General features: G+C 44.6%; 2 protein-coding genes and 1 long non-coding RNA gene across 4 annotated transcripts in view; 2 read left to right on the forward strand and 1 right to left on the reverse strand.

Annotated features, from left to right (window-relative positions):
* LOC139532549 (sodium/potassium-transporting ATPase subunit beta-233-like) overlaps positions 1-92 on the forward strand; it is a 9,717-nt gene extending 9,625 nt beyond the window's left edge. The window contains 1 exon segment of the mRNA XM_071330309.1: positions 1-92. This exon segment is cut by the window's left edge and continues 1,361 nt beyond it. The gene's annotated coding sequence lies outside the window, so the exon portion shown is untranslated.
* Positions 93-11,541: 11,449 nt separating this feature from the next.
* On the forward strand, positions 11,542-14,453 carry LOC139532550 (uncharacterized). The gene is made up of 2 exons (XR_011666614.1): positions 11,542-12,633; positions 13,129-14,453. It is a non-coding gene; the product is annotated as an uncharacterized lncRNA (long non-coding RNA).
* Positions 14,454-28,887: 14,434 nt separating this feature from the next.
* Positions 28,888-60,246, reverse strand: LOC139532552 (transmembrane protein 131-like). Of its 2 annotated transcripts, none has more exons than XM_071330311.1 (35): positions 60,041-60,246; positions 58,796-58,857; positions 57,531-57,571; positions 51,710-51,778; positions 49,473-49,593; positions 48,437-48,553; positions 47,935-48,138; positions 47,603-47,753; positions 47,359-47,415; positions 47,045-47,215; positions 46,819-46,927; positions 46,507-46,660; positions 46,084-46,254; positions 45,488-45,598; positions 45,147-45,281; positions 44,576-44,680; positions 44,212-44,298; positions 43,869-44,097; positions 43,554-43,771; positions 42,385-42,494; positions 42,143-42,209; positions 41,881-42,035; positions 39,372-39,514; positions 38,785-38,971; positions 38,464-38,649; positions 38,039-38,197; positions 37,474-37,883; positions 36,987-37,266; positions 36,358-36,497; positions 36,005-36,169; positions 35,411-35,810; positions 35,035-35,159; positions 32,942-33,133; positions 30,754-30,914; positions 28,888-29,979 (listed from the first exon to the last, which is right to left on the reverse strand). In XM_071330311.1, the coding sequence occupies exons 1-35, from the start codon at positions 60,162-60,164 to the stop codon at positions 29,689-29,691; spliced, it is 5,607 nt and encodes a 1,868-aa protein (XP_071186412.1). In that variant the 5' UTR covers positions 60,165-60,246; the 3' UTR covers positions 28,888-29,688. The 2 variants fall into 2 exon arrangements, with proteins under 2 accessions (XP_071186412.1, XP_071186411.1); XM_071330310.1 differs by having other exon boundaries at positions 43,518-43,771; positions 60,041-60,244.
* Between the last annotated feature and the right edge of the window lie 702 nt (positions 60,247-60,948).

Below are 60,948 nucleotides of genomic sequence, written 5' to 3' on the forward strand. Positions count from 1 at the left end.
CATCAGTCACGTTATCAGGAGTTCTCATCCGCTCTTGTCATTTATTTAATCCCAGTAAGAAAAAAAACTGAAATAAAATGATGAAAACACAACTTTCTTTATTCCAGTTTCTCTCAAACAAGACCAATACCCCGCTGTAAGGACACACCGCACTAGTCTAAAGTGGAGTCCTCTCCTTGTCTCATTTCCTTTCAATATGCACTGATCTGAAAGAACAGGACAGGTAAAAGGACAAACCCCTAGCTATAATCTCTGCTTTATTGCTGTGACTTTCCCTGTCATTTCAGATCAGTGACAATGGAAATGGAACCACATCAGACCGTTGTATTCCTAGTCTTTGATTGTTCAGTGAAACATTCTGGTAGTATCTAGTGTTCAGAGAATAGTGAGGATTGGCAAGGAAAGGGTTGTTTGTTTATGCATTTTGAACCCTGCAAAAACACTTGTCAGATTTGAAATGCCCTTAATTAAAAGGAGACCATCTTCATCCAAACGGACTCCTTATCAACTCTAACCAGATGCTTACAGATCAAGGAGGAATAAGTGCTGCCAAACCAGCTCCCCTTGGTGCATCTGCCCGTCCTCTGTTTTCCTACAGCTAATGACTGTCAAGGTCAACTCGGTGCATTTCAAAAGATTTGATTTGACCAGTTTTTTTTGCAACAACGTGACAATAGAGAAACCGCTTGTCAAATGATTATTCTTTTTATTACATTGTCGGCTTGGAAAAGACTACAAACCACCTAGAAATCAAGGATGTTACAGAGAGCTGTCAATGCTACGTAAAGGATATATGGTTTTTTTTAGCTACTAGCCTCAGTTGCCATGGTTACCACAGCTCATCTCCTGAGAGACTACTGCCATGGCTACCGCAGCTCAGCTAGCCTCCAGGTTTATGACACATCACCTGGGTGACTAACACCATGCTGCTCGTTCTTCAAAAGAATTTTTTTATTTAACTAGGCAAGTCAGTTAAGAACAAATTCTTATTTACAATGACAGCCTACCCCAGCCAAACCCTAAACCAGACAACGCTGGTTGGCTACCAATCATGGTGAAACAGCCTGGAATCGAACCCGGCTCTGCAGTGACACCTCTAGCACTGAGATGCAGTGCCTTAGACCGCTGCACCACTCGGAAGCCCATGTGGAAAGGACTCCTATCATGACTCTCAGGTCTGTTTCTTTACACATAAGAGTCATTGGACGAAGGCATCTTCTGTATTGGGGAGTTTTAAGAGCCCCAACACTCGGTCTGAACATTAACACTCATCAGGACCTCATCTTTCATATCAGCAAGAAATCATTTTATAAAAACATAAAGGTAAATTGATAAACACCTTTATATAGGGTTAGGATTAGTGTTCCCACACGGTCATATCGCCAGGTTACAGCACGTGTTTACCAAAGAAATGACGGAAGACAGAGCTGTGCTAATGAGCTATCTAGCATTCGCCGAACACCTGTGTCTATTGGAACAGAGTCCTCCAGAAATGTGTTGTCACTGAGAAATACTGTCGGCTGCAACTGTGATAAAGCCTAAAACAGTGTACAGCACAGGGGGCTGGTGGCTCCTTAATTGGGGAGAACGGGCTTGTGGTAATGGCTGGAGTGGAATGGTATCAAATACACCAAACACATGGTTTCCAGGTGTTTGATGCCATTCCATTCGCGTCGTTCCAACCATTATTATGAGCCGACCTCCCCTCAGCAGCCTCCTGTGATGTACAGTAATTCTATATTTTGTATTTGTGAAATTAGTAAGTAAATGGCTTAATGTTTCTAGAACCGGATCGCTATTAATAACCCATTCACATTTAAATGGAGTATTTGGCTGTTTTGAGCCAGTCTAGCTCAGAAGATAACAGAAGGTCCTTGGACCTGAAGGAGTAAAGGTAGGCTCCTTAAGAGTTCATCTTGGAGTGCAGAAAGGCGAGCTTTCAACTGAGGGCTCTATTCAATATGGAAAACTGAAGCGTTATTGAATCAGCGATAGAAATGTGAAGGTCATTTCCGATTGAGCCGACGTGCAGCGTTTCCCGTGAATGCAGTCCCGCTAAAGCGGGAACATTGCCTTTAAATTTCAATCACGCTACAAAGCTGAACTTTGCGGACTGAATAGGGCCCTGATACAGTTTGGCTCTGGTTCTAGTTTTATCAGAAGGGATATAGCTTGTCTTAAATAAACATTGAGGTTGTTGTGAGCAATCTTCAAGTCAAGTACAACACAGTAATCTGAGGGATGACAGCCATATTGAGTAGCTGAAGTGGTTCCTTCCTCAGGCCTACCTGCCTCATTTGTCAGTTACTCCACCACCGCAGGTTCCTCCTCTTGGAGTTTGTCTCTAACACACGCAGCAGCTGAAACTTAATCCCAGCAACTCGATTTGGGTTTTCCATCAGAAAGGCTTTTATGAATGGGAGCCCTGTGTGCTTGCCACCGGGACCTCAAATGAGGAGGAGTGGAGTGACGGTGCATTTTCCAACCGTCTCAGTAGTGCTGTGACAGGGCCAGGGTGAGGGTGTCCAGGCAGCGTAGACTGACTGGTGGACTGACTGCCTGTTTGCATCTGAAATTGTACCCTATTACCTATATAGTGCACTACCCCTGGTCAAAAGTAGTGCACTGTATAGGGTATAGGGTATAGTCCCTGACCGCATGTTGAGACCTGGCTAGCTTCCCTTTCTGTAATTACATTAAGTAGCCGGGGTGACCAGGACAGGAGAGGCAGCGGCCCAACAGTGGGGTTCTGTTTCAGGCTCCTGTATGGGGATACATCACGAGACAGAGGCGTATCTTGTGACCGGTGGCGGGAGCAGGCACTAGCCTCGGGGGCATGGCGGACGGAGGTCCCAGCACAGTGTCAGTCAACTAGGCGACGGGCAGGCGGGCAGGCAGGTGATAGCTTAATGAGACAGTGTGTGAGATGAGTGGCCGGGGAATCTGTTGTGGGCCAGGAGCCAGGGCACTGCAGAGAGGAGTGGCCTTTAGAGGACACTGGGAGAAGAGCAGAGGGCACAGAGGACAGAGCCATGACAGACAACACTAGAGTTTAGCTAACCTGAGGCCCATGGTCTTGGGTTGGGAAACTTTCTGGATTTTCATTCCACCACAACACAACACACCCTCTCTCTAACCTCATCGCAACACACACTCTCTCTAACCTCATCACAACACACACTCTCTCTAGCCTCATCACAACACACACTCTCTCTAACCTCATCACAATACACACTCTCTTTAACATCATTATCACAGCACACATACTATTCACTGATGCACATACAGTAGGCTACAGCACTTGTAAATACACACACACACACACACACACACACACACACACACACACACACACACACACACACACACACACACACACACACACACACACACACACACACACACACACACACACACACACACACACACACACACACACACACACACACACACACACACACACACACACACACACACACACACACCTCTCTAGTATCCACACACACACACATCTCAGTACACACAAACACCTCTCAGTATCCACACACACATCTCTCAGTGCAGTGTTTCTGATGTTGAACCTGACTCCAGGGGCCCATATCTGGCTGATTATTGCTACCGTATTGCGTCTGTCTATCATCCTGACTTATTCATTGACTGCTACACTGAGACCTGATCCCCAGGGAGAACTGAGAACGGCAGACATATGCAGCAGCAGCACTGGATTCACTTTCCCACCTGGCTCTACTCCCTGTTTCTAGACTACTGACTCACAGACTATGGGGTGGTGGAAACCTTTACACACTGATAGACAACTGACAATCATCATTACTGTACAACCATCCTAGGTTCTATTGAGACAGAGAGCACTGTCTGCATTGAAAGGCTCGGCCTCGTTCCCACAACTTGGTTTTAAGTACTGCGCTTTGTGTTTTGTAAGGAAGGTGTTCGGTGCCAGAGAAAGAGAGAGAGAGAGAGAAAGAGAAGCCCAGTTGATACCTGGTTCTAACATGCACCCTTTGTCCTGATCTTGTCCACATTCTGATTGTGCCCACATTTTTAGACCGTAGTCAGACACGCATTGTGTCAGGATATTAATCAAGTGTAAACAGATCTAGCTGGACAAACCATTTAAATCATCATTACACCGGCCTATCTGGCACCAGCTAATCTGGCCACAATGCGGACACAGTGGACAGATAAGAGACACATTTTAAAACAATGTGTAGACGCGACAAACCTTGATCAGATAGTGATTGGATCACATTGATCAGATCACGAAACTCACATGTTAGCGCAAGATGTGAACGGAGGCTATTCAGAGAGAGAAAGAGAGAAGGAGAGGTTACGAGAGAGAGAAGGAGTCTTATAAAGAGTTGGGGTCTTATGCATAAAATGAAGCAGAGAGAGAGGGAAAATAGAGAGAGCATGAGAGAGTAAGTAAGAGGGAGGTCTATTACAAGAGAGTGTAATGGCACATAGGCCTACATTTCATCACAACGCTGACAGCTAGGACACCTTGAAGAGAGAGGACATTGACATCAACAGACGAGGCCCCATGTACCTGCAAGTCAATACCCTACTACCGTTACGTAAGAACTGCATCCCTGCAGAGAGAGTTGAGAGGAGGGGCTGCAAAAGGAGTACACACAACCTGATTGGCCGAGAAGATGAGAGTTGTGGGGTCTCTGGGAAGACCACCTTCACACTGAGGTGTCATCAGTGTTCACCAGGTGCTGAAGGGTTTTCAGATTTTCTGTCTGAGCTTCAAATTAGCGTCCTTCTCAGGTTAGTATGCAACAAATACTAGAGGAGGAACAGAACAGTCCCACGTAATAACCTGTTAGGGACATGCCTATGTCATGAAGTGGTTTGTCAAATGTGTACAGAATGGTGTAAACATATAAGTGGAGAATAGACACTCATTTTCTGGGGTAGGATGGGTTTTACACTGTAGGTTCACACATGGAGCATTTATGGAGAGAGAAGCATTATTGTATCTACTAGCTAGCTCTAGTTTGGGAAAGGTAGAAGAGTGGGTCTGTGTGTCCCATCCCTCAGCGAAGCCTGAAACCAGGAGAGGAGAAGAGCAGCCCACAGACCTATCAGACAGGAGCTAAACAGGCGCCATGGCAACAGGCCAGGTTGGCTGCACACATGCCACATGAGCGTGAATGTGCTCCACTGGTTCCCCCCACCTATCCCCCATCACACATAGCCCCTAGACCTCCTCCCGGCCTCCCAGCTTCGGGGATGGGGCTCCTACAGCATCACTGGTCATGTGACCTCCTGCAGGTGCTAGTCGTAGCAACATGGCTGGGAGATCTCTGTGGACCCTGGCCGTCACAGGAGGGGGGGGGTGTCTGATGACATCACTGGGCTCGGCAGGGGAGAGGCTCCACCTGATTGGCCAATTGGCTTTTATCAAATCTGAGCAGAGCTAAGAATAAAGCCAGCCAGGGAGCATGATAATAACACGGATGCTCCTCAGAGTCTGCATAGAAGAGAGGCAATGTTGGCTGACATGAGCCGGTTGGAGGGGGGTAGGGGACGGAATGTTTAAAATAGGATGAAGCGTTACGTGGCAACAAGCAATCTCAGTTTTAGAGTGGTACTTAAGGGGGCTTAGAGCTTTGAGAGTGAAGGCTGGTAGAGATACATGCACACATGAAATGTATTTGATAGAGAGAAAACGTCCAGCTGCAAGACATCTCAAGGTGAAACATAAACCGCCCTTGTGTCAGCTTGGCCCAGGAGTATGACAAAGTTGCCCCTATATGCTGATGTAAGGACAGTTTCACATCTCCCTCCCTAGTGATTACGGTCAGGTTTGGGGGGAGACTAAACTGATTTCAGACCTGTGCCTATGGGCAGCTTCCAACTGGAAATCCTGCTGCTCTTTGTATCCTATAGATGCTGCTGTGGCTTGGAATCCTACAAGTGTCAGAACTGGGGCTTGGATTCCCAGTAGTGTCAGACCTGGGGCCTATCCGTCATGTTGACGGACAGCGGATGGACAGGGGGCAGCTGTGAGTCGTTGCTGCACTACTTTGTGGTGAGAAAAATCCCTCCTGGGTGTAGATACAAACAGTAAACCACACTAAAAGTGAGAACTCCCACACCAAGATTATCCCAGTGTGTTATTTGACAAACCCATAAAGAGGACTAAAATGACATCCATGCCATAATGGATGTGGGGGTATTGTTGTTTTATGTATTTATAGTTTTATTGTATCTGTAGTTTTATGATATCATGTGTATCGTGAAGAGGGAACTTGAGGAAGCCACATGAGAGCTGTTCTGTGAGGAGAATGGTGGATTGGAGCAGTGTGACCTCTGTGTGTAGTAGGAAGAACTAATCTATGAAATACAGCTAAACAGAAGAGCTAACCAGAATAAGGTCATCCCTGCTGATTAGAGGTTATCATGTGACCCACAGACATGATGATAGCCCATCTTCAGTTGGTTGGAAGGGAAGGGGGAAGGGCAGAGCGGGAGATGTACTGTCTGTTACCATAGAACCTGTACAATGTTAACAAGCTGTCAGTTTCAAATAAGACGGGGGGGGGGGGGGGGTGAAGAACTACCTCTACAGCAGAGCAGTTGAGTTTCCCCTAGCTAGCTGCAAAAAAACTGTGTCACAAACACACACCCAATGCCAAGTGCTATGTGACAGAAGTCATTTTAGAACACCCCGAAATGAAACACCATCAGGATGATAGCAATCATTGTCGCCCTGGCAACTATCTCCATGATCCCTGGTTAGACGGCATAGTGTTTCACTTTACAGATAGTGCCCTGGAGGACGTCCATGTAACCTAAGTACAGATGTAAGATCTTAATTTGATCACCCTGTTGTTGCAGGAAATGTACTACAGCAGGAAATGCTACTTGTAGTGTATTCAAGGTTTAAAAAGGATTCTAAAGTCTGTCATTTCCACTTTAAATGTCTGACTTGATTTGCCCTAACTAAAAATGTATCAACCCTTTCAAAAATGTCCATTAATTATAATCCACACAATAATACACATATCCTGTTGCTGCAGGATTATTTTCCTGCTGTTAGAAACTGGTCAAATTAAGATCTAACATCTGTAGCCTACTGTGTGAGGTAGTTTTTGTGCATTGATGGTGTTCTTCCGTCAAGGCTTTCTCAACATGTCGCCCTTCAACCCCTATATAAATCTATACGGTGGCTATGTACAGTAGATACAATGAAAATGTAAGCTAACTTTCCTGGCCTAGTGTTTTAGAGTCATATCTAAGCTACAGCTCTCTAGTGGGCCTGTGGTTACTGGTGTTGATGCAAAGCTTTGGCTTATTTCGGAGGAGTCAAATTAAGCTGTTGCAGTTTTGTGGTTCTTGAAACCACCAGTTGATTTATTTCCCTCACCACTCCCTTCCTATAAGTCCTTCAAATATAACTTGTATATACAATTCAGAGGAGTTTTAATTACAACTCGTTTCTCAAGCACTCATTTCGAAACCATTCATTTGATTTTAACAGAGGGATTTTTAGACTCAAATGCTATTTCAGAATCCCTGTTTTTATTCCTTCCAGTCCGTCACCCGATAGCTTGGTATTTAGTTGTTGTTGGTGGGGGCATTGCTCTGGTCTGGCGTCTGCAGGGATAAAGCCTTTATTGTGCCCTATAAGGAGGAGTTGGAAAATCCCTCAGGTCAATCTGCACTGGCCCGTAGCTGTCCCATTCTCCTTCAAACAAAAGCAGGGATTAGGAACTCAACACAAACCCTGTGATCAACAAGGAGTGAACTACCCAGAGCAGATCGGAGGGGTATACTACATCCTCCTCCCTCATGTGGTACCCTTCCTGCAGGCAAATCCTGACATGACCCTCCAGCATGACAATGCCACCAGCCATACTACTCGTTCTGTGCATGATTTCCTGCAAGACAGGAATGTCAGTGTTCTGCCATGGCCAGCGTAAATGCCTGGATCTCTATCCCATTGAGCACGTCTGGGACCTGTTGGATCGGAGGGTGAGGGCTAGGGCCAGGGCCATTCCCCCCAGAAATGTCCGGGAACTTGCAGGTGCCTTGGTGGAAGAGTGGGGTAACATCTCACAGCAAGAACTGGCAAATCTGGTGCAGTCCAAGAGGAGGAGATGCACTGCAGTACTTAATGCAGCTGGTACACCAGATACTGACTGTTACTTTTGATTTTGACCCCCCCTTTGTTCAGGGACACATTATTCCATTTCTGTTAGTCACATGTCTGTGGAACTTGTTCAGTTTATGTCTCAGTTGTTGAATCTTATGTTCATACAAATATTTACACATGTTAAGTTTGCTGAAAATAAACACAGTTGACAGTGTGAGGACGTTTCTTTTTTTGCAGAGTTTATATACAAATATTTTTTAAATATACTTTCCTTTATTAATCCCCACTAACCCTACCACCCCTCCCCTAATCGGAGTAAACTAATGAATAACAACACTTAGGCTTCTACTTCCAGCTTATGCAAACTATATACATTTTACAGACACAATCTATTTTACAATAGTTATATTTTGTTCTTAGTTCTACCCTCAACGTCATCTATTTCTGATGTCCATCCAGTTTGATTTCTATTTGCCATACATTTTTTACTGTTATGTTTAACATAAGTTCTGAATCTATATACATTTTACAGACACAGTATATTTTACATGTTATCTTGTTATTAGTCCCACCCTCCAGCTCCATTCAACCCCTCCCATCTATCTCTTAACACCATCCATATTGGATATATATTTGCCATATATGTTTCAACTGTGCTGTGATGTTTCACATTCTCAGAGTTTCTCCAGATTGTAAATTAGAGATAGCATTTTTTGCTAAAAGTATTATATTATTGATCAATTGACTATGTGTAATGAACACGAAGGGAGACGGAGCTGGTTTCAAGCGCAGGGCGCAGCAGGTATTTATTGTAAAGGACCACAGGAGGAGGCAGGTAGCTGGGGCCAGGGGCAGGCAGAAGGTCATACACAGGGGGTCCAAAAAGGCAACAGTACAGGCAGGGAAAGGGCTAGTAACTTTGTCCGGGAGATCAGGCAATAGGTTGATAACAGGAAATCCGATAGGCTAAAGTACAGGCAGGGAATAGGCAAAAGGCATCGTTAGTGAGGCAGGCAAAAACTATCATACACGGGAGGAGTAAATTACGGGAAACCCAGCGCTTCGAACCGCCGTGTATCACAAAACAAACAATACCTCACGATGATGGGGTGCAAAGAACTGAACTAAATAGGTGTGATAATGACATACAGGTGTGTGAACAGGTGATCAGAATTCAGGTGATTGGTATCTGGAGAGTGAGTGGCGTTCAGGGGACCTACGTGTTTGAGAGTGTGAGTTGGAAGCAGACGTTACGCTATGACTTTTCAAATCACCCAGTAGTGTTGTCTGCAGAGTTAGCTCCAGGTAAATGTTGCAATTCTTTAGCCATTCCTGGACCTGTGACCAAAAACAAGCTACGTATGGACAGTACCAAAATAAATGATCTAATGACTCTGCCTCCTCGCAGCAAAATCTGCAGAGCTGGGAAGGTTGTATCCCCCATATATATAACATTATATTGGTAGCAAGAATTTTGTATAATAATTTAAATATAAACATTTCTACGTTTTGAATACGGCGTCGTTTTGCGTATCAGATCATGAACCATGTGCCAAGGGATTGCAAAAATCCCTTTTGCAATCTATATGGCAGTTATTTTTTTGGTCCTTAAATGAAACTGGTATACTTTTTTATTTATCACAATTTTCTTTAACCAATTTAGTTTTTTAATGCAGAGCTGAAAGACAAGTTCCTTACTTTTTCCCCCTTCCACTTACATCTTCCATTTTTGCGGTAATGCTGCAATTCGGTTTGGTGGACAGAGGCTAGGTTTGGTGGATAGACAAGACAGGGAATCAAGATTGATGCAGCAGAGTTCTCATCGTGCTCTCTCTACAGTCCAGCATATTGGCAATTTGCGCTAGTAATATTCTATGACACAGCTCAGTGAGTTTGACAGCTTGTCCTGTACAGACTCTTCTTCTCAGAGATATTAGAGCGGAAAATACATCCTGCTAGTCTGTCTCCCTGCTGCTGGACGTTTCAAATAATGACCCATAAACGTCATATCTCAGGAAATGTCACAGATATAATCGTTAGACAATATAAAGGCAAACAAATGTTTCTCTGAAGGAACATCTGACAATATGCTGGATAGCTTTACCAATTGTGCCAGTAACCAAAAGGTTGTCGTTCTGCCCCTGAGCAAGGCAGTTAACCCACTGTTCCCCGGGCTCCGAAGACGTGGATGTCAATTAAGGCAGCCCCCCGCACCTCTCTGATTCAGAGGGGTTGGGCTAAATGCGGAAGACATTTCAGTTGAATGCATTCAGTTGTACAACTGACTAGGTATCCCCCTTTCCCAATTCACACATTGGGCACATACAGCTGCCTGCTTCAATCGGTAATGCAGCACCTCCCGAAACATAATCTAGTCTCTACTGGGATGGACTTATCTGATGATGTCATGAGGTATCTGATTAAGTTCAACATCTCCCACAGGTAATTTTAATGGTAATTTAGATTCCTTATAGGATGTTTCAAACCTTGTGATGTGGGCTCCAGCTTCAAGCCCACATTGACTTGAAGCACCTTGGCTCAGAGCAAAGCATCATAGATGGCAACCATAAGTGGGTAAATCCTGTGTGGAGATAATCACTGTATGACAAAAATAAATAATGGAAACGTATGTAGCTAGACATGGCTGCTACAAATCCAGCTCTCATAAATCCACTTGCAGCACAGCAGGGAAGGGCAGATACATTACATTAGACTCTGGTTGTGGATTAGTCTAGAAAAGGGCTTAAGCAACAGGCATGGGGAAAGTGAGAGGTTTCAGATGTGTTACAAAGAGATTTGGGAACTTGAAGGGTAATCTCTAAACCCAGAACCACATTTTGCGTCCATGCTAGCCAGCTACTCGATTTATGTCAAAAGATGGTAGACATAGCCCATATAGGTACACATAGCCCATATGGGACCAGGTAGGGCTCTTGTCAAAAGCAGTACACCAAATAGTAAGGAAGCGGGTGTCATTGGGATTTAAAAGTGGTGTCATATCACCAGATTTGGTTTCCCATTTCAACAGTGGATATTCAAATCTATGAACTGGTTCTCTTCTTTTCTCTGAAGCAAGTGGAACAGAAGACTGAGGGGAAGGAGACATCACACAGACTCATCCAAGATCCCAACGGAGCGGAGAGGTCAGCACTATTGACACAGACTCATCCAAGATCCCAACAGAGTGGAGAGGTCAGCACTATTGACACGGACTCATCCAAGATCCCAACGAAGCGGAGAGGTCAGCACTATTGACACAGACTCATCCAAGATCCCAACGGAGCAGAGAGGTTGTAGGAGTAAGTGCTTAGACATAGAGGCGGATATGACAATATAGAGTAAGGACAGGTGTACATTAGACCACAAACAGGAGGCGGACAGGAAACCAAAGATTAAACAGATAGTATAATGGCCGAAGCCATAAGTGCTTTAAAGTGCATAACTGCTTAGGGTAAAAAGGAGGAGGTGACACTTAAAGTGCATTCATGGAAAGAGCAGGATACCATTATAAAGATTAAATAGAGAGGAACAAACATAAGTGCTTAGGGTAAGATAGACATATATTAATTTTAGGACACGAGAGGGTCCTGCCACCATTGTAATCTAATCAAGAGCGGATACAGGCGTTATTGGGCGTAAACAAGCAGGAAGCCTGAAATGAAAGATAATGGTGGCAGATGACCTAAGGGAAGTAACTTAATTTACATGTAGGATGGACTCATATGCTATATGTGTATAAATACAGAGCCAGTGCTCTGGGAAAGTGTGTGTTCCGCGGACCATCCCGGCTACTGATATATTTGTATTAAAAGCCTATATTGAATTCACAAGTTCTTGTAAGAGTGTTATATTTCTGAAACGATTCTCCACGACAAGGTCAGTACTATTGACACAGACTCTTCCAATTTCCCAACGGAGCAGAGAGGTCAGCACTATTGACACAGACTCATCCAAGATCCCAACGAAGCGGAGAGGTCAGCACTATTGACAGACTCATCCAAGATCCCAACGAAGCGGAAAGGTCAGCACTATTGACACAGTCTCATCCAAGATCCCAACGGAGCAGAGAGGTCAGCACTATTGACACAGACTCATCCAAGATCCCAACGGAGCAGAGAGGTCAGCACTATTGACACAGACTCATCCAAGATCCCAACGGAGCAGAGAGGTCAGCACTATTGACAGACTCATCCAAGATCCCAACGGAGCAGAGAGGTCAGCACTATTGACAGACTCATCCAAGATCCCAACGGAGCAGAGGTCAGCACTATTGACCCAGACTCATCCAAGATCCCAACGGAGCAGAGAGGTCAGCACTATTGATACTGCAGCTCCTCTAATGCGCTGAGCATAAGCTGACCAATGATTTCACTTTGCTATTCTTAGAGCTGCTGCATTGTCCTCAATTCACACTGAGGAAAGTACAAGTGAGATAAAGGAATCATGCCTATCCTCTTGAGGATGGTTTCTTAAACCATGAGTGGACCCAAAGTGGGCCCTGGGCATCTGAGGTGTGTCGCGAGTTACAGGAATAATCTATAATCACACACTATTTGTATATCTCTTCTTAATTTAGGTCATTGGAGAACGATTAGGGTCACAGGGGACGGTCATTTTGGGTCACAAGTTTAAAAAGTTTAGAAACCCCTGCTCTAGTGTTGTAATAGTAACCTATTCGAACAGATAGTAAATTGACAGAGGAAGTAGGCCTTAGCCCCTCTGCATCCCCACTCATATGGCATCATATCATATCCCTTTAATCAAACACAGGATACAGTGTCCAATGCACATCCAGTGATCTAAATATGCTCAGCATGAGGACAGGAGCACCAGAACTATTTTTGTAAGAAATTATTCCCTGGTATCCCAGCTGCTGCTAAGCTTTACAGTACTGGATCAACAAAGAGATGTCTCCCTGCCACTGCCACTCCCTACCGCCAGCATCCCTAGTCCACCTTCATGTGTCCTTCCTCTCCTCTGCTACTTCCTCCTCCCATCTCATTCAGCGTTGCTGCGGTGATGTCGTCATTCCCTGCTCCAGCCGAGCCAGAGATTTTGTCCTGAGCTCTCCAAGAGCTGCAGCAGCCATCACATGGGCCTCACCACTGCATCACCCCCCCCCCCTGCCGCAGGTAGCTCAGGTTGCTAGGAGACGCTTTCCCTGGCTGCCTAGCAACAGATAAACATTGTGTTTCTTCCTCTGATGGATGAGGCAGGACTGCTTTAACACCTTCACTTTGGCTGCTCACCCACCCTCTGGACAGTGCAGTGGGACTCTGGGCAGCGACGTGGGACTCTGAACAGCAAGTCCATAATGACACTTTTGGTAATTTAGAATGATGATAATGGACTTAATTTACAGGACATCAAACTGTCTGTTCAAGCTCGGTACTTAATGTAATTTCCAATTGAAAATAACTTTAAAAAGTAGAAGTGACATTCAATTTAATGGGAGGTAATCAAAAAAATATAAAAAGTTTAATTAAATGTAACCATGTTTGAACTTCCAGGAAACGTTCTGTTAAAGGAATGAAATACTAAGAAAATAGTTGTTTTTTTGTAAAATTCCTTAAATGTGCTGACAATGTTGCAGAACCAAGCAACTGTCCTGCACCATTCCCAGGAAGTTGTTAGGTTGTTTACAAAATAATAATTACAAAGTAATGTATTCCGAAATGTGACTTAGTTGGAGTCAGAAACATACTAAAGTACTGTTGTGTGTGTGTGTGTAGGCACGTCAAGAGAACTCTGTAGATCTAGTGGCTTGATGAGTCCTAGTGGCTGGGGCAGCAGAGCAGAGAGCCCATTAAAAGTGAACAGCCCTTAAACAAACAGACTACTCATCCATCCCACAGAATATGAGGAGAACCACACACACTGAAGCCTTCAGTGTACTGCCACACACCCCCACAGGTCAAGCTGGATATCAGGGAAGAGTAGAGCACTTACCTCGTCCTCTCCAGACAGAGATGGTACCCAGCCACTGAGACCTTCTATAAATAAACTCTGCTGAAGAGCTGTGTGAGTCAAATACACCCGCTGGGCAGAAGTGGAAGCACTGTGTAGCTCTTCAACTTTCCACCAAAACTTTGTTGAGTTGAGGTGCTGAGTTCTGCTCTGATCTTTCTAAGACCTTTCCAAAGCTTTGCATCTAGAAGCTCGCAAACATACCGGCCTTCAATTTGAATTTTCTGCTTCAAGTTTGGTATTTCTTTAGCTGATAAGCAATAGCTTTGAACAGACAATGATTGTGTTCCAGACACTAATCTATGTATCTATAGTTCAAGTAATGCAGCAGCAATTATTAAAATGATTACAAAATCCAACATTATCACAGCCTCTAGACGTTTCTACTAAACAGCTCAATGACAGCCCATAACCATCACATATATGACCCCAGTGACCTGTGTGTGTGTGTACCTTGCCTGCCACTGCACTGTGACAGACACCACCCAGCTGCTGTAGCTTTAAAGTTCATAGGAGACAGATCTCATCAGAAGAGAACAGAACGGTGGCGGCCTGGCAGGACGGGGTCATGTGTTTAGCACACACACACACTACACACACACACACACACTCCACAAACACTGTCCTGTCTCCTCAGTGTCTCGCGGTCATAGCTATACACTGGATTTGGGATTTCACAGGTCGCTGGCCTCGTGGTATGCTCCGAGGCGGGGGGGGGGGGGATCAGGTCCCAGGGATTTGGAACAATCCGAAGGGGACGTGGGTCAAAAAAACTCTGTGGCTTTAGCACGTGAGTGACGCACATCGGCACACACACAGAATAACAATAGGATATTCTGGGCCAGTAGTGACATAACTACGGTATGCTGTGCTGTGCTGTTGATTGGGAGCTAACATAATGAGAACATCTCTAATGTCTTGTATGCATCAGAGTATCCCAATCAGAGTAAAATCACCTTAGCATCATATTATATACAGTGGGATCACAGGACCAATTAACAGAGAGCAATAAGAACACAGGACCAATAAACAGAGAGCTATAAGAACACAGAACCAATAAACAGAGAGCTATAAGAACACAGGACCAACTAACAGAGAGCAATAAGAACACAGGACCAACTAACAGAGAGCACTAAGAACACAGTACCAACTAACAGAGCACTATAAAAACACAGGACCAACTAACAGAGAGCAATAAGAACACAGGACCAACTAACAGAGATCAATAAGAACACAGGACCAACTAACAGAGAGCAATAAGAACACAGGACCAACTAACAGAGAGCAATAAGAACACAGGACCAACTAACAGAGAGCAATAAGAACACAGGACCAACTAACAGAGAGCTATAAGAACACAGGACCAACTAACAGAGAGCTATAAGAACACAGGACCAATAAACAGAAAGCAATAAGAACACAGGACCAACTAACAGAGAGCTATAAGAACACAGGACCAATAAACAGAAAGCAATAAGAACACAGGACCAACTAACAGAGAGCAATAAGAACACAGGACCAACTAACAGAGATCAGTAAGAACACAGGACCAACTAACAGAGAGCAATAAGAACACAGGACCAACTAACAGAGAGCTATAAGAACACAGGACCAACTAACAGAGAGCTATAAGAACACAGGACCAACTAACAGAGAGCTATAAGAACACAGGACCAAGTAGCCTGTGATACGTTCAAATTCCTCTAATATATTTCCAGCACACACACACACACACACACACGTGTTAACAGTACAGACACACATACAAGACAGACATTGTCTTAAACACACATGATTACTCAGCACTTCCTTTAGATGTCGTTTTTCTGCCGGCTCATAATCACACTGATTTCACAGCAAAAGCTTTGGGGCAGCACTTTGCCTTTCCTGCTCTGGCTAGCGTTGTGTAACCGTACTGCAAAGTCACTGCAATGTCGCAGGGAAATGCTGATGCCAGTAGCCTACCTCTCTTCCTCTCTCTCTCGCAGAATTCTTGAAACACACAACCTCCGGGCTGAACGCAACTGTCAGTCATTCAACAAGGAGAGAGAGAAGAGAGAACATGGCTCTGATGTGATCTCAGAGATCCGGGACCTTTCCCGAGTCCTCTTTCAGGAACAGTGTGCTGAAAACTCAGACAGGTAAATGACAAAGATATGAACTCTGCATGGTCCGTCAGTGCCTAGTGCTGGTCGACTCTGCACCGCTCATAGATCATTCAGTACAGTTAAGGGAAGTAGAGGTGACCTCTGGGCATCGGGTGACACTTCCCTGCTTTCCCAGCTCTGTACCCACCTCACCTCAGCAGATTCCTTGGAAATATGTTCTAGGCATGATTCCCCTAACATATGTTCTAGGCATGATTCCCCTAACATATGTTCTAGGCATGATTCCCCTAACATATGAGAGAGGCATGATTCCCCTAACACTATCATAGGTGTCGGATCCAGAACCACTCACCAGTAATGTAAAAAATGAGAGAAGAGAGAGAGAGAGAGCTTTTTGACCTTGACTTGTAATGAGCAGTGTTGATGAAACAGCAAACAGCAAAGAGGATGGATGCTCCTTTAAGACTCAATGACCTCCGACGTGTCTAGAGAAAGAGGGTATGTGAGGTAGCGCTTCCTCTGGTTCATTATGTTCAGATCTACATCGTCTACGGAACTCAGATACCCTTCCTTAACGCTTTGATTATCAGGAACTCAGATACCCTTCCTTAACGCTTTGATTATCAGGAACTCCTATATTTAAGCATCACTAAAAGTGGGTCATTCACAACCTGCTGTATCCAATAAAAGATGAGTAATAATTACTCAATTTCACTTCCCATCAAACTATTTAACTGCTATTGTATGATACCACCTTACAAGCATGATAACTGACTTCCAAGTTACAACTACAATCAGCACTTTTCATGTTAAGCTTGACTAAGTAGATCTAGTGCTGATAAATTCCTCACAACACAGCACATTTAGTCAACCGTGGAACGACAATGAAAGAGGAATGCACCATTATATGAATAGCACAGAGGATCAGTTATCTTTAAACATGACTGTAGCTTGTCCATAGTAACAGGTTATGCTAGGAACTACAGTATGTTCATTGATTATATTACTCTACTAATCTTGTGCTGTTCATCATTAACATTTAAACTCTATACTGCTAACCACCATTAAAAAAAGAGGTGTGCTTGCTTTAAGATAACAATCTCCAAGTTAAGGATAGATGGATTCGGGCTATTTACTGAACATGCAAGATGGGAGAATTTAAACAACAACAGTCTCCCAAGGGAGGCGGAGTTAAAAAGCTTTCTATTGTCTAACATGATTAAATACCCTGTTCCCACTCTCTCCCACCCTCTCTCCTTCTCCATGCCAAGGAGTTTCTTTGAACACAAGTCCTTCCTTTCCACATCACTGTCTGCAAAGGCTGCAGTCTCTAGACGTCTGTGAAATGTACATTGAGTGGGCTGGTGCTGCCACCATCTGTTTCCAGCTATTAACTGAGGTGAACTCCGCAGCCACGGGAGTGTTGCCATGAACTCTCTGTCTGCCAGTTCAGTGAGAGGCTGAGCTGAAGGAGTGAAAGAGGGGGACTTGAGGACGAGAGAGAATCTATGTGAGATAATCCATGGCTGAGTAAGGATCATGTCTGAGCTGTAATGTCTTCCTCCCTTTGTAATAATCTCTGATGGATGAAATCAAGAATCCTCCTGAATCCTGGTGCAGAGCTTTATTTAAACAATCCTGTCATGTCCGATCTCTGAACGCATCAACAAAAGAGGTAGAGAAGGAAGGATGCATCCCATCCCACATAGTGATTACCCAGGGCAGGCAGGGCAGAGGAGAGAGGTACAGGCAGGGCAGAGGAGAGAGGTGCAGGCAGGGCAGAGGAGAGAGGTGCTGGCAGGGCAGAGGAGAGAGGTGCAGGCAGGGCAGAGGAGAGAGGTGCAGGCAGGGCAGAGGAGAGAGGTGCATGCAGGGCAGAGGAGAGAGGTGCAGGCAGGGCAGAGGAGAGAGGTGCAGGCAGGGCAGAGGAGAGAGGTGCAGGCAGGGCAGAGGAGAGAGGTGCAGGCAGGGCAGAGGAGAGAGGTGCTGGCAGGGCAGAGGAGAGAGGTGCAGGCAGGGCAGAGGAGAGAGGTGCTGGCAGGGCAGAGGAGAGAGGGGCAGGCAGGGCAGAGGAGAGAGGGGCAGGCAGGGCAGAGGAGAGAGGTGCTGGCAGGGCAGAGGAGAGAGGTGCTGGCAGGGCAGAGGAGAGAGGGGCAGGCAGGGCAGAGGAGAGAGGTGCTGGCAGGGCAGAGGAGAGAGGGGCAGGCAGGGCAGAGGAGAGAGGTGCAGGCAGGGCAGAGGAGAGAGGTGCTGGCAGGGCAGAGGGGAGAGGTGCAGGCAGGGCAGAGGAGAGAGGGGCAGGCAGGGCAGAGGAGAGAGGGGCAGGCAGGGCAGAGGAGAGAGGGGCAGGCAGGGCAGAGGAGAGAGGTGCAGGCAGGGCAGAGGAGAGAGGTGCAGGCAGGGCAGAGGAGAGAGGGGCAGAGGAGAGAGGGGCAGGCAGGGCAGAGGAGAGAGGGGCAGGCAGGGCAGAGGAGAGAGGGGCAGGCAGGGCAGAGGAGAGAGGTGCAGGCAGGGCAGAGGAGAGAGGTGCAGGCAGGGCAGAGGAGAGGGGTGCTGGCAGGGCAGAGGAGAGAGGTGCAGGCAGGGCAGAGGAGAGAGGGGCAGAGGAGAGAGGGGCAGGCAGGGCAGAGGAGAGAGGGGCAGGCAGGGCAGAGGAGAGAGGGGCAGGCAGGGCAGAGGAGAGAGGTGCAGGCAGGGCAGAGGAGAGAGGTGCAGGCAGGGCAGAGGAGAGGGGTGCTGGCAGGGCAGAGGAGAGAGGTGCTGGCAGGGCAGAGGAGAGAGGTGCTGGCAGGGCAGAGGAGAGAGGTGCAGGCAGGGCAGAGGAGAGAGGTGCAGGCAGGGCAGAGGAGAGAGGTGCAGGCAGGGCAGAGGAGAGAGGTGCAGGCAGGGCAGAGGAGAGAGGGGCAGAGGAGAGAGGGGCAGGCAGGGCAGAGGAGAGAGGGGCAGGCAGGGCAGAGGAGAGAGGGGCAGGCAGGGCAGAGGAGAGAGGTGCAGGCAGGGCAGAGGAGAGAGGTGCAGGCAGGGCAGAGGAGAGGGGTGCTGGCAGGGCAGAGGAGAGAGGTGCAGGCAGGGCAGAGGAGAGAGGGGCAGAGGAGAGAGGGGCAGGCAGGGCAGAGGAGAGAGGGGCAGGCAGGGCAGAGGAGAGAGGGGCAGGCAGGGCAGAGGAGAGAGGTGCCGGCAGGGCAGAGGAGAGAGGTGCAGGCAGGGCAGAGGAGAGGGGTGCTGGCAGGGCAGAGGAGAGAGGTGCTGGCAGGGCAGAGGAGAGAGGTGCTGGCAGGGCAGAGGAGAGAGGTGCAGGCAGGGCAGAGGAGAGAGGTGCAGGCAGGGCAGAGGAGAGAGGTGCAGGCAGGGCAGAGGAGAGAGGTGCAGGCAGGGCAGAGGAGAGAGGTGCTGGCAGGACTGTTTAGTATACACAGCAGTGGTGTAAGCAACACTCTCAGACACAGTGACTCATCATCGAGATAAGACGCACCAGTGCTTCCAGACCTACAGCCTCTCAGAGACATACAGCTCCTCTCAGACATACAGCTCCTCTCAGAGACATACAGCTCCTCTCAGAGACATACAGCTCCTCTCTCAGAGACATACAGCTCCTCTCTCAGAGACATACAGCTCCTCTCTCAGAGACATACAGCTCCTCTCAGAGACATACAGCTCCTCTCAGAGACATACAGCTCCTCTCAGAGACATACAGCTCCTCTCAGACATACAGCTCCTCTCAGACATACAGCTCCTCTCAGACATACAGCTCCTCTCAGACATACAGCTCCTCTCAGAGACATACAGCTCCTCTCAGAGACATACAGCTCCTCTCAGAGACATACAGCTCCTCTCAGAGACATACAGCTCCTCTCTGAGACATACAGCTCCTCTCAGACATACAGCTCCTCTCTGACACACAGCTCCTCTCTGACACACAGCTCCTCTCAGACACACAGCTCCTCTCAGACATACAGCTCCTCTCAGACATACAGCTCCTCTCAGACATACAGCTCCTCTCAGAGACATACAGCTCCTCTCAGAGACATACAGCTCCTCTCAGAGACATACAGCTCCTCTCAGACATACAGCTCCTCTCAGACATACAGCTCCTCTCAGACATACAGCTCCTCTCAGAGACATACAGCTCCTCTCAGAGACATACAGCTCCTCTCAGAGACATACAGCTCCTCTCAGAGACATACAGCTCCTCTCAGAGACATACAGCTCCTCTCAGAGACATACAGCTCCTCTCAGAGACATACAGCTCCTCTCAGAGACATACAGCTCCTCTCAGAGACATACAGCTCCTCTCAGACATACAGCTCCTCTCTGAGACACACAGCTCCTCTCTGAGACACACAGCTCCTCTCTGAGACACACAGCTCCTCTCAGACATACAGCTCCTCTCAGACATACAGCTCCTCTCAGACATACAGCTCCTCTCAGAGACATACAGCTCCTCTCAGAGACATACAGCTCCTCTCAGAGACCTACAGCTCCTCTCTCAGAGACATACAGCTCCTCTCAGAGACATACAGCTCCTCTCAGAGACATACAGCTCCTCTCAGAGACATACAGCTCCTCTCTGACACACAGCTCCTCTCTGACACACAGCTCCTCTCTGAGACACACAGCTCCTCTCTGAGACATACAGCTCCTCTCAGACATACAGCTCCTCTTAGACATACAGCTCCTCTCAGAGACATACAGCTCCTCTCAGAGACATACAGCTCCTCTCAGACATACAGCTCCTCTCAGACATACAGCTCCTCTGAGACATACAGCTCCTCTGAGACATACAGCTCCTCTCAGACACACAGCTCCTCTCTGAGACACACAGCTCCTCTCTGAGACATACAGCTCCTCTCAGACATACAGCTCCTCTTAGACATACAGCTCCTCTCAGAGACATACAGCTCCTCTGAGACATACAGCTCCTCTCAGACATACAGCTCCTCTCAGACATACAGCTCCTCTCAGAGACATACAGCTCCTCTCAGACACACAGCTCCTCTCAGACACACAGCTCCTCTCAGACATACAGCTCCTCTCAGACATACAGCTCCTCTCAGAGACATACAGCTCCTCTCAGACATACAGCTCCTCTCAGACATACAGCTCCTCTCAGAGACATACAGCTCCTCTCAGAGACATACAGCTCCTCTCAGAGACATACAGCTCCTCTCAGAGACATACAGCTCCTCTCAGAGACATACAGCTCCTCTCAGACATACAGCTCCTCTCAGAGACATACAGCTCTTCTCAGAGACATACAGCTCTTCTCAGAGACATACAGCTCCTCTCAGAGACATACAGCTCCTCTCAGAGACATACAGCTCCTCTCAGAGACACACAGCTCCTCTCTGAGACACACAGCTCCTCTCTGAGACATAGTCTCTCAGAGCCTCTCTCAAAGTACAACGAATAGCACTGCACACTGACTTCCAAGGCAGTCACGACTTACTATAGCTGCACGTCCCTGAATATCCAGTACCCACCCTCACACGCACACTCTCACACGCACAGATTCTAGCTCAAACCTGACAGTCAGCAGCAGTACAAAGGAGCAGAACGGGTAATTACATCACAGGTTGGTGGCACCTTAATTAGGAAGACGGGCTTATGGTAAAGGCTGGAGCAGAATAGGTGGAATGGTATCAAATACATCAAACGCATGGTTCCATTCACTCCTTTCCAGACATTATTATGAGCCGTCCTCGTTCGTACTGAATGACATGGAGCAGCAGCACAATGCAGCAGCCACCACGATGCCTTCACTGCCTGACAGTCTTGACCTTCACGGCTAACAGGACGGGTGATTGATAAAGCCAAGACAATTAGCATCCCCGTATCAGGCTAATGAGCTTGTTACCTTACAGCACAGCACAGGTAACCTGCTGTTGGGGTTCAATAATCACTTATTCTTGTGCGTCCCAAACGGCACACAGCCAATTCCCCTATTCCCTATTCTCTGGTCAATAGTGTACTATATAGGGCTCTGGTCAATAGTGTACTATATAGGACTCTGGTCAATAGTGTACTATATAGGGCTCTGGTCAATAGTGTACTATATAGGGCTCTGGTCAATAGTGTACTATATAGGACTCTGGTCAATAGTGTACTATATAGGGCTCTGGTCAATAGTGTACTATATAGGGCTCTGGTCAATAGTTTACTATATAGGGCTCTGGTCAATAGTGTACTATAGAAGGCTCTGGTCAATAGGGTACTATATAGGGAGTAGGGTGCCATTTGGGATGCAGACACAGCCTTCTAGAAGAACAGCATCAGATCCTCCATAGCATATTGTATCTGTTGTATAATTTGGCAATAAAGCCAGAGGGGGTGTGGTATATGACCAATATATCATAGCTAAGGGCTGTTCTTGTGTGTGACGCATCGCGTAGTGCCTGGACACAGCCCTTAGCTGTGGTATATTGGCCATATATCAAACTCCTGAGGTGCCTTATTGCTAACGTAATTAGAGCAGCAAAATAATTGTTTTTTATTTATTTAACCCTTATTTTACCCGCTAAGTTGACTGAGAACATTGTCATTTACAGCAACAACCTGGGGAATAGTTACAGGGGAGAGGAGAGGAGATTAATGAGCCAATTGGAAGCTGGGGATGATTAGGTGACCATGACAGTATGAGAGCCAGATTGGGAATTTAGCCAGGACACCAGGGTTACCACCCCTACTCTTACAATAAGTGCCATGGGATCTTTAGTGACCACAGAAAGTCAGGACGGACACCTGTTTAACATCCCATCCAAAAGACAGCACACTACACAGGGCAATGTCCCCAATCACTGCCCTGGGGAAATGGGATATTTTTTTAGACCAGAGGAAAGGGTGCCTCGATCTGCCCACTTCCAGCAGTATGCGGTCTCCCATCCAAGGACCGACCAAGACAAACGCTTCTTCGCTTCAGAAGCAAGCCAGCAGTGGGATGCACGGTGGTAGGCTCATACCCGTGGTATACAGTCTGATATACCACAGCTTTCAGCCAATCAGCATTCAGGGCTCGAACCACCCAGTTCATAAGGCTGGATATGATTCAGAGCACCATTTCTGAACCAGCTAAATAATCCTCAACAACTTCAACCCTTTCAGAAATGACAGTTCAGTTTGTCCCCCACTGTATCATAGCCATGTCCTCCACACACAGCCACGATGAGGTCATCTCCCAGAGCTTATCTATTGTCAGCAGCCATTGCTCCTGCGATGGAGCAGGAACAAGGTTGTGTTCAGTAGGGTTGGGTTTTAAAATGGGTTAAAGGGATAATTCTGAATTTTGCAAATGAGGCCATTTATCTAGTTCCCCAGAGTCAGATGAACATGTTTATGTCTCTGTGTCCAGTATGAAGGAAGTTAGAGGTCATGTATTTTAGTGAGCCATGCTAAGTAGCGTTAGTGCAATGACTGGTAGTCTATGGGTATCTGTTAAGATTCAGGGTCGTGTTCAAAAACATGGGTTAAGATTCAGGCTTGTGTTGAAAACATTTTACAACAGTACAGGTAGAACCTCTCCGTTTCATAACGTTTTTCTCTCTACTGAAGAGGATCCATGCATAAGGGTGGTAGGTAATGAGATGAGGGGGATCCCATTACAGAGGCCTCAGATGTAACAATAGGCTCATCCACACCCCATTACAGAGACCTATCAGACCTAATGCTAGGCTAATCTACACCCCATTACAGAGGCCTATCAGACGTAACAATAGGCTCATCCACACCCCATTACAGAGGCCTATCAGACGTAACAATAGGCTCATCCACACCCTATTACAGAGGCCTATCAGACATAACGCTAGGCTAATCTACACCCTATTCCAGAGGCCTATCAGACCTTAGGCTAGGCTAATCTACACCCTATTACAGAGGCCTATCAGTCGTAACAATAGGCTCATCCACACCCCATTACAGAGGCCTATCAGACGTAACAATAGGCTCATCCACACCCATTACAGAGGCCTATCAGACCTAATGCTAGGCTAATCTACACCCAAGGAGATGGATCATCTGGCTCATCCCACATTTAACAGTCCATTGTGTGGCTATAACAGAACGACATCACACTGTAACTGGGCTCCAATCACCGATCAAGTACAAGTGCGCCATTGCACTTTTCTTAAATAATTCCCTATTTTTTTAAGAATAAGTTAACTTTTGTTCTCCACGCCAATCCAACCAATTTTATTTTTATGTTTCTATTATAATTGAGAAAATAGAGACACATTATTGGCACCATGGAGCTAGTACTTGGTTGCGCGGCCTTTGGCCAAGAGAACTGCCAACAAATACTTCTTGTAGCCATCAATGAGCTTGCTGCACCTTTCTACTGGCAATTTGGTCCACCCTTCAGTAGCAAACTGCTCTAATGCTTAAATGCTTGAGGGGTGCCCTCCACCAAGTGCTGTTTTCACCTCTCGCCATAGGTTTTGGATGAGATTCATATGTAGTATCTACTGGTCACTCCAGAACAGTCCAGTATCTCTTCTTGAACCATTCCAGGATACTTTTGATGCATGTTTGGGGTTGTTGTCCTGCTGGAAGACCCACAACCTTCAACAGAGACAGAGATTGAAACCCACTTAAACAATCCTAAATCCTGAGGGAAAATGTATTTGGCAATACAAATCAGTACTGTGTTTACAGATGACCAAATGAAGCATTCAATGAAAAGAACACCCTCCCTACAAATCAGACGGGGGAGGTTTGATAACGCTGCGAGGTTGCTTTACTGCTCCTGCTACTGGGGGGGCCTTGAACGTGCGCAAGCATCATGAAATCAGCAGATTAGTAGGTGTTTTGGAGTCCAATGTTCAACCCAGTGTCCAAAAATGGGGTCTCCATTGAAGATTGTGGGTCTTCCAGCAGGACTACGACCCCACACGTGCATCACGTTTTTTTTGCATTTCAACTTCATTTAGAAGTAGGAATTATTTCAACTGCAACGGTATATATATATATATTCTCATTTAAACCGTTTCAGTTTTATAAACAGCAGCAAACAAACTCAGCAAAAAAAGAAAGTCTTCTCACTGTCAACTGCGTTTAAGGCAAACTTACATTTTTTAAATATTTGTATGAACATAAGATTCAACAACTGAGACATAAACTGAACAAGTTCCACAGACATGTGACTAACAGAAATGGAATAATGCATCCCTGAACAAAGTGGAGTTCAAAATCAAAAGTAACAGTCAGCGCAGCTGGTGGCCACACCAGATACTAAGTACTGCAGTGCATCTCCTCCTCATGGACTGCACCAGATTTGCCAGTTCTTGCTGTGAAATGTTACCCCTCTCTTCCACCAAGGCACCTGCAAGTTCCCGGACATTTCTGGGGGGAATGGCCTTAGCGCTCACCCTCCGATCCAACAGGTCCCAGATGTGCTCAATGGGATTGAGATCCGGGCTCTTCGCTGGCCATGGCAGAACACTGACATTCCTGTCTTGCAGGAAATCATGCACAGAATGACCAGTATGGCTGGTGGCATCGTCATGCTGGAGGGTCATGTCAGGATGAACCTGCAGGAAGGGTACCACATGAGGGAGGAGGATGTCTTCCCTGTAACACACAGCATTGAGATTGCCTGCAATGACAACAAGCTCAGTCCGATGGTCTGGGGCGGTGTGTCACAGCATCATGACGGACCTTCCACCTCCAAATAGATCCCGCTCCAGAGTACAGGCCTCGGTGTAACGCTCATTCCTTCGACGATAAACGCGAATCCGACTATCACCCCTGGTCAGACAAATCCACGACTCGTCAGTGAAGAGCACTTTTTGCCAGTCCTGTCTGGTCCAGCGACGGTGGGTTTGTGCCCATAGGTGACATTGTTGCCAGTGATGTCTGGTGAGGACCTGCCTTACAACAGGACTACAAGCCCTCATCCAGCCTCTCTCAGCCTATTGCAGACAGTCTGAGCACTGATGGGAGGGATTGTGCGTTCCTGGTGTAACTCAGGCAGTTGTTGTTGCCATCCTGTACTTGTCCCACAGGTGTGATGTTCGGATGTACCGATCCTGTGCAGGTGTTGTTACACGTGGTCTGCCACCGCAAGGACGATCAGCTGTCCGTCCGGTCTTCCTGTCTTAGGCGTCTCACAGTGCAGACATTCCAATTTATTGCCCTGGCCACATCTGCAGTCCTATGGCATGTTCACGCAGATGAGCAGGGACCCTGGGCATCTTTCTTTTGGTGTTTTTTAGAGTCAGTAGAAAGGCCTCTTTAGTGTCCTAAGTTTTAATAACTGTGACCTTAATTGCCTACCGTCTGTAAGCTGTTAGTGTCTTAACGACCGTTCCACAGGTGCATGTTCATTAATTGTTTATGGTTCATTAAGACAAACATGGGAAACAATGTTTAAACCCTTTACAATGAAGATCTGTGAAGTTATTTGGATTTTTATTAATTATCTTTGAAAGACAGGGTCCTTAAAAAAAGGGTTGTTTCTTTTTTTGCCGAGTTCAGTACATTATGGATAAAATGGCAGCTGAAAGAACGTGTGGCGATGTACAGACTGGATGAACACTAAAAGAAATTACTCGTTATAGTGGAGATAATTAAGCAATAAGGCACGAGGGTGTGTGGTATATGGCCAATATACCACGGCTAAGGACTGTTCTTACACACTACGCAACGCGGCCATATAACACAAGCCCCCAAGGTGCCTTTCTGCTATCATAAACTGGTTACCAACGTAATTAGAGCACTAAAAATAAATGTTTTGTCATATCAGTGGTATACGGTCTGATATACCACGGCTGTCAGCCAATCAGCATTCAGGGCTCGGACAATCCAGTTTATAATACCTGGTATGTTACAGTCACTGATATCTGGATTATTCTCTAGACAGAGAACAGACATGTAAATAGAGACAGTCTCTCCATAGCCCTCAGTCCACCTAGAACCCTGACGTCTTGTCAACATCAGTTCTATAGAGAATCACTCTGGATGTATCTTGCCATACTGTTAATAAAGCAGTCCTCAATCGTAAGAAATACTAAGAGAATTAGGCTACACCCATTGCGGGGAACTTGTTTTATACACTACACAGTAGATCTGATTCTGCATGGGTAAGCATCATATCAGGTGCCTTGTCAGAGTAATATGATACAAGCAGTGGAGGAAGGGGAGGACCATCCTACTCAGTGAATTTCACAAAATATAAATAGTTAAACATTTAAAAAGTAAACCTTTTTAGATTAAACTAGAGTAAATATATTCACGTCACCAAAAATGTATTAAAACACAGTTTTGCAATGAAGGTTTACAGTAGCCTCAACAGCACTCTGTAGGGTAGCACCATGGTGTAGCCGGAGGACAGCTAGCCTCTGTCCTCCTCTGGGTACATTGACTTCAATACCTAGGAGGCTCATGGTTCTCACCCCCTTCCATAGACTTACACAGTAATATGACGACTTCCAGAGGATGTCCTCCAACCTAATCAGAGCTCTTGCCGCATGAACTGACATGTTGTCCAACCAATCAAAGGATCAGAGAATTAATGTAGTACTGAAAGCATAAACTACAGCTAGCTAGCACAGCAGTGCATAAAATGTAAGTAGTTGACTCAGAGGGAAAGACAATAGTTTGTTTTGAATAATGTATTTCTTAAATTAAGCATAAGCAACAGGGAGAAAGCTGACTATTGTCATTGTATTTTTTTCACTTAGCTAATGCAGCGAGCTAATTTAGCCTACTCAAACAGAGAGGAATGCTGATGTTAGCTTGCTGGCTAAGGCTATCCAACACTGGAACTCTTCCAAGTCAAGGTAAGCTTTCAGTTTTATAAATGTATTGCTAAGAGGGCCCGTCGGTGTAACTGCTAAACTGCTTGCTGTACACTGCTGGTTTACTAAAGCGTTAGTTATAGTAGCCATGTTGACCATGTTTGCGAATAGGGTGAAATTGACAACGATGTAGGCTGTGTGTAGTGGTTGTGGTATAAAGGTTTGGCTTGGAAGAAAAATAAATCTGCCTGGTGACAGACAGCTGCACTGAAGTCCACAAGCGAAGGGTAAAGGTGAGAGGAGGAGAGCATGTAGATTCAAGTAGGAATTATACAACAAGCAAAGTGATGATGCTGTTTGTATGTGGTTGCTATGAAAGTGAACTGTGTGTGCAGGTGATCAGGGGTGTATTCATTCCACCGATTGTAGAAAAATGTTTCTTAAACGGAAGCAAACGGAACAAAAACGGGGATAAACCTACCTGAATTTGACCAATAGAAACTCTTGCATGCAACTGTTTGAACTAATGATTACAACCTTGATCAGGCACCGACCGCCACCAGATACAAGCTGCATTCAATACAACCTGTCTATTCTGTAGTATATTATTATTCTATTCTAGAGCTGTGCTGCCACCTAGTGGAGCAGAGATGAAACAACTCAAAAAGGTGAGCTTGGAAGAGGGAGGAGCAGAGGAAGGGAGGTTAGACATTTACATTTTAGTCATTTAGCAGACGCTCTTAAATTGATTTACAGGAGCAAATTAGGGTTAAGTGCCTTGCTCAAGGGTGCAGACAGATTTTTCACGTAGTCGGCTTGGGGATTACTGGCCGAACGCTCTTAACCGCTAGGCTACCTGACGCCCTCAGCTATTGACTCAAGAAGTAGCATTGATTAGATAACAGGAGTTAAAAATGATTAAAAGGCATACATAATACCAAATAAATCACATTTTACACCATGATAACTGTCTCATATGTTTTATATGGAAGCTGTGACAAATGTCCCACATTTCCAACATGTCAGAAAGAGGGGAAGCTTTGTATCCACCAACATTTTTCAAACTGTTAAAAAAGGAAATGAAAACCCTCTCTTTTAACAGACTTTAAAACTTAGCGTGGTCATTAAAATAACTTAAAAAGCATCTCTCGCCAATATTGGCCATGAATGTTGTGAGTTGTTTGACAAATAAAATGTGTTGCAATGGCATTGAAACGTAAAGTCGTGGTCTTCTGATGCCACTGGCATTGACTTGACACAGCAGTCATGAAAATGACCATTTTCACCAAAAAAATCCCTTTACTGCCAGTCTTAACTGATTGTAACCCTTAAATAATAATAATCTCTAATGGAGCGATGATAAGGCTTAAACACTGTGCTTGATTCCAATAAGTAACTCTACTGTAATGCCAAAACAGCAGTACTAAATAATGAACAGAATATTATTTCTCAGGTTTTTCCTGATTGCATTTAGGTCCGTCACTGCTATCAAAAACATTACCGAGGATGTATTGAAAAAAGCAGCCGCATTTAACCATATTATGTCAGTCTGATAAGGATTCTTCTTTGATGAATCTTCTACTAATATTGTTTTGTTGATAAGTTTGCCAAGTCGTCATAGAAACAGACACATTCTGAGGACATAATTTGCTTAGAAATCCAATGTGTACATTATAATATGAATTTGGTGAAATTCAAAACCGGGGAAAATGCATTCTTCTTCTTCTCAGTCTATCAGTGGGAGGAGACCGCGGTGACATCCCCTTCAGCCGGTGCTGCTGTCCGATTGGTTGGGCCAGGGCTCCGAGCTTCGTCTACTGAAGGTGGGCCTCCACATGCTCCAGGGGTTGTAGGAGGGGCTCAGCTGCGTGGGGGAGGGCTTTGTTGGGGCAGGGAGCTGGGTTCCACTGTCAGTGCTACCCATCAGATCGGTCAGGGGGGAGGCAGAGGAAGCAGAGAAGGAGTGTAGGGGGGAGTCAGAGGGGGGGCTGGTGGACCAGATGGAGGGGCTGAATGGAGGGCTGGAGCCCCACATGCTACTGCTGCCCAGGATGGACTGGATGAGAGAGGAGAGAGAGGCTGACCGTTAGGGACCTGGACTACTAGTACAGTCTGATGTCTTTGTGGAACAGACGTTAAAAAAAGGTCCAATGCAGACGGTTTTATCTCAATATCAAATCATTTCTGGGTAACAATTAAACATACAGTGATTGTTTTAAATTAAAATGGTCAAAAAGACAAAATATCTTCTTAGCAAAGAGCAATTTCTCAAGGAAGAATTTAGCTGTGACTGTCTGGGAGTGGTCTGAGTAGGGAGGGGAAATTGTAAAATAAGTTGTTATTGGCAGAGAGGTTTAGAACTCTTTCTTATTGGTATATTAACTAATTTACCACATGGCGATGTCACCATGGAAGGCAAAAATTCCCTCCTACCAAAACAGGCTGAAATTTCAGGCCTTCTTTTCAAACAGCTTTACACAAAAAAAGCACATTAACATAATCTTCACAATTTCACAGTATTATTCCAACCTCAATGTGGAAACATCAATCAAAAATGTGATTTTCTGTTTTCACTAGGCCTTCAACTAAATGAAGAGTGTGACTCCAACACTGAAGACATTTCTGGTGCCCATGTAAACGTCCCAAATCATACCCTGTTTCACCTGGGAAATTGCCTGAGTCTCTCCTGACAGCCATCCTACACTATAGATACTTTCGTATTCCAATGTGGCTCTGGTCAAAAGTAGTGCACTACATGGGGAATACTGTAGGGTGTCAGGAGAGACGCAGGCCATTTTACATAAGTATGGAGCAGTGAAAGAGGTCTTACCGTGGTGGGGGTAGCAGGGGAGCTGGAGCTGGGCTGGATGGGCCAGGGCTGTAGAGGCTGCAGGGACTCGTTTGGCCAGACGGACGGGGTGGTATGTCTGAACTCAGGCCAACTCTGCTGGGGCTCCATAGCACTCCTCCCCGAGGTCATCCCACTGAACACTACACAGCACAGTCAAACGTCAACTGCTTTCCATATACAGTGAGTGTACAAAACATTAGGAACACCTTCCTAATATTGAGTTGCACCCCCTTTTGCCTTCTGAAGAGCCTTAATTCGTCGGGGCATGGACTACATGGTGTTGAAAGCGTTCCACAGGGGTCCTGGCCCATGTTGAATACAATGCTTCCCACAGTTGTGTCAAGTTAGCTGGATGTCCTTTGGGTGGTGTACCATTCTTGATACACACAGGGGAACTGTTGAGTGTGAAAAGAAACAGCAACGTTGCAGTTCTTGACACACTCAAACCGGTGTCCGGGTACCTACTACCATACCCTGTTGAAAAGGCACTTACAGTGCCTTCAGAAACTATTCATACCCCTTGACGTATTCCACATTTTGTGTTACAGCCTGAATTAAAAAATTTATCAAATATATTTTCTTTCTTACCCATCTACACACACTACCCCATAATGACAATGTTTGTAGAAATGTTTGCAAATATACTGAAAATGCATACTTAGTCACACCCCTGAGTCAATACAAGTTAGAATCACGTTAGGCAGCAATTACAGCTGTGAGTCTTCCTGGGTACGTCTCTAAGAGCATTGCACACCTGAATTGTACAATATTTGTCTATTATTCTGTTAAATTATTCAAGCTCTGTCAAAGTGGTTGTTGATCATTGCTAGACAACCATTTTCAATACTTGTGATAGATTTCCAAGCAGATTTAAGTAAAAATTGTAACTCGGCCACTCAGGAACATTCACTGTCTTCTTGGTAAGCAATTCCAGTGTAGATGTGTCCTTGTGGTTAAGGTTATTGTCCTGCTGAAAGGTGAATTAATCTCCCAGTGTCTGGTTTTCCTTTAGGATATCGCCTGTGCTTACCTCCATTATGTAAAAAAAATTATATTGAAAAACTCCAGTCCTTAAAAATTACAAGCATACCCATAACACGATGCAGCCGCCACAATGCTTGAAAATGGTGGTACTCGGTAATGTGTTTTATTGGATTTGCCCCTAAAAATAACACTTTGTATTCAGGACAAAAAGTTAATTGCTTTGCCAAATGTTTTGGAATATTTTTTATTCTGTACTGGCTTCCTTCTTTTCAATTAGGTTAATATTGTGGAGTAACTACAATGTTGATCCATCCTCAGTTTTCTCCTATCACAGCCATTAAACTCTGTAACTGTTTAAAGTCACCATTGGCATCATGGTGAAATCCCTGAGGGGTTTCCTTCCTCTTCGGCAACTGAGTTAGGAAGGACACCTGTATCTTTGTAGTGACTGGGTGTATTGATACAGCATCCAGTGTAATTAATAACTTCAACATGCGCAAAGGGATATTCAATTCACTGCCCGACTGACGGACCTTGCAGATAATTGTGTGGGGTACAGAGATGAGGTAGTCATTGAAAAATGTTAAACACCATTATTGCACACAGAGTGAGTCCATGCAACTTATTGTGACTTTTGTAATTCCGCTGACTATCTGGAATTGTGTGTAGGCCAGTGACCAAAAAATCTCCATTGAATGAATTTTAAAATCAGGCTGTAAGAACATAATTTGAAAAAAATACAAGTAGTGAATACTGTGAAACTTTTGTCTTGTCCGTTCACTCTCTGAATGCAGCAATCCATGTCCTAATTGTCTCCAGGCTTAAAAATCCCTTCCTTAACCAGTCTCCTCCCCTTCATTTACACTGACTGAAGTGGATTTAACAGGTGACATCAATAAGGGATCATAGCTTTCACCTGGTCAGTCTATGTCATGGAAAGTTCCTAATGTTTTGTACACTCAATGTAGTTAATTTAACAGCTTCGTCCAGGGCCATGTTTTTCCTGGACGGTCACATGTCCATGAAAGACTCAGGGACCTACACCATGTAACAGATCACAACACATTGTTCCATGCGATCTTATCTCGAAAGAGAGTGTACAGAGTGCAGGTGTTATTGTGTCCCAGTTAGACATATTCATGCATTTCACAAGCTATTCTGGCTGCTTTTTCTAACTGCTTACCTCCAGACAGGTTGAAGGTGTTACTGGGTCCGAAGGCTGAGAAGGAGTTGACAGAGTTGAGGCTGGGTCTCCTGCCGTTCCCTACAGGGCTCCACAACCCCGAGCTGTCTGATCCATCACTCTCTACAGAGGAGAGGTGTTGGAGGACATCTCTGTCTCTGCTCCCCACAGCCGCCTTTGCTGCACTGCACCCTGGTGGCCGGAGGAGAGAACCGCAGGTTAGCACAACAGCTACAGGAGTGGACACATTGAGCTTCTTCATTCACTCCCATATCAACCCCCTAGCCAAACCCCTTCCCCCTGAAAGGACTGGATAGGTAGATGCGATATGGTAAGAACTCCACCTTGGAGGAGCGTGTCTCTTTGTTAACAACAGCTGGTGCGCAATCTCTAATATTAAAGGGACACTTCAAGATTTTGGAAAGGAGGCCCTTTCTCTACTTCCCCCCAAATTAACTCACGGATACCATTTTTATGTCTATGTCATTTAAAAAAAAATGCCTATAGATAAAACTGGTGTCAAGAAGAAAAAAATCCCATTGCGAAATAATGCTTTTTAGCCTAAATACATTTGACTGGTCATACTTATCAGTCTATAGGTTAATTTGCATAATTTTGTGGAATTCAATTGCCGTGTGTTACGGTATATTTGTTATGCATCTTATTTGTCACACGCGTACATTATACAGATACAGAGCCTTTGAGAGGAAAATCTGTCAGATGCTGCAGCATCTCAAACGGCAACGGAAGGCAGGCTTCATCAGCGTGTCACACACCACTTTGCAAGGAGCTGAAGGCAGTATGCATTTTGAAAACATATACTTCATTGTTTGAAACCTGAATGTTTTAATAGATATGAGGCATGTCTTACCTTGCATCAGAGTAATCCATAAGATCTCCTCTCTATATTTCTAACATGTATTTTCTTCTCACATGTGCAGTGCCCTTTTGGCAACAGTGTTTTGTATGAATTTGGGCTCTCTCGTCCCACAACTGTCACAGAGTCTGTATGGAATAGGCCATTTCTTTCTCAACAACCTGACCAATAGAATGTCAACTTTTCCATTATGGGGGATAGTACATTGACATAGGCTAGTGATTTTGCTGTTCAGTACTCGTCTTGTTGCCTTATTCAAAAATCTTCAAAGTGCATATCAGAATTTGAAATGTCAAATTCCACATCACTAAAGATCTACCATGGTCCACACGCACCAACACAGTCGAGAAGAGGGCACGCCTACGCCTCTTCCCCCTCAGGAGGCTGAAAAGATTTGGCATGGGCCCTCAGATCCTCAAAAGGTTATACAACTGCACCATTAAGAGCATCTTGACTGGCTGCATCACCGCTTGGTATGGCAACTGCTTTGCATCCGACCGCAAGGCACGACAGAGGGTAGTGCGTACGACCCAGTACATCAATTGGGCCGAGCTCCCTGCCATCCTGGACCTCTATACCAGGCGGTGTCAGAGAAAAACTTACTCCACCCACCCAAGTCATAGACTGTTCTCCCTGCTACCGCACAGCAAGCAGTACCGATGCACCAAGTCTGGAACCAACAGGACCCTGAACAGCTTCTACCTCCAAGCCACAAGACTGCTAAATAGTTACCCGTACGATCTGCATTTAACCTTTTTGCACTAACTTATACTAATCACATACGCTGCTGCTACCGTTTATTATCGGTTACTTTATTCCTAGTTATATGTACATATCTACCTCAATTACCTCGTACCCCTGCACATGGACTCGGTACTGGTACCATGTGTATACTGCCACGTTAATGTTACTCATTGTGTATTTATTATTACGCGTTTTATGTTTCTATTATTTCTCTCTGCGTTGTGGGAAGGGCCCATAAGTAAGCATTTCACTGTTAGTCCTCACCTGTTGTTGACAAAGCATGTGACAAATAAAATTAGATTTTGATTGGCTAGATAGCCATATTGCTTAGACACATCCGATCATCTCAATTTTACACAGATGCTGAGGGTGTAGGGGCTAGAGTCTAGGGTGTAGGGGCTGGAGTGTAGGGGCGAGGGGTCCATTTGGGACATGAGGGAAGAAGTGGTCAGAGACCGGACATCTGACTGACCTGGGCTTTTGTCGAATCCAGCCGCCACAGCAGCGAAGGTAGGGTTCCCGTTCTGACCAGGTACGGAGACCGACTTGGTCAGCTTGTTCTTTATGCCTGATGCAGTAGACATCAGACCCACCTCGCTGGAAAACACACAGAAACAAAGAAGACTTTGGTATTTAGAAATAACCACTCTTGGATGTAGATTACATTTTTATCTTGATCTACATATATTTTGGGGTTATTCTTTATGCATTCTTCTTTTCATCACCCCTTAGATTGTGTATGTTTCATGTCACTCTGGCACAGTTAACTACACAGATAGTTGTATGACTTCTAGATCAGTTTAAGATGGAAGAGCTGTGCAGGTCTCTGTTGTTGTAGGTTTGTTCACCTGGTAGCAGTGTTGACCATGCCGCTATAGGAGTCATACAGAGAGAAGCCAGACGAGGGAGGGGGAGGGGTTCCGATGGTTCTCTTCAGGAAGGGATCAGACGAGGGAGGGGGAGGGGTTCCGATGGGTCTCTTCAGGAAGGGATCAGATGAGGGAGGGGTTCCGATGAGTCTCTTCAGGAAGGGATCAGATGAGGGAGGGGTTTCAATGGGTCTCTTCAGGAAGGGATCAGATGAGGGAGGGGTTTCAATGGGTCTCTTCAGGAAGGGATCAGATGAGGGAGGGGTTTCAATGGGTCTCTTCAGGAAGGGATCAGATGAGGGAGGGGTTTCAATGGGTCTCTTCAGGAAGGGATCAGCGTTCATGGTCTGCAGGGAGATCTGCTGGAGACTGTCCACAGCTGAGAGGAAACGGGGAGATGCATGTCATATGGCTGCCTTTATCACAATACTCAATTGGTTTGTTTTAATTTGAAAGACTGGATTGATACATGCTTGATTCAGGAAGTTAAAAAGAGTTAATATGCTAGAAGAGGTGGGGAACCAGGTTTGGAGCAGGTATGAGGGGGTTGTGGTAGTGCACTACGTAACTCACCATTGTGTGCTATGTGGAGGGGTACACAGTCCCACTCCGGGGGAGGAGAGATGTCCTTCTCCCCCTCTGAGCCGCTGCTGTTCCCCAGCTCCTGCACCACCGGTTCGTTGAACAGGAACTTAGCCAGGAGAGAGGGGCGGAAGTCTTCCAGCTTCACACGAGGCACTGGGGTTTGAGAGGAGGGAACGAGAGGGCCACTTACTAGACTCAAACATAACCCTACACAGTCCTGAAAAGGTGTCGCCCAAGTCAGCAGAAAAAAGGCAGGTAGAACCCAAACAAGACATTTGCCATGTCAATGTGAGAAAACAGAAAGGTCAAAAGGTCAGTTAGCTGGAAAGGTAGTAACTGACCTCTTGGTTTAGGAGGTATGGGTCTTGTTATGGTAGTTGTTGTTGAGCTGCTGGCCAGGGCCTGCTGCACCACCACGTTCTTGGAATTGAAGCTCTTGCGCTTGTTTTCCAGTGGGGTAACGTATGGAAGCTCCAGTGAGCTGTGGAAAAACAACATGGAATAAAGTGGTCAATGTCTGGAAGCTCAATCACGTCTGAACAATACAAAAGGAATGCTTTATTTGTGAGTGCTGTCCCCCTTTTTCACACAAGTCAGATTACTCCTGGGCTACAGAACCCAAAGATGTACAGAACTTACTAAGAGCTGAGCATGTCAGAATTTGAATTTTGTATCGAGGTCATTGAGAAAAATGAGTACAAGCCGGAATAACCAAAGAGGAACCAAACTTAAGACTCTGATCGACGACACGGTTTGTGATAGCTGCAGTTGTTTTCTAATCTTCAACTGTATCTGTAACTTCTGACACTTTGTCTTGTGTGTATTTTGTATTTTTTGGGTAATATAATGTACACGTTGCTATTGCCCTGTTTTCCCTTCTTGCCAGGTCAGCCTCGCAAAATAAGTTTTTAACCTCAAATGGGTCTTACCTGGTTAAATAAAGGTTAAATAAAAATAAACTAAACCCCACCTAGACTTTGCATCCATTTGGCTCTTCTCCTTTGTAATGGCTGCTGGCTTCTTGTTCTTGGACTTTGAGTGAGCTTCAGGAGTATCATATTTCTTCTTCCCTTTGTTGTCCTCCATTATGTCTGGGTTGGAGTTCTCTGTGGTGGTGGAGGAGCTGTCATCGTTGTCCTCCCTCAGTTCCTCTCCTCCCTGAGCTCTTCCCTTGTTCCTCTTCTCCCTCTCTTCCTTCTTCTTCGGGGTCTTGGCTTTAGTCTGCTGCACTTTCCCTTTGGCTGCACTGGCTGGAAGGAGGGAAGAAGATGACAGATTCATTACACTGTGTATACTGAGTGAACTGAATAAAACCCTGTCAATAATAGGAGTGTTCGTACTGTGTACCCCTGAATGAGTCAGTTGTTAAATAAGCAGGTAATCACATTTTAAGGGCCATCCAAATTCAACACAAAACATATGTTTCTCAGGGTTAATACTAATACCCAGGTAGGTACCTTTGCCATGAACTGCATCCTGATTCCCCCCCTCCTCAGCAGACTCTGGTCTGTCCAGGTCTTTATCCATGGTCTCCACCAGGCTCACATAGTCCGAGTCCTCCGAGCTGTGCCGGCGTGGCCCATCTAGGGGATTTCTTCCTGGGGCTGAAGGACCAGCCTGTGAGGGGTGCTGCTGGTTCTCTGGAGCTGGCTGTGGCTGCTTGGGGCTCCGGGCCTTGCGGCTGGCCTGTTGACCAGAGGAGGGGGTGCTGTCGGAGACTTTGGAGCCTGGCTGGGAGGGGGGGATCGGGGGTTGTGTGGGGCCTCGGTTGTGGCCTCCTCTGGTGTTCCTGCTAGCAACCCTGGAGGCAGAGCCTGGCATCCCTCGCAGGGAGTTGTGGTTGGCTTCTCCACCGTACCCATTCATACTGGGAGACAAAATACTGAGAAGTTAGTAATTATAGAATAAAATAATATTTACATACTAAACATCTCTGATCTACTCATCAAACCATTTCAGATACTAACGTCAACATATGTCAGACAAAGTTTACACAAATTTACATTCAGAAAACAAACTCACTGTGCATCGCTTTGAAGTCGTACTATTTCCCTGAGGTCAAAGGGCCTCCCTGTCTCCATGGAGGTGCTGGATGTTTCGAAACACATGCGTCTCTTGAATGGCTCCCAGATCCCCAGGGCCTCCAGATAGGCCGCTACAATCACCAGCAGAAACATAGAGCTGGGCACAACAGATAGAGGCAACGTTAGTTATCCTTACAGCCTTAGATACAGGGGAAATATCTGTCCAAGAAATGTAGCTAAATAAATGTATTTTGAACATGTAGAAAGGCTGATATGCCAAGATAATTCATGATATATGGGGTGCAACCTATGAGCCTAGTTCTGGATACTGGGCCGCTGAACTAATCTAGGGAACACACGGTCTAGGTGGGGTTCCGCCCATAGAATTATAATGTGTTCTATTTGTGAGGCTCTTCCTCTCACCTCATGATGACAGAGATGATGACATAGAGCTCCAGCTCCCAGTTGGGTCTGGGGAGGACAGCAGCACAGGCGGCCAGCATGTGGTACGGCAGAGAGGCGTTGAGGGAGAACACAAAGTAAGAGCCTCCGGTGGTGATGAACTTTAACTCCCGGATCACCCTGGAGGCTGTGAAGTCCGGCGTGAACCTGAGAGAGATGAAGAGAGTATATCAACGTTGGTCATTGGAGGTACTAGTGATTAAACAAAGCAAGCACAAAACAATTGTAGTGATTCATGGGATATTTATCTATCTTTTAACAGCTAGCTATAGGTTTACTTACAATATGACAATTTCTTTCGAAGCATTGGGTTTTAGTGAAAACTCTTGGCAATTAAGGACTTTAAAGCCGAATCCCTCACAGAGACGTCCGTTTATTTCAGTGGATTGAATGTTAATTTCCAGCTGTCCAGTGTTCTCTAACTTAAAGGATTTTCTCAGAGTGACGTTCGGCTCCTTCGACTTCATTTCTGAAACAAGGTTCACAAAGTTAATTAGTCACATACCTCTGACAACTTCCTCTTTCATTCATATCTATTTTTAGCTGCAGAGGGTTGTGTGTCTAGAGATCAAATATATAATTTACACAAATACACAAGCATAAACAAACTATCAAAAGGGCTCTGCAAGACTATTCTCGGAGTTCAACCCGCCTATAAGTAATGGTTTCCTGTCTGTGGATGCAGGACATCTATAACAAACTAAACTCTAGACCACTCACTGTCTGTGGATGCAGGACATCTATAACAAACTGGATTCTAGACCAATCACTGTCTGTGCATGCAGGACATCTATGACAAACAAAATTCTAGACCACTCACTGTCTGTGCATGCAGGGATCTACAACAAACTGGATTCTAGACCACTCACTGTCTGTGCAGTCCTTCAGTAGAGACTCAGTCATCTTGAACCTGAGGAACCCCCCTGGTCCCGGGGCCTTGCCCCCTACCTTCAGCCTTTCATAGCTGCCCTGACCCTGCACCACCAGGAACTCCATCACCGTTAGGTTGTTCCTGTAGAGACAGAGAGACATACACTTAACAATCAGTAGAACAATAAACAGCACTTTAGATTTTATTCACACAAACCATATGATTCAAATTGCAATTCATTCATCCACACAACCACCAATATGGCCAAGTCGACAAATGAATTTATCGAGAAAGTTTAAAAAACAGTCAAAGGCTGTAAAAGATATACAGTGGGGCAAAAAAGTATTTAGTCAGCCACCAATTGTGCATGTTCTCCCACCTAAAAAGATGAGGCCTGTAATTTTCATCATAGGTACACTTCAACTATGACAGACAAAATGAGAAAAGAAAAATCCAGAAAATCACATTGTAGGATTTTTAATGAATTTATTTGCAAATTATGGTGGAAAATAAGTATTTGGTCACCTACAAACAAGCAAGATTTCTGGCTCTCACAGACCTGTAACTTCTTCTTTAAGAGGCTCCTCTGTCCTCCACTCATTACCTGTATTAATGGCACCTGTTTGAACTTGTTATCAGTATAAAAGACACCTGTCCACAACCTCAAACAGTCACACTCCAAACTCCACTATGGCCAAGACCAAAGAGCTGTCAAAGGACACCAGAAACAAAATTGTAGACCTGCACCAGGCTGGGAAGACTGAATCTGCAATAGGTAAGCAGCTTGGTTTGAAGAAATCAACTGTGGGAGCAATTATTAGGAAATGGAAGACATACAAGACCACTGATAATCTCCCTCGATCTGGGGCTCCATGCAAGATCTCACCCAGTGGGGTCAAAATGATCACAAGAACGGTGAGCAAAAATCCCAGAACCACACGGGGGGGACCTAGTGAATGACCTGCAGAGAGCTGGGACCAAAGTAACAAAGCCTACCATCAGTAACACACTACGCCGCCAGGGACTCAAATCCTGCAGTGCCAGACGTGTCCCCCTGCTTAAGCCAGTACATGTCCAGGCCCGTCTGAAGTTTGCTAGAGAGCATTTGGATGATCCAGAAGAAGATGGGAAGAATGTCATATGGTCAGATGAAACCAAAATAGAACTTTTTGGTAAAAACTCAACTCGTCGTGTTTGGAGGACAAAGAATGCTGAGTTGCATCCAAAGAACACCATACCTACTGTGACGCATGGGGGTGGAAACATCATGCTTTGGGGCTGTTTTTCTGCAAAGGGACCAGGACGACTGATCCGTGTAAAGGAAAGAATGAATGGGGCCATGTATCGTGAGATTTTGAGTGAAAACCTCCTTCCATCAGCAAGGGCATTGAAGATGAAACGTGGCTGGGTCTTTCAGCATGACAATGATCCCAAACACACCGCCCGGGCAACGAAGGAGTGGCTTCGTAAGAAGCATTTCAAGGTCCTGGAGTGGCCTAGCCAGTCTCCAGATCAACCCCATAGAAAATCTTTGGAGGGAGTTGAAAGTCCGTGTTGCCCAGCAACAACCCCAAAACATCACTGCTCTAGAGGAGATCTGCATGGAGGAATGGGCCAAAATACCAGCAACAGTGTGTGAAAACCTTGTGAAGACTTACAGAAAATGTTTGACCTCTGTCATTGCCAACAAAGGGTATATAACAAAGTATTGAGATAAACTTTTGTTATTGACCAAATACTTATTTTCCACCATAATTTGCAGATAAATTCATTAAAAATCCTACAATGTGATTTTCTGGATTTTTTTTCTCGTTTTGTCTGTCATAGTTGAAGTGTACCTATGATGAAAATTACAGGCCTCTCTTTTTTTTAAGTGGGAGAACTTGCACAATTGGTGGCTGACTAAATACTTTTTTGCCCCACTGTATGGTCTGACTGCTGACTTCTCTCTGTAACCCTGTAGCTGCTACAGCAACTGGGAGAATATATTGCTCTTCTGCCCGTCCTCCTCAGTCCAACAGAGATATTCATAGCTCAACGTCTCAAATCAGCACCCTGCCCTCAAAGAGGTGCAGATTTTAAGAAGCAACATCAGAGCTTGCCGGAACTTCAGAGTGATCCTGACCTCAAGCAGTTAGCATAAACGGCACCTAGTGGTTAGAGTGTTGGGCCAGTAACCGAAAGTTTGTTAGATCGAATCCTTGAGCTGCCACGGTAAAAATCTGTCGTTCTGCCCCTGAGCAAGGTACTGTTCCTAGGCCGTCATGGTAAATAAGAATTTGTTCTTAACTGACTTGCCTAGTTAAATAGAATCAAAAATAAATAAACACTGTACATTAAAATGGCACACTATCCCCTATATAGTGAACTACATTTGACCACAACCGCCATAGACGCTGGTCAAAAGTAGTGCACAATATAGGGAACAGGATGCCATTTGGGACACAAACAAGAGACTTATGTAAGAGGACATTTGGTTAAGTCCTACAGGCTATAGGGTAACATGCCTGAGCATAAGCAGAGAGGAAACAGTGTGGTTGCTGACGGGGGAGAATTTCACACGTAGCGACCTCACTTCCTCTGGCTGCAGCATTAGGTTGTAAACGTAGGGTTGTGTCGTCGAGCCCTCGGCAAAGCCTGCGCTGCCTCTGGCCACGGGCGTCTGCAAAGGGGAAGGAGAGAGTCAAGTCTCAAACATTCATTGCGAAATGATTGTATTTGATCAACTGGCACAACACAGGAATAAAAGACAGAGCAAAGTAAACTCACGTGGTTTCTGTGTACCTGGAACTCCATTGTGTCGGGGTTGAAGTGTGGGAGCCGCTCCAGGGAAAACCTGGCATGAAAGAATAATAAGTTAAGACCATAGAAAACCTTCTAGAATTATTTTCTATTCATTCTAACTCTATGGTGGAGAAACCCCATCAGTGTGACATGAAACATCTTGCCAAAAGGGGTGACAGACAAAATGACTATTAGCAAACTACAAGTGCATATTGAAGGCTACTCACATTTGTGCCAGTTTGTGGGTGACGGCCGGGAGGTTGGGATAGAGGGCTAACGGCAGGACTTGGACATAGACAGGAACGTCAGCTGGGTTCTCCAAGACAACCTCTATCTCCTGGCAACAGAAGACTGCTGGTTAGAACAGAAGGCTCAATACAGTAGCATGTACAGGACCCCGAGTTGTTCCTGACTGTGTGACTTGACCAGGAAAACTCTTGGCTCTAGTTATAGCCTTAGTTTAGAGTTGCTCTGGCCACATGGTCAGGGAACCCCCCTGGGCCTGCCAATCTATCCTGAACAAAAATCTAAACGCAACATGTAAAGTGCTGGTACAATGTTTCATGAGCTGAAATAAAAGATCCCAGAAATGTTCTATTAGTAATCATTTCTCCTTTGCCAAGATAATCCATCCACCTGACAGGTGTCAGATCAAGAAGCTCATTAAACAGAATGATCATTACACAGGTGCACCTTGTGCGGGGGACAGTCAAATGTGCAGTTTTGTCACACAACGCAATTCCACAGATGTCTCAAGTTGAGGGAGTGCGCAATTAGCATCTTGACTGCAGGAATGTCCAGCAGAGCTGTTGCCAGATAATTGAATGTTAATTTCTCTACCATAAGCCGCCAGAATTTGCCAGTATGTCAAAACGGCCATGCAACCACAAGTAACCATGCTAGCCCAGGACCTCCACATTTGGCTTCCACACCTGTGGGATCGTCTGAGACCAGCCACCCGGACAGCTGATGAAACTGATGAGTATTTCTGTCTGTAATAAAGCCCTTCTGTGGGGAAAACGTATTGATTGGCTGAGCCTGGCTCCTCAGTTGTCCAGTTACGTGAAATCCATAGATTATTGCCCAATTTAAAAAAAAATCTATTGACTGATTTCCTTATATGAACTATAAACTCAGTAAAATCATTGAAATTGTTGCATGTTGCGTTTATATTTTTGTTCAGTATAGTATTCTAAGCTAGACATAGGAAAGATCTCAATTGCATACTCCTCGCGCCCTGTCCCCTCCTCAAAACCCATTAGAGGAGGTTTGGCTTTCTCATCCAATGGGTTTTGAGAGGACGTGAGGAGTATGCAATTGAGATCTTCTCATAGAACAGATGTTAATGAATCCGCCTCACCGATGAGCTGGTGAGGCTGGTGAGAGGGAACAGGACCTGCTGGGAAGAGTTCATGATAGAAGGCCACTTCAGCTGAGCTGACACTCTGGTCTCAATGTTCTTCTGGAGGTCAGCGTTGGCCTCAAACACCGCCTCCGCCATGTGTCCTGAACTCTCCTTCAGCGCTTTCCATCGCCGACGGAGCATTTGATACAAATCTACATCCGCATCCCACATATCCTCCTGCATTGACAGCCCAGGCGGTCTGCTCTCAGCTGAAAGAAGTTCAAGATGTTTTAATTAAGAACAAGTTCGCTAAGTACAGCGCAAACTAACCAGAAACCATTAAAGAATAACGCCAAAAATACTCACATTTCAGAACAAACGGTACTCCCACATAACAGTGGTCGCCACACTGCAAGCTGGCGTCAAAATAAATCTTGGCGACTTTCGACTTGCGTTTGGGTTCCAGCTCGTCCCGGTTGTTCTTCAGTCTCCTGTAGTAGAAACGTGAGTCCTCAGTCAGAGAGTGGATCTGCTGCAGGGTCACCTTCTGAGAGAACGAGCTCACCATGCTTAGACTCTGCTGCACTACTTTACCCTGGGAGGGACAGAAAACACATAGATAATATTATAGAGGCAAAAAACTTTTTTTTTGTTGATACACTCAAAACAATATAGCAATCTACGACAAGTAAAATATCGTTAGTCTAACCGGAAAAGATGGCGGGAGGACAATATGTTTGGGATAGCTGGTCAACGTGCCCACTGCAACGACTGCTTTCACTGGTATCGTTAATATCTGTTTACAGAAGAAGAATGAAAATCACTGACAAATCTTAAACATCACACAGGAGCAATGAACAAATGAATGCATTTTATGTATTGATTTTTGTTTATGTGTGTGTGTGTCCTTTATTTAACCAGAGAAGTTACGTTGAGATTGACATCTCTATTTCAAGTGAGCCCTGGCCAAATAGAACAATTTCACAAAACTAAAACGTATATAGTTGCCGTAGCAACTCAAATAGCAGGACTTAGTGACAGTAGCACTTCAACGGGCCAGTTGCCAGGTATACCTGGTAGTCTGTTGTGATGTGGATAGCTCCGTCGTAGGCCCCCTCCAGGTCTTTAGCCACCAGGGTGACCCGGAAGGCAGCGTAGTAGCCCGAGGCTAGGATCACCTGCAGGTGGAACAACAGAGCCGTCAGTCAGCCTCCTGATTTCCATCTACTTTACCTGCTGCTCTGACACAAGGCCACTTTGTTGGTGTTTCCTAGCAGATGAACACAGCATTCTGTAGTTATCTATACACACCTCCTTTCTACTCCATCTGTACAGGACCATGAGTGCTCACATAGAAAATATGTAGGGGCGGCAGGTAGCCTAGTGGTTAAGAGGTTGGGCCAGTAACAGAAAGGTTGCTGGTTTGAATCCCCGACTGAGTGAAAATGTGATTGTCCCACCAAGCTATGTTAAGATGAATGCCTGAGTCACTCTGGATGACACGAACATGTTTAAAAAATAAACTAATATTTCAAATGGAGAGAACATATATTTCATAGCAGGCTTTAATGACATCCATTATCTCCAACCAAGTACCGCTAGATTCTGCCAGTCCAGGGACAGTAGTAGTTGTGATGCTGTTACCGTTTTGTGAGGAGAAGCTGAGGCGCTGTGTAGCTCTCTGGTCTTGGACAGCACCGTGGTTCTGTTGCCTCTCTCTATCTTCAACAGCTCCACACTCAGACTCTCTCCTGTCAGCAGCCACGGCTGGATCACCAGCTGTACGAGTGAGTGAGTGAGAAAATGACTCGTGTCCTTTTCCGTCACACTAATCCAATCAAGTTGAGGTGAAGGAGAGATACTAGGTAGCCACCTCTAGTGAAGCATTGAAATAGTTACCCATGGTTACGCATGCATTCAAAAAGAGCTGTACTGCTTTATTATGGGATGTCTACAGAGCAGAGGGGTGTTGAGGGTGAGCCCACCTCGATGGGGTTGCTGTTGACAACCACAAACAGGATGCTGCTGGTGTCTGTAGCGCTGAGAACACCAAAGTCCAGGAAGTTCTCTTGCAGACTGGGCGGCAGGACAAAGGGCTGTTGGGAGGAGGGGAGGAAGAGAAAAATGAGTATATTGTTATGATATGGGGGCCAGGTTAGTATTAGGACATGCACCAACACCCTATCCAGGGTACACTTCCACACACCATTCCTCCAGGGGGCAGCAGGAACCTTGTTCAGCCAGGTTGATAAGCACATCAGGTGATCGTCAGTCAGTGTCCCAGCTTGCAAGACGTGATTCTGCTGGTTGGTTTGGTGGCCCTGAGGCCTTTCGTTTTGATTTGAAATCTTTCGTTTAGGTATGCCCGTTCAGAATTTTCCTTTTTGCACATATTTATGTTTAGTCACCATCTGAACAAATGATAATCTGCCTAGACTGGCGACCAAGAGGTCAAGTTCTAGTTATGGGTTTCATAACAATATGCATTTGCAGGTGTTTCCCCCACAATGTACTTGAGTGTGTGAAGGATTTAATTTGTGTGTGTACACTATTTCCCCAGTGTGTGTGTGTGTTGCAGTACCTCCAGGAATCCAGTGTAGGCGCGGACGGGGAGGTGGAACTTGGAGGCATTGGTGACCAGCAGGATGTTGCTGTCGATGTGATTGGAGGGCCGGACGGGCTGGAAGTGGAGGGAGAAGATGTAGCGAGACTCCTGAGGGGGGATCAACACCGGCTCACTGAAGTTCTGCACCTGAGGAGGAGAACACGGGACCGTTCATATATACGCTGCCACCTTAGGACACACTCAGAGGACAACAGAGCGGTTCAACATGTTTAATACTTGACAAACCAAAGTCCCCTCAGGGATCAATAAAGTAGCTAGTTCTTATCTTAAGACTTGAGGGTCGTGATTAGTAATTGTATTTAAGCTGGGTTGGAAGCTTTGAGTTGGCCAACAGCAACAGGCCTCTGGAACACGATACAGTTCATAACAGTTACTCACTAAGAACATGGTCTTGGCTTCATCTGGAAGGGACACGTCATGGATGCGGATGGCAAAGTGGAAGGTGTTGGTGAGGTGGATGGGCTTGACCACTGGCTCTAACACACTGTCTCTGATGTGGAACAATGTGACCGTATGGTCAAACCCCAAATACCTGACACAGAGATGGAGGAGAGTTAGTGGAGACGTTTCAAATGTTCCGAAATTGTGTAATAGTGATTCGTTAAAGTAAAAAAAAAAAAATACTTCTCTTTTCACTGGTTAAATAAACTATTTGTCATTGTTATTGGTCAAGGAAACAGAAAAACCTACCCATCTAGAACTTCAGCTAGGTATGGGATTTCAAGTTTGGAGTAGCTTTTCTCTTTCGCTTTTACTGTTATTTTACCAGAGGACTGGGAAGCTTTTTGAACTTTCGATGCTGGAAATCAAAAAAACAAAACCGTGTCAAAACAGGTTGGAACAAAAAGGCAGAGGTGCAATATGCAGGAGAAATTCCAGAAGGTATGGGGAGTACTGAGCAATATAGCTCACTTACCATCAAAACTAATACTGGCGACTTTGGTGTATCTATGTTCTCCAGCTTTTAGCGTGATGGCCTTGAAGTCTATTGTGATGGCATCGTTTGACGGCGTCGCTCGAACGCTCATTATTTGCACATCTTTTGCTCCGGAATTGAGAAGATGCAAATTCAACTGCTTTGGTCGATCTGTAAAACGTTTCAACAGAAAATACAATAAACTAATCAAATCACCCAAGAATCATTTTGAAACGTCCAAATCACTCAAATATTTGACGAAAGCCTGACCCATTGGAGAATGAGGGTATAAACGTGAAGTGAACACAGCATACCTTGTGAGCGTAGCGTTCCAAAGTCCAACATTTCTATTGAGGAGTAGATTCCTGGTGCTGAGGACAAAGACACACAGGATCAGGAGATGTCTCAATCAGCCAGTCACAGATAAGTATAGAAGTATTACTATTGGAAATGTATGGTGTGAGGCGTTGCTATTGGAAACATTGTTATTGGAAACATATGGTGTGAGGCGTTGCTATTGGAAACATATGGTGTGAGGCATTGCTATTGGAAACGTACCCGAGGTGACCTCCACCTCTACAGGCAGGATGATGAACTCGTCCTGGTTGGAGGCGTTTGTTTTGATTCTGATGAAGGCCGTGTGGTTGTCTGCGTCTCTCGACGAGAAACTGGCTCTCATCACCCCCTTCGTCTCAAACGGGGGAATCTCCTGACAACCACACAGGAAGAAAGAACAGAAAAGACATGTTTAGTCCTTCTATTCAGGGGTCAAGTAGTTGCCCAATTAAAATTCCGTTCTGGTCAGGTATTTGTCTCAATTCCAATTCTAATGGTGTAGAAGTAACAGGATAATAATCTAACAGCCTCCGACTGTCCTGATCTATACACACCCACAGATGGTGCGTTCCTCCCTGCTGCCCTGTGGGGAGCTCCAGGTGCAGGTCTCCTCCACTAGAGTACATCTCCACTACCTGCAGTGGCTCACTGTGTGGGTTGTGGATGTTTATGAGTGGAGAGAAGCTGCTGTTGACTGGGACTCGGGCCCCGATGAACGGCCGCAGCCTGTAGGGGTTGGGGATGCCCACACCAAACACCTGCAGGGGATAAGACACCAACAACATGAGACTCATGATCTACAGCAGGAACCTACAGCAGGGACTAAGACTGAGGATCACAGTGTCAACTGGTTTCCAAGTGGCAGGCAAGGGAGAAAACCAGCAGAAAATGCAACCCACAAAGGATCCTTATATACAGTGTCCAGGAACACACCTCCAGTAGACAGACATATTACAGAATTATTAGTATACATAGTGACACATTATGTAAACACTTTATGATTAATTATTAGTATAGATATGACATGATTCCTTAAACATATGTATTCATACACACCTGATATGTAAACACTCCATGATGCGAGGTATTAATAAATAAAGTATTCTCTACATTTCCTACTACTCGAGCGAGGAAGACCACATCAAACGACGTATTCCCCCCTGGTGGAATTATCTACAGGGAGAGAAGAGAAGGGATGGGATGAATTAACTGGAGAGAAAGAATACAACAATTATCCAATCAAAAGATTGGAATCAAAAGGTCAAGCTACTTTTGGAACTGTAAATGTAACCAACCAATTAAGATCAGTCTTGGGTGTGATAAAGCAGTAAACATGAAGATTCTTGTCATGATGCCATAGATCGTTTTATAAGATACTGGAAGACAGCCAGACAAACAAATCTCTTTAACAATAAGAATTTTTAAAGACCAGGTGGAAAGAGGGCGTATTTTGCTCCAGCCAACATGCTTCCTTATTTGACTTGATTTTCCTGCTCTACTCTCAGGACTCAAACATGCTGAGCAGCAGTCACACCATTCACCATCTCCTCTGCTCAGGAGTGCACTGGATTCAGAGCTGTCATGAGTTTTACAATTCAGTTAAAAGGCCCAAGATGGCGGAATGTTGACAGTTGAGCACGTGCCTCTTGTTTTTCGAAAAGTACAAAACCAGCACATGATACCCATAACAGCCAGGTCACATGGTCAGACTGACAGGCAGGGGAATCGGAATGGCCGGATAAATGAGCCTCTGTCCACCGACAAACACAGGGCTTATTCTTTCAGCCTCTGAACAAGCCATGCGTATGCCTGTAGAAGAGGACACACCTCAAGACAGGAGACATTGGCTGTGTCCCAAACCAAAAGGAAGCTAGCTGCCTACCTGCCTGATGCCTACCTGCCTGCTCCAAAAGGACTTACATTTGTAGCTAGCACTTTCCTCAGTAGGTGACTGACATTTAAGATGAAATTGGTAGGCAGCATTTAAAGGTGCCTTGGGATTGTGACACGCTAATTTTGACATCCTGCCTTGAAATGCTGCATCTTTGTGGAATGGGACACAGCCATAGGGTTATACTTATTAGCTACTCACCCTGTTTTGAAAGAATGATGCATGAAAATGTGCAGTTGTTGCTGATATAGATATCAAGCTTATTTCCTCTGCACTAGGATTGTGCAAATAAACTTTCTCCATTTTTGGCATTCCAACAGGCCTGGGAACAGGAAAAGAAACAATGTTGTGAAAGCTGTCGCACAAACATAGCTGTCGCACCAACATATAGCTGTCAGAAACACAGCCGTCAGAAACATATAGGCCTAATGGGGTCAAATGGAGTCTCAAAGAAAATCAGTTTTATTTCCATTTCCTTGTCTCTCCTAACAGATGTTGATAAAACGATCATGCTCCAGGAGGCCTCTTCTCTTAACTGTGGAAATACTCAGCAGATAAGAGCACGTTTAAAACGTATCAATGCCAAGTTGTCAAATGATCTGAGAGGGTGATGCACAGAATGTAAATCTCAACAAAGTGACAGGAAGAAAATAAACAGAATAGTTGATGGTTGAATTTGTCCCATTTCACACATGTCTGTATTATCAAATTGTATTGGTCGCATACACATATTTAGCAGATGTTATTGCGGGTGTAGCGAAATGCTTGTTAAACTAGGGCTGAGCGATATGGCCAAAATATCATATCATATGTTATTTTCCAAATTTTTGACAGTATTTTATGTTTTTGATTAATAAAAGTTCTACATTTGCTTTATGAGTAGTGTGTGACCCTACGGTTGCAACACATATATTCTAAATTATTTCAATGGGTCTTTCTCCATTCTGATTGGTTTATACTGTTCAATTCAACTTCAACCTAAAATAATTTCCAGCATTTCCATCAACATCTGCATTTCCTGGACTCATTTGAGATCATTTCCACACTGCCATGATATGGGCAAAAATACTAGGCCTTATTTTTAACCAAATGTTGCAATTGTGAATTAGATCAAAACACTTGGGTGAACTTTTAGAATCATGGGAAAATAATGTTTATTATAATTCTATAGTTAGAATATAAATAATAGTGGGCACTTTGAATACAGTGTTGTTTGACATGACAACAAATGAAAATGCCATGGACGAGTTATTGTGACAGGGTAGGAACCAAAGTGATGTTCAGTGTTTCCTTGGGGACCCTATAATCTTTGGCTACATTAAATCTTTATTCATATAGCCAACATATTCATTCTTTGCCTATTCCTCTTTGATTTAGAAGATACTGTTGCACAAACAACATGCTGATTTAAGCCTCCACCAGTACTGGTATCAGGCTGTATTAGCTAGCTACGTTTGCTCTGACTCAGTACTTTTATTAGCTGGCTAACACGATTTAGCTTAAGTTGCTAAGAAAATACAAACTAGCTGTTTGCAGATGTAAGAATCAAACAAATAATGTAATTATAGAACGCTTGTGGATTTATATTAAGATCAAAGTGGCAACATCGTTGGCATCAACATTGTTGCATATGCTGCGTTGACCATGCAATCTGAACGAAAGTGTCGTGGTCAAGCAATAACAAATGCACTCCTTGAGTGACAGGGGGTGGGACTAGGTCTGTGTGGAAAGCACCATGGAGAGAGAGAGGAGAGGGATGACTCAAGTAGAGGAGTAAACTATAAAAATGGACGTTACACACACACGGCGTATCACATTTAACAAACCAAACATTCAAATACAGTTATAGAAGGTAAAGTGAAAACCCAAACCGGTCTGTGCATAAATACCGGTATATAGTAAAATACAGTCTACCGCCCAGCCCTATGTTAAACACGTGTGTGTCCACATGTGTGGAAATGTGTTTTTGTTACATATCCCAACTCTCCCTGAGACACCCTCGGAGAGTGGGGTGAGACACCCTCGGAGAGTGGGGTGAGACAGCCTCGGAGAGTGGGGTGAGACACCCTCGGAGAGTGGGGTGAGACACCCTCGGAGAGTGGGGTGAGACACCCTCGGAGAGTGGGGTGAGACACCCTCGGAGAGTGGGGTGAGACACCCTCGGAGAGTGGGGTGAGACAGCCTCGGAGAGTGGGGTGAGACAGCCTCGGAGAGTGGGGTGAGACAGCCTCGGAGAGTGGGGTCACGGCCAGGGTCTGCCATTATCAACGGCGACCCAGGAGCAATTAGAGTTAAGTGCCTTGCTCAAGGGCACACTGACAGATGGTTCACCTTGTTGGCTTGGGGATTCGAACTAGCTACCTTCACGGTTACTGGCCGAACGCTCTAAGCACTAGGCTACTTGCAGGTGTATCTGTAGGTAGAGGAAGTTAACTCACTGTTCATGGAAGTCCAGCATTGGCGGCTCAAAGCGTATGGGCCTGCTGTTCCCTCTTTGTAAGGGTGAGCTGTGGGAGAAAAAAGAGGAACCATAGTGAGGAAGAGAAGGGAAACAAGGACGACTTTTCATTAATGCTGCAGTCCTACTTCCTATTGCCTAACATGTAAAAAAAAGTGTGTGTGTGTAATGCAAATCAGGTTAACATGTAAAAGCTCAGGGCAACCGCCAAAACAAGACAGGAAACCTGCCAAACCCGCTTTGCAAAAACAAGTGATCTACTGCAAGGTTGTTTCCCCTATATCATTTTGACTGACTATGAGTACATATTGTAATTCCCCCAAAAATAGTTTTTGCAAAGAAAATTGAAGTCAGAGATATGCATTAAACAGATGTCATTGCATGTGTATTCAGCTCAGACAAACAAGATATTTCCATGAGAAACAAGGCACCCAAAAGGGAAACCGCTCCCTGCACACGCCACAGACAGTATGACTTCACTGAACAACAAGTATAAGCCGACAGCACACAGGCAAGTCATAAAAAGGTGTCACTGTGGATCCATGACCAATGTTATGCAATGTCAGGAACTCACTTGCTTCTTAAGTAGGAGTGCAACAAGGAATATGTTTTATTATTCCTTGTATTCCAAGGCCTACACTTGGAATACAAATTAATTCTATGAAGTCATAGTTGTACATTACAACTTAGTTGTGCTACTACTGTGGTCTTGTGTGTTCTAAGAGAGCGAGGCGGAAAAGAACTGCACATGCTCTTAATGTCGCTATGGGAGATTGACCTTCAACTGGGTAAATCACACACACCCCTCTGTGTGTATGGTTGTGTGTTTACAGAGGAGCTCTACAACCAACCAGACCTCTCTCAGAATGACTCTTCCACTCCTGCATTTTGCAGCGTTTATAATTGTGTTTGAACATACATTTGCAGGTGGCGAACAATGCAGACGGTGTTCAGCTTATATTAATTGTAGATCATATTATTTAGAATGTAAACAGAGGTAGATTCCCTGTAGTTTTCCCCCTATAGCTTCAGAGTACAAACAAAGCCACATCATGCGTTGTTTAATGGTCATAATGGGCCACTGACTGACTGAAAAAGGCCCCCGTGGAACAGTCAATCACTCGAAATTCTTGAGGTTTCAAAATGCAAATACTAGGACATCGCTTTTCTGCGTGGCGTGCATTGGCCAACTTCTGATGTAGACTGAATGTTTTTTTAAGCAATGTCAGCAGATAGATAGATGGGAGGCTTGGCGGTGTTAGTTCGCCGTGGGTGGAGAAGAGGTGCGACGTTTAGCCTATAAAAATAGGAACAGATGCATTGTCAGTCAGCATCGTGACTAAAAAGCCACAAGCCATTTCCTGTTCCAACTAAGCAACGGAACAACGCAAAAGTCTCTTCTGCATATTATAGAGATTGTCTAGAGAACTTTAAACCTGCTGAATGCTGGCCAGGGGATAAAGTGAATCAGATAATGAATCTTCTGCATATTGTAGAGAAATGTAAAAGAAACCTAATGATACTGGCTGCTAGCCAGAAGAGGTGGAACCATGATAGACACCTATTGCATTATATATAATAACTGGTGTGACGTCTAAGCAACGGAAAGACAAAAATTAAACGGAGAAAGGTTAATAAAATTAAGAAAACAGATTAACCACGTGTTACTAAATCTAATCTTGGCCTCAACATGATGCTGACTAGACAATGAATAACTACTATTTACAAGCTGAACACTACTCATCATCTGGAGAGAAAATACATAAGCCACTGTGTTATTTCATGCTTTTGTGGTCAATCAGTCCTTGGTGTTGTGGACAGAAACCTCAAGTCAAAGTGAAAGGAAAATTGCCAGGCTTGCATATTTAACTTGTCTAGTTAAATACAGGTTAAATAAAAGTTAACCATGAGGGCTCTTTCAACTGAATCGAAACTGATCTAAATAGCCAAAGCAGAACTTTGCTAAATTGCTAAATCTGTAGTGCTGGAAAAGTTGTGTCTTGATAAACCATTTGTGAGATAATCTTCAGAGATTAATGACGAAGAGCAAACACGGCATCTCAGCTGTTAGAAACAGTAGACCAGACACTCCGGTGTAATAGAACAGGCACCTGCAGCCGTACCAGACAATAACCACAACATAAGGCTCTTCTGAGCACCGCCTGCATCCTCATACACACATGCTGCCTTGGAGTCTGGACATTGACCTTCATTATCAAGTCAGACTTTAAAAAGACACATGCATACACAAGACACAATCCATTCACCACCTTGCTTTTCCATTTGTATTGATCTCTCAATTGAATTCCTTGCTCTTCAAGCAATTCACGTTATGCAGAGAGACCATTCAGTGCCATTCCATTTCATTTTATAATTAAATTAATTTCTATACCTTTGGGACATCACTTCCTTCAACTGGGTTATACCAACTTCCTCCAATCTAAGCACTGGTTTAACCCAACACTTCTAGATAAGAGAGCTATAAACATAATTGCCCTTAGGGATGTTTACACAAACAATGGAGAGGAATCAAGTCAACTAAGAGGACAAAGGTGAACAGAGAGGGAGGCGTGAGGGGACTCCATTGGCATCGATATGAGCTGTTGCTATTAGGGCCTATCAGAATGAATACATAAAAAATAAAATGCAACATGGGGGGGAAAAAAAGGTGTTGGTCCCATGTTTCATGAGCTGAAATAAAAGATCCCAGAAATGTTCCATACGCACAAAAAGCTTATTTCTTTCAAATTGTGTGCACAATTTAATTTACATCCCTGTTAGTGAGCATTTCTCCTTTGCCAAAATATTCCATCCACCTGACGTATATCAAGAAGCTCATTAAACAGAATGATCATTACACAGGTGCACCTTGTGCTGGGGACAATAAAAGGCCACTCTAAAACGTGTAGTTTGTCACACAACACCCCAGACGTCTCAAAGTGAGGGAGCATGCAATTGGCATGCTGACTGCAGGAATGTCCACCAGGGCTGTTGCCAGAAAGAGAAATTAACATTAAATTACCATAAGCGGCCTCCAACGTCATTTTAAAGAATTTGGTAGTACGTCCAACAGGCCTCACAACTGCATTCCCAGTCTGGTGAAATCCATATATTTGGTCCAAATTCATTAATTTAAATTGACCGATTTTCTTAAATTAACTGTAAGTCAGTAAAATCTGAATGTTGTGTGTTGTTCCATTGTCATATAATTGGTACATTAACTATCAACATATGATTAAAAATAGTTATCCAGATTGCATTTTGCCAACATGTGTGTGTGTGTGAGATATATATATACACACACATACATACACACACACACACAGAGTACCAGTCAAAAGTTGACACACCTACTCATTCCACCTACTCAACAGGTGTGCCTTGTTAAAAGTTCATTTGTGGAATTTATTTCCTTCTTAATGCATTTGAGACAATCAGAAGATAGCCCTATTTGGTAAAAGACCAAGTCCACATTATGGCAAGAACAGCTCAAATAAGCAAAGAGAAATGACAGTCCATCATTACTTTAAGACATGAAGGTCAGTCAATCCTGAAAATGTCAAGAACTTTGAACGTTTCTTCAAGTGCAGTCGCAAAAACCATCAAGCGCCATGATGAAACTGGCTCTCATGAGGAACGCCACAGGAAAGGAAGACCCAGAGTTACCTCTGCTGCAGAGGATAAATTCATTAGCGTTAACTGCACCTCAGATTGCAGTCCAAATAAATGCTTCACGGAATTCAAGTAACAGACACCTCAACATCAATTGTTCAGAGGAGACTGCGTGAAGCAGGCCTTCATGGTCAAATTGCTGCAAAGAAACCACTACTAAAAAGACATCAATAAGAAGAGACTCTCTTGGTCCAAAAAACGCAAGCAATGGACATTAGACCGCAATGTCTCTGTGAGACGCAAAGTAGGTGAACGGATGATCTCCGCATATGTGGTTCCCACCTTGAAGCATGGAGGTGGCGGTGTGATGGTGCTTTGTTGGTGACACCGATTTATTTAGAATTCAGGGCACACTTAACCAGCATGTCTACCACAGCATTCTGCAGCGATACGACATCCCATCTGGTTTGCGCTTAGTGGGTCTATCATTTTGTTTTTCAACAGGACAATGACCTAAAACACACCTCCAGGCTGTATAAGGCTATTTGACCAAGGAGAGTGATGGTGCTGCATCAGATGACCTGGCCTCCACAATCACCCTATCTCAACCCAAATGAGGACTGCAGAGTGCAAGAAAAGCAGCCAACAAGTGCTCAGCATGTGGGAACTCCTTCAAGAAGGTTGAAAAAATATTACAGGTGAAGCTGGTTGAGAGAATGCCAAGAGTGTGCAAAGCTGTCATCAAGGCAAAGGGTGGCTACTTTGAAGAATCTCAAATATACTTCGATTTTTTTCACACTTTTTTTGGTTACTACATGATTTCACATGTTTTTTCATCGTTTTGACATTCTCTATTATTCTACAATGTAGAAAATAGTAAATACTGAGAGGAGATCCCTCTGTGAAACTTACTAAAACTCACATGATCCCATCCACCATAATAGTCTCTGTTAGTTTCAGAACAGATGAAGGAGAGTGAAAAAGGTGGAGCGAGACACTTTCAGACCAAATATATTCATGTGAAGGAGCCACTAAAGCCCTGGAGAGAAGCACTCAAATATCCTAATCAAGGCCTGTGCTTTGGCTATTTTTACACCAAAACAGACCTAGGGCACACACAACGTCATGGGAAAGAAACCCTGCTGATGTTGACAATCGCCACGATGACATGCTGTACTGTGGCCTTCCACCCCATCCATGTTTTCTGATGTGGTTCTCATGATGATCTGACCAACTTATTATGTCACGCCACATGTACTTCTGCCTGATGGGCGTGTGCCGCCGGTGTGGAGTGCACAGTGCAGATTTAGTTACTTTGTGACCCTAGCACAGAGACACAGATTGCCAAACAATCCCTGGAAGCCTGTTTAGTTCACCTGTGTGTGTGTTTACTTAAGGAAAGAGACAGGCCTCTGATCTGGAGAAACCTCATTGGCTGAGGGTGACGGTTAACCTGGCCTGAGGAATGTAAGGCAGGACACACACTGATTATTCAAGAGGATTAACATGTTTCAGACCGGTTCTTCTAAATGCCACCAAGGTTAAGTGTAGCGAACTGACACTTAGTTTGGCTGAAAACTTCACAACCGAGGTCTTCACAGGGTGAGACTTTATGGAATCCACTTCTCTCTTTTAACGATGATGTCTGTCCACATGCTATGTAAACCCAGTCCCCTCCTGATGTGATCCTAACACTGCCTTGGTGCAGGGGGGCTCTGATTGAGCCTCCTGAAAACTCTTAACATCCCTCCACTGTCTCCATAGTGACTAGGACACACACAGACCCACACCCTCCCGTCGTCTACCTCCAGTGAAACCCAGCAGCCAGCTCCACCTCCCAGCAGCCAGCTAACCAGCCCCACCTCCAAGAGCATGACTATGTTGATGGAAATGAGAACAAGGTGTGGCAACCGGAGGATCAGTCTCCAACGAACCCAAGCCGCTACATATGGAATTGGCTAGCAGCCATAAAAACTCAGGCATAGATAAGCTGAGTAGAGATGTGATTCTAATGCCAGGGTTTACCCTCCCATTTAGAGTCTATCTATCTATCTAGGTACAACTGGTGTTACATAAGGACGTTTAATGAATTAAGTGTTTACAGTCATTGTGGCCTGCAACAACAAATATAGTTCTCTCAGAGACAGTCATAGGTGCATTCAAAGATAATAAAAAAATATACATCATACCTTTTTTGATGATATGAACCCAGGTGAAGGTCAGGCTCTATCTGTAAAACAAAGAAAAATCCTTGTCAGGTAACCATCAGATGAGCAGCAGGCGATCTTCATAGCTCTAGTCTGATATGACACGGCTCAAAATGTAGGAACAAAAAGAAAGTTACCCCACTCCTAATGATATCATCAGAACAAACAAACCAGGTCTAGATGCAAAAAGTCGTAGGCAAATAAGTAAGACGTGCTGGTGTATGCAAATTTGAGCAGTACTGACATGATGTCATTTTGTTTTATAACAGCAGTCAAACTGATGTGTTTCCACCACAAAGGCCTTGTCTGACACCCATCAATTGAACCCAACACTGGTGCCCAATTTGCATTGGATTCAGAATGTGCTGTATTAACTCTATATCCAACTCACTGCTAATTGAAAAATCATATTTTGCACTACAGTGATTCAAGCATCAAAACCTGCAAAAGCTTAACGTCTCTGACTATGGACCTCCTTCAATCAAACGGGCCGTGGCCATGTTTATGCAGCATCTCTATTTACACAACTACTGCCCTTGTTCATCTAGAACCATTTAACCTGTGAAGTGGTGGCAGTCTACCTGTTGTTTCTTACCATTCCCTCAACTTTTTTGCAATTCTGGGCCTATTTGATCATAAAGAGGGGATGTTTATCTATTATGCAAACACTCCACAGGGGGTTTAAATGAGTTGAGCCCTCAACTGCTCTGTTAAGGCCAATCAGCACAGGTGCTCAGGTGAACAGTGGTGGAGAGAGGAGGGGTGACTGACTTTCAGAGCAGTGACATGTGGGATGGACAGTGGATACAAAGATGTGCTGACCCCGCCGGGCCGACCAGAGCTAGCTAGCCTCTATAACAGTGACATGTTTGTAAACTATGATATCTGGGTAGTATCACTGTCAATAATGTCCTTTTGCACATCTCACAGAAGTCCTGTCTGTCATTTGTCTCATCTGAAACAGTGAACAGCACACAACCAAGGACACCTGATAAACGCTAACCACAGACTATGTGGGTAAAAATACATATAGCAGAGAAAGTGAAAGTTACACCTTTGAGAAGATAGTGACCTCATCTTAATTTTTACAGCGATTATATTTGATTTCACAGGCTGCTATTCACCTTGTGTTTACTGAGTAACTACAGAGTAGCGTGATAGTGTGTTCAGCTGTGCATGTTGTATAGGGAGGGTCATGTGCCTGTCTGTGGTCGCTAGGAGGGGAGTGTAAGGAAACAGTGTCTTACCTGCAAGAGGCCTCCCTCACCAAAGTGAAGTACCTCTAAGATTGTGTCTGATTGGATGAATGCTGTGGAGACACAATTTGTCAACAGTTATTAAAAGACCCCCACCCATAATTACATTCTGCAGGATGTGTCAGAGTTGACTTGACAACTGTAAACAGAGCAGAAAACAGATGAAAATATCCATGTCTCTGCTATTATTTTCAGTGCATTCCTTAAACATGTCATGATTATGTTCAGCAATGCAGGAAACAGCCAGACAGGAAGCATTTCAACTGTGGCATTTAAACTCAACCCACTACTGCTTCACACATTGAAACTGCTGGTGGAGACAGTTCTCCTTTTTGCCCTAGCTATAGGCTACATTTTTGTTTTTCAAAGTTACAGTTCATTGGATATGGGAAGGTGTACTAGGAAACGAATGCTTCCCTAAACAACTGTAGCCATCTAGCTAGCTACTGTGATGTTGAATCCTAGTGAGGAATGGGCTTAATTCTGACTGTATGAAACATAACGTTACTAGGATAGCTAGCTAGATAGCTTGTTAGCAAAGCAAACCACTAAGAAAAAACGCAAACCTGCTAAATAAACACACCTATGATGAGTAATCATTTCGTTGCACTGTACTCCAGTCCATGATGTATATCATGTGTAGCTTATATGTAAATGACAAATAAATGAACTTGAACTTGTCGGTCTTGACAAACTAAAAAATACCACTTATTTCCTGGTTTAAAAGAACAGCTAAACCAGTGTGACAAGCACTAACGTTAGCTACGTGAAGGTTGATGACAAGTTACTCAGGACTAGCGATAGATATCCAAAATGATTACGTAAGCAACCTAAATTCAGGCTATTCAGTGAAACATGACTGGAGCTAGCAAAACAATTGAGCTAGCTACGTTAGTTAGCTACCGTTACCGCTTGAAATCTCAAAGGCCACTTTAGCTAGCTTGGCTAACGACGTTACCGACACGTTAAAGAAGCGACTGGACTGGTTAGGAATGTGTGAATATATTAGATAACTAGTTTGGTCATAATGCAACCAAGTATTACATTTAGCTATTGAGCCATGTCCTTTACTAAGTCCAAATACAAGCCGACACCCCCCTCAATCACTGGACACCTTGGCTCTAGTCTTGAACACAGGCTAACGTTATGTCGTTAACGGTAGCTAAGCTGGCTAGCTAGCAATAGTACACTTGCTGGCTAAATGTAGCGAAAAAAATGACAACTAAAAATACAAACCTTGTTTATTTGCCTGAGCTATATGAAAAAGTGCAAAAAATAAAACCCGAAGATATCCGAAACAAGACGTTTTTCCCCTCACTGGCAAGTGAAGGAAACTCGGTGTTCTTTCTGCTTGCGCCATTCTTCTGCTCTGACTGCATCACTATGATCGTGTGCTCCTAGCTATAAACATTGAGCGCAAGAACTGGCAAGCAGTGACACGAGGAAACTTTGTGGACACTGTGAACGGTGCAGTTGGCACTTGGCAACAGCACAAGAACAAATACTTTGGTCTTTGCCCCTCGACCTTATCACACGTTTTAGTGTTTTTACATCCTTCATTTCTATTTTCTATTTCACATGCAACAGTCATACAAGTTATGTTCCATGTTCATACATAATATTTTTTATCAGCAGTTCCAAACTTCATAGATTTCTCTCTTTTTTTAAATTATAGGAGTTAAATGTTTAACGTTTAGTTAAGACTAGACAGGCGCTATGTATAACGTGTCTTTATTCTATTAGCAGCCACCATCTCTATCAGTTCACATGACAGACAGGAATTTATAGACACAGGTCAGGCATTACTAATCAATTATGAATATCTGATAATCATCCTTACGCTTTGCGTTTCATTAATTAAATTGATGGGTGAAAATCAAGTGGAATAATACATTTCAACTCCAGAGGGCAGCAATGCTACATAATTTCTCACTCAAATTTCAATATCCCAAAATAAGGTTAGCGAGAATGGGGAAAAACACACTCACAATATATTTGTATGACCCAAATGACACCATAACCCAATGACACCATCAAATCCAAGTTATAATGTATGACACACTTTAATACACTAAGTAAATGTACCTCATATCATGTGTGACTCCTTCCCTGAGTTTATTTGAAGGGAGCAACAATCAGCATGC

The sequence above is a fragment of the Salvelinus alpinus genome, chromosome 10, assembly GCF_045679555.1.
Source record: "Salvelinus alpinus chromosome 10, SLU_Salpinus.1, whole genome shotgun sequence".
NCBI classification, from domain to species: domain Eukaryota; kingdom Metazoa; phylum Chordata; class Actinopteri; order Salmoniformes; family Salmonidae; genus Salvelinus; species Salvelinus alpinus.

What these genes read in the sequence shown, in the direction of transcription:
- LOC139532552 (XM_071330310.1), bottom strand. Translation starts at nt 60,164, where the DNA reads ATGGCGCAAGCAGAAAGAACACCGAGTTTCCTTCACTTGCCAGTGAGG. An exon ending in AGCTCAGGCAAATAAACAAG is followed by an intron (nt 58,858 to 60,040) that starts GTTTGTATTTTT and finishes GTGTCTCCACAG; the next exon opens with CATTCATCCAATCAGACACA. An exon ending in TCGAAAGAAATTGTCATATT is followed by an intron (nt 38,650 to 38,784) that starts GTAAGTAAACCT and finishes CATCTCTCTCAG; the next exon opens with GTTCACGCCGGACTTCACAG.